At 34.2% G+C, this 72,089-nt stretch overlaps 5 protein-coding genes and 1 long non-coding RNA gene across 8 annotated transcripts; 2 read left to right on the top strand and 4 right to left on the bottom strand.

The window, feature by feature from the left end:
• Positions 1-7,142: 7,142 nt before the first annotated feature.
• On the bottom strand, positions 7,143-9,152 carry LOC101262839 (probable protein phosphatase 2C 72). Its single transcript, XM_004245322.5, has 5 exons — positions 8,863-9,152; positions 8,257-8,568; positions 8,040-8,157; positions 7,729-7,952; positions 7,143-7,641 (listed from the first exon to the last, which is right to left on the bottom strand). The coding sequence occupies exons 1-5, from the start codon at positions 9,049-9,051 to the stop codon at positions 7,474-7,476; spliced, it is 1,011 nt and encodes a 336-aa protein (XP_004245370.1). The 5' UTR covers positions 9,052-9,152; the 3' UTR covers positions 7,143-7,473.
• Positions 9,153-24,422: 15,270 nt separating this feature from the next.
• Positions 24,423-25,481, bottom strand: LOC101262235 (uncharacterized). Its single transcript, XM_004245321.1, has one exon. The coding sequence runs from the start codon at positions 25,479-25,481 to the stop codon at positions 24,423-24,425; it is 1,059 nt and encodes a 352-aa protein (XP_004245369.1).
• A 9,506-nt stretch (positions 25,482-34,987) lies between these two features.
• On the top strand, positions 34,988-39,209 carry LOC101263138 (serine hydroxymethyltransferase 3, chloroplastic). Its single transcript, XM_004245064.4, has 12 exons — positions 34,988-35,146; positions 35,233-35,479; positions 36,394-36,589; positions 36,687-36,861; positions 36,951-37,068; positions 37,146-37,258; positions 37,356-37,478; positions 37,812-37,916; positions 38,085-38,171; positions 38,249-38,356; positions 38,523-38,595; positions 38,673-39,209. Exons 2-12 carry the CDS (start codon positions 35,278-35,280, stop codon positions 38,945-38,947), a joined length of 1,575 nt encoding a protein of 524 aa, XP_004245112.1. The 5' UTR covers positions 34,988-35,146; positions 35,233-35,277; the 3' UTR covers positions 38,948-39,209.
• An 8,208-nt stretch (positions 39,210-47,417) lies between these two features.
• On the top strand, positions 47,418-54,997 carry LOC101263738 (ferrochelatase-2, chloroplastic-like). 3 transcript variants are annotated; one of them, XR_742817.4, is made up of 10 exons: positions 47,485-47,933; positions 48,489-48,825; positions 48,933-49,076; positions 49,187-49,288; positions 52,084-52,187; positions 52,312-52,438; positions 52,576-52,728; positions 53,395-53,495; positions 53,696-53,888; positions 54,357-54,997. XR_742817.4 is itself a non-coding variant. In XM_010326742.2 (9 exons), exons 2-9 carry the CDS (start codon positions 48,511-48,513, stop codon positions 54,670-54,672), a joined length of 1,362 nt encoding a protein of 453 aa, XP_010325044.1. In that variant the 5' UTR covers positions 47,418-47,558; positions 48,489-48,510; the 3' UTR covers positions 54,673-54,997. The 3 variants fall into 3 exon arrangements, 2 of the variants coding, with proteins under 2 accessions (XP_010325044.1, XP_004245114.1); XM_010326742.2 differs by lacking the exon at positions 53,696-53,888 and having other exon boundaries at positions 47,418-47,558; XM_004245066.3 differs by lacking the exon at positions 53,696-53,888.
• A 509-nt stretch (positions 54,998-55,506) lies between these two features.
• On the bottom strand, positions 55,507-58,579 carry LOC101262838 (uncharacterized). Its single transcript, XM_004245063.5, has 3 exons — positions 58,155-58,579; positions 56,915-57,124; positions 55,507-55,884 (listed from the first exon to the last, which is right to left on the bottom strand). Exons 2-3 carry the CDS (start codon positions 57,094-57,096, stop codon positions 55,698-55,700), a joined length of 369 nt encoding a protein of 122 aa, XP_004245111.1. The 5' UTR covers positions 57,097-57,124; positions 58,155-58,579; the 3' UTR covers positions 55,507-55,697.
• Positions 58,580-64,071: 5,492 nt separating this feature from the next.
• Positions 64,072-68,420, bottom strand: LOC101261942 (uncharacterized). Its single transcript, XR_011211175.1, has 5 exons — positions 68,012-68,420; positions 67,033-67,301; positions 66,812-66,904; positions 66,589-66,726; positions 64,072-66,503 (listed from the first exon to the last, which is right to left on the bottom strand). It is a non-coding gene; the product is annotated as an uncharacterized lncRNA (long non-coding RNA).
• Between the last annotated feature and the right edge of the window lie 3,669 nt (positions 68,421-72,089).

Raw genomic sequence — 72,089 nt, 5'->3', positions numbered from 1 at the left:
AACCTCTCAAGTAAATATAGTACACATATCACATGATGGGAATAAAGGTTTAATCGACATAGGCCATGAGAGTTAGATCATGAAATCTTGAGTCATAAATCCCCACACCGTAAGAAGGTAGTCTACTTGCCTAAGGTAAACCGGTTCTTAGCTTAAGTGGGTCTATTACCTAGACCTATGTGGGCACATAGTTATGGGATAAAGAGGATGCTACTAGATACCCCGCCTCAACTCATGGATGAGTATCCATCTCATTTAATATCCATTCGGTGCTTAGCCTACAATCTCATAGAGTATTTAATTTTGTAGTTCATCATTAAAAGACAAGAGATTTTTACTAGATACCCCACCTCATCTCATGGATGAGTATCCATCCCTTCCAACACACATAAATTAGATAGCTCAAAGAGATATTGAGATTGCTACTAGACACTCCGCCTCATCTCACAGATGAGCATCCATCTCAAATCTCAAATTCATTAATTAGGAAGGGATATAGAGATTGTTACTAGACACTCCATCTCAACTTACGGATGAGCATCCATCTCCGCTCCCACATTCATTCATTCCTTCTTAATTCATATGTGTTAATTAAGAAGAAGACTTACATCATAACGCCATTACATTCTAAACATAATCGTAACACATTCATAGATATCTCACACACATATACTACAAGAGATGCATTAAGTAAACACCTCCACCATTCAATTGGATCAACATCAAATTCACAATTCTAATTCAACAAGTAATTGTTCATAGCTTGCCCTTAAAGGCCATAAATCTCAAATACCAATACACCAACAATTCACCATAAGTAGGGCATGGGTAGTAATGACATACTTAAATAATCTAAAGCAATTTAGACAAGTTCTATTCACATGCATTCATTATCAACTAACCCACTTCATGAAGGCACAAATTAGAAATTTGGAGAATTTATGGGTTCATAGAGTATTTTCATATTAAATCATCAATTTAACAATAATATAACCATAATATGCCATTATAAACCTTTAAAAATCATTTGGTGGAAGAACCATGAGATTGAGGTAACCCTAGATTTTTCATAAAACTTCATCTGAATTGACTCTAGGGATGAAAGATGTCCCTAGATTAAGGATCATCATACCTTTACTAAGATTACCCAAGAAATTTGATGAATAAAAGCCTAGAATACAAATCCTAGAACCCACTTCTTCTTTCTCCTAGAGTTAGATAAATATAGACAGAGAAAGAACTGAGGTTTTGATTTGGGTAAAAATAGAGAGAGAGAAAGAACTTTGAGGTTTTGATTTGGGTGCTTTGAAATAAAGAGTTAAAGAAGAGTTTAAAGACTTAAAACTATTTTTGTAAATGATATAAACCATTTAAAATCAACTCTACTTAGTAGATAATAAAAGGTAAATTACTTAAAACCCCTAAATTTGGGCAACGGGGTGCCGTGGTCCCTAGGCAGTGTGCTCCCTTGTCTTGGAGGTCCATGTGGCTAAGTCATCTCCATGGCCAACTATACGGACCATGGTCATGACCACTGACCGTGGAGTGGTTCGTTGAGTTGAGGCAGAACCTTGGCTCTCACATGGACAAGTAACTTTCACGGACACTTTCAGGACTGTGGCCAAGACCAATGACCGTGAAGTGGTCTATGAAATCTTGGGACAGTGCTTAGCCAAGGTTGGTAGCTTTAGCGTTTAGCTTAGGCCTTGCCCTCCTTGGCTTGGCACAAGCCCCTGCACCCTTAACTACCATTAAAAGACCCTTTAATACGAAGTCTAAGACGTATCATGATATTGACTCTTCGGACAACATTACACAACAAGAACCCTCTGTACAAACTCAACACAAGGTCATTAGGCTTTAGTTTCACTAATTCATTTTACGGGTCATTACAGTTGACGCAAGTAAGCATGTTTCCTTATTTTCAAGTTCAAGCTATTATGTTGTGTTCACTATTCTCTTCATATGCTCGTACATTCCATGTACTTATACATCTTTGCCCGCGTGGTTTAGGGTTATCAAGAGGCGATTTCTTGATACCAATTGCAGTTTAAAGTTTTTTTGTGAGCCTCCTTTCTTTCGGAGGATCCCTTATTTATTTTCATCTATTTTAGTTTTGATAAGATGATTGAGGGTCTTGTCCCGACATCCCTCATAAAATTATAGGCTTCATAGATAGATAGACAGTTGTAGTTCATGTGTCTTTTTCATTTCCAGTGTTTAATGTTCTAGACTTGAGTTGCCTATTTTGGCCGGTAGATGTTTTTTTCTAAAATATTATGAGTTTACCTTTTTAGACAGTTGAGTAAGGTTTGCTTTTAAAGTCTTGTTATTTTTTAATAAGTCTTTCGCTGAGTATTGAGCTAGGTCAGGACAAAAATGGTTCTCGAGTGTCGATCACATTTTGGGTGTAGGCTCGGGGCTTGACAATAAGTTTTTATTAAAGAATTTCATTCTTTCCAACTCAAATTCCTCCATACAATTACGAATCCCTAATAAAAATCATAATTCTTGGCTATAGATATTTCAAGAAACTAATTCACGAATCTCAAGAAAGGTTTTCTTGATTGTTCTCCTTCAAGTTAGGGTCTCAAGAGTTCTACTCAAGTTCTTTTTTCAAGATTCTTCAAGAACCTTGTTCTTTCCGACATGTAAGGCTACCATAGTACTGGACTAGTTCTTCCTCACTCCCTACATCTACTTTCAAATAAGTAAAAGAGTAATCTAGAATTTTATTCCTAGATTGAGTATTCTTGAGATGAGTTGACTTTGAGTTCTTTAGTTCCTGTTTCTTTTTGAAATTTTATCTCGAATTATTGAATTGCTATATGTTTTCCATTAAGATTCTTGAGTAGATTCGTTCATGTCTATATTTCAACATAAGCCCTATGAATTGAGTATTATTTAGATGAGAAATATCATTGAATTCTGAGTTCTTGAGAGTCTAATCCTTGAGTTTAGAGTATTGAATTTCTATATTGTTATTGAGATCCTTGAGTTTATTTTTTCATGTCTATACTTCATCATCAACCCTATTTGAGATTTCGAGCATAGGTTGAGAGGGTACTTGTGCATTTTTCCTTTAATTTTTCAAATTTTATTTATCTTTAATTTGTTTAGACTTGATCGAATTGATTCAAATAAAAACTAAATAGAGCCTTAGCGAGGATTTGATGTTTTTAACCCTAAAGCTAATGGAAAAATATCATATGCGGTAAAATAAAGAGGGGAAGAGAGAGAGAGTTGGGTCTAACTTTGATTTCTGTCCGTCTGGATTGGTTTTTGGACCCATTTTTGTTTTGGGGCCTTTGGCCCATTTTCTTTGGTACATGTTCTAAACTAATCATTCAATAATATTAAGTATAACTTACCTAAATCCCATAGTGTAAGATTTAAATTACATTCTATCCCTACTCTTTTTAAATTTACGAGAATCCTTAAAAATAATGTTATTCGGATACATAGCAAATAAGTCGGATACATTAAATCTGATACATTAAAACAAATTCAGTTACACTTTTATAGAAAAGAGAACATAAAATTGATTGTTAGTTCCTCAAATCACGCTAATTTAATTGATTTCAATCTCTTCAAAATCTTATCGGATTTAATCAAATCAAAATTCAAATTTTCTTCTCCAATTCTCTTCCAAATTTGTCTGCCTTCAATTCAACATTCAAATTTTTTTTCTCAATTCTATTCTAAATTCAAATGGTTTCAAACAATTCAAATTTTCATCTTTCAATTCTTTCTCCAATCATAATAGATTCTAAAAGTTGAAAAATAGCCGATACATGATCATGAATACGTTCAAGAATCTGAAAAATCAGGTGAGTTATGAATGATACATAAGTGGGATTTTAAATTTCTTCTTCCAATTTTTCGTAGATCTTTCCAATTTTGATTCAAAATCACAAAATAATGAGAAGGCACATCATGAATATTTTGATTTTGCTAAGACAACGAAAAATCTGGAAAAAGAATCTGACATTAAAAAATCTGGAAAAATATGAGTCTCGATTTGCAATGTATAAAATAGTATAAAATAGATCAGAGTTTTAATTGCATAGTAAAATAGATCTGACAATCAGAGTTATGAAACTACATATATTGTGTTGTTAATTCGATTTTTATTTATATTTTTGAGATGACCATTCAATCGTGATACATTAGTATTTGTGTTTGTTGTATAAATTGATAAGTACTATACTCTTATTAATTAGATACATTAAATAAGTAATCTTGAAATTAAAGATCAACAAATTACTGTGTGATACATGTAATATTAATAAATTATGTTTCATTACCAAATATCTAACATGATACATTACTATTTGTATGTCTTGTTGTTTATGAAATACTATACTTTATAGATGATACATTATGCATATATTGTGTTGTAAAAACATCAAAATGTTCAAGAATGCGGTATGTATCAGATAAAAGTTATTTTGTACCTAATATAAGTATATAAATTTAGTTGTTTGATTCTTTGTGATTGATGCATAGAAATAACTATTTTACGGAATGTATCACTAATTTCTTTAATGATAACATGTTTTTGAATCATCAGATTATCTTTATTCAGTCTATAATTCTGGAAGAATGATATATTGTTTGCCTTGAAAGATAAATATGCAATTGTGGAAGATTTCAAGTTGATCAGATTCTTTTTTCTATAATTTTTTTTGTTGATAATAATGTATCTGATACAATAAGGTTGTGAAAGAATAGTGTGTAAGCTGAAATAAAGTGTATCTATAAAGGTATCATTTAGTATTTGATTATGTATTTGATACAATAAAATTATCAATGTTTACGTATTTATGTATCAAGATATTTAATTTGATGCATAGTATTTTTATCATAATAAACGAGATACATTGAAAATTAAGTATCAGATGCGTAGAACAAACAACGATGTAGCAGTGATGTATAAAATCAATAATAACAATAACAAGACTAATTTAAGAATCAAAATAAATACATTGTGTCTTTGGCAATGATAATCGTGTAATGATTCATCCAACTATTTCTTTCTCTTTTTTTGAACTTGTATTTCAATGTAAATTTAAATTTTGAACATGTATAAACATTGCAAATCAAATACGACTTTCTAGTTTTTGATTTATAACAAAAGATTTCTAACAATATGAATGAAATAAGAAAAATATTATTTAATAATAAAATAATCAAATATGAAAAGAAATCCTAATATAATTAAATAACAAATATTCTTCCACAATATAGTAATTTGTGATTGATAAGGTATATCAATCAATTGATTTTCTTTCTATTAGTTGATTTTTATTTTTGTTGTTATTATTTTTTTTATTTCTTTCTCCACGTTATTCTCAAATCTCAATCATTTGTTATTTTTTAAAAAAAGAATTCATCATCAAAAAGTAAAAGAGTTTTTCTAAATCTTGATTCAACATGTAATTTTTTTATGATTCAATCAATTTTAATTTTTTTGCTTCTTTTTATAAGTTTTTTGCTTTTAACTTATTTTTCATTTTCTTAATCTATTTTTTTATATATAAATAACGATTGATTTTTTATCAACTTTGATGTTATTTTTACTTTTTATTATTATAATCTGAAATTCTATTCTTATGAAATAAAAAATTAATTTCTAAAATTTTGATTACATTTTTGACGTGTATAGAGAGTAATTTGTGGATTGAAATAAGGAAGGAATAAATATTAATTTTGGAAGTTAGGATTTATGTATCAAATATTTGGAGTTTGGAAGTAAAATAAGGGATTTTGGAAAATTTAAAACTGATAGGAAATAATGGAGATTATGAAAAGAAAAGATGTGTATATATGTAATTTATCCAATTAATAAAGTGTTGTGATTATTGACCTAATTAAGCTTGTTGCTAATTAAACTTGGTCTTTTCTTCATCTGATCATTTTGCAGTAGGAAATCAAATTGATAATACTTATTTATGGCCTATAAAGTATAAACTTAAAATGTTGTTTCAACAAGCATTTGTTCATTTCTTATATACTACATTAAAAAATATATTTTTTAGCAAAGGATATATAAGTATGCTATGATCAGCTGGCCGTACAAAGTTGATAAGAAATAGCTGACTAATTATATCTTAATATTTAACTAAAATTTGAATAGTTAAGCATCAGACTTAATTATCATTTATAATTGAGTGGAGATGCATAATGAGAGATATGACTCATCATTTCGATAATAATAATTAAAATAACTTTTTTTTTTCATATTTAAAAATCCCTAGTTTGACAATTGTATGGTCGGTTGAATAATTAATACATCTTGTCCATGAGCCAGATATTATATCAAGAAAAATTAAGCAAAATGCATCTTTGAGAGATGTACGGAGATTGTACCACGTCTTCATAATATTATTGAGAGAAAAACTTGGTAAATTTTGTATCGTTTTAATAAAAGCTTCTTAATTATTCTTTTTTGATTTCTTTTTATTAAATCACACATGGCAGATGTTCGCACCAAATGTACACACAAGTTTATATGATTGAACACAGAGGTGAATTCACAACTTAAAGACGATGAATGCACTATCAATGATAATTTAAGATAGTTAATATATGTATCAAATCAATGTTTTAAATTGAAGACGTAGATCCATAAAGCGTTAGATCCACTCTTCTACATCTTTGCCCACCCTAACCCCAACCCTTCCCCACTCACATCGTCAAAATGACACAACGAGATATGACATAAGGTGTCTAAAATGAACAAAGCTTAGTTAAGGTGTGTAAGTGAAATTTGATGTCAACTTTAGGCGGCACCAATGGGTTAAGCCTTAATAATATGAGCATGATCTTCAAATCGAGCATCTAATCATCTATCCGTATTGACATCACAACTACTGAGCGAGAATGTGATAAGCCAACATGAATGTATATAGCTATTTTTCCGATCTGTAACCAAGTAAAACATTATAGGTATATGGATATCTCAGTCCTAAATCAAATCTTTGTTTTACTGAAGTAAAGATCTTACTCCTTATATTCTTCGTTCTATCACAATGATTCGTCTTTCGAAGTCACAAAGAGATTATAGATTTATTTAAATGGTAGCTAAAACAGTAAGCCCAAGAATATAAGAACAACTAATATTGATAAATAAATTCGTGTTTGCTCAATGAACGAGATAGGCTATGACTTATTTTTCTTTGACTTCATAATTTCTGATAAATTTTCACACAGTGAAAACTTTTAGCAATAATTAAAAGTTGCATACATTCAAGACAACTAGCTATCCACAGTTCTTGATAGAACACTAAAACAAGATGGATAACAATCTTCATAGTTTGTTGTATAAGTTTGATTGACCATATATACTAGTACTAATTATAATGGCATCCAAAGTGCATCTAACATCTGACATAGTTGCGGAGATTGCAAGAAAAAACAGTATTTGCTTATAGACATAGCTCAAGGATTATTTTTCAAAGAAACATGTTGTTATTGCAAGAACAAGCAGATGACAGTGCTGTCGTCTCTCTTGCTGTTTGGAAACTTCTGTTCCCATGCATCTAAAGAAGCTTGTACTACTGCCTCTGCCGCTGCTGCTGCATTATTTGCTGCACACACTATGGAAACGACTTGATCGTTGCTCAGCACATCCCATACCTAGTTTTATTTAAAATGAAAATAAACATGTCAAGTCTTGTAGAAACAGAACAAAATATACTAGTACAAAGTTGTAAATAGGCTTACCCCATCAGTTGCTAGGACAAGAAATTGGTCATTTGGTGAAATGTGGTGATAAGAGACATCAGGCTTGGAGATTATGCCATAGTTTTTCAGCATGAAATCTCCAAAAGCTCGCGACATGGCCAATCCAGGAACATCTTCATGTGGTAACCACACTCTCTGTATATGTAGTTCTTCCTTCAATGCAAGAACTCTACCATCACAGTTCCTTATTCTTTCTGCTTCAGCTGTATGCATCAAACACTTTACGATTAGGCACAATTTGGAACTCAAGTACAAGTGTGTCATGTCAATATTACGAAAAGAAGTCTTACAAGGCAGGCTAGGCTTCAAATCAGTAGTTAACTGAACAGCCTCAATTACTCCCTCCTCTGTCTTTCTTCCTAGTACAGCACGAGAATCACCAAGATTCGCGATAATCAAATCATCATCCTATAACCAATGAAATTCTAATTAGATTCTCCATTCTCCAAACTACAAAATGAAATTTTTGATTTTTTAATGATCAAAGAAGAACTTTTTTTTCGTTACCTGTCTTATAGCAACGACAGCAGTTGTTCCACTACATGAACAATCCAATTTCTCAAGACTTTTAATATCTTTATCCATCACCTTAAATGAATTCAAACACGCGTCTTTCCACTTATCAAAATTCTTGTTCTTCACTAATTCCTCATCAACATGTTTAACATTTTGTTTCGGAGAAGTAATCTTTGGCAAAGAAAGTATACACTTCAGCAGCAAAGATGGCAACTTATTCATAACAAATTTACTAACTACTTGTCCATTTTTCCCATGCCCATCGAAAACTCCACCAAAAACTCCATTTTCTACACCATATCCCTGCCATAAAAAGGAAAGTTTCCATCTTTAATACACCCCATGTGATGAAAAAGGTACAATATACAAATACGACTCTTACCTTGACATCAGCTGACAACTATGAACTTTAACTACTGATATGCAATGTATTATGTCATGTAGGACACGTGTTTCTACTTGTTCAATTTTATTTAAGTTTTTATTTGTACAGACTCAAAGTTGAAGGGCATAGTTATCGACTGAAACCTAGTTAAGGGTCATGGTTATGCATTATGTCAATGAAAAACTAAGTAAACATGTTGCAAAATGACAAACCTGATAGAGAATAGCAGAATCTTGATTGATTCCTTTATTTCCTTGTTGAGAAAAAACAGAACCAATTACACATTGGTTCTCGTTAATGTTGTTATCATCATAATGAACAACATTTTCATTACCAAAATCAACAGGTTGAATCTCAAAAGATGTCGATGATATACAACTAACGAGTCCACATATACCCATATTATTATCGGCTGCTCTTTGTTTTTTTTGTTTGTGGTTCCTACAGTATCATGTATATATATATATAAAGGAATATTAGAGCTTTCAAAAGAGTTGAAAATGGGATTAATAAATTGAATAAAGAGTAAAATAATGTAGTAATGGCTCAGAGAGGATTCCAAAAAGTCATTGAGATGCAATAGTAGACTTGTTAATTGTATTTTATTGTTGTACATTACCCTAAGGTTCATTTCAAGGGGCAATTGAGTTATTTTTTTGTAGAATCTCCACACGCAAATTTTAATTAATGTTATAAATTACACGTAGGTTTTGCTGGCCCCAACTTGATGTTTATGAAAATTATTGTTACATTGCTTGAAAAAATAGTTTACTTAGTTAGCTGGCTCTGGTTAATTATGAGTTATACTTTGTATAAATCTAGTATCTCAGTTGGTTGACTATCTAAATTCCATCTTATTGGTGAGGATTCGATTCTCCACATTGTAATCCCCTCTCATTTTCACTTCCCCTATTCCTAATTTGAAGAAAAAAGAAGCTATTCTTTAACTTCATTTTTTTCGAAATTGAATGAAGATTTTTTTAAAAAAATAAAAAAAGAGAAGTATTGAAAATATTCTTGAACTTGTTATAAATTATTAATTTCAACTATTCATAACCTTAAAAACACTATTCTACTTGATTAACTGAACTTACATACATTCATGATTTGCTACGTGACATAATAACTGGGTTTCTTTTTTAACTCTTGTAGAAACATGAGATACTTGATAAAAAGTACCCCTAAACTTGACGAAAAGTTAGAAGTGTATTTCACTCATACTGCAAGATCAGAAGTGTATTTAAGTTCAGTTAGTTAAGTAAAAAAATATTTTTAAGATTGTATGAAACTAATAATTAATTCGAACCAAATTTAAAAATGTTTCAATACATTTCTCTTTTAATAATAATAATAATAATAATAATAATAATAATAATAGGGGTACAGAGGGCAAGGGGAAATGATGAAGTGGATTACGAGGTGGAAAATAAAATTACTATCAACAAAGTAAAAATTAAACAGTAAATCAATTAAACTATTAAAATTTTTGCAACCAATATATTGAAGTACTAATAATGACTCAGCTACACTAGTTGAGGACGTTTGGCACACAACTCATCCACTCCCAACGAATACATTGAGAAAAAGAAGACAAAAACGGTCAAGTAAATAGTAAGTCAACCCTAGGCAAATATAATTATGAATAACGATACATATAATGGTGTTTATTAAGGTTTTTTAAGATGTTAATCCAATGAATTATTGCGTAACCTGCTGGATGTTGACTTCTTAATTAGAACCATTTGTTTTTAATGTTTTTTTTTTTAAAAAAAAAATCTCATTCCAACATGTAAGGATCTGGTCATGTAATTGTTTGTGTTTAGGAATAAAAAATATGCACCACTAACGTAATAATATGTATTCCGTTCTTTATAATTAGATATCTTGAATTTAAGTTTTAAAAATGAAATCACCTATTAATATGAAGCGCTTTTTACATACCAAATAAATTTTTCTACCTAAATTTAAATTAATGGAGTTTTAAAACTATATTATAAACCTACCCCAAATGATTGGAGGAGCCCAAGGGTTTGGAAATGATATTTTCGAAAAGGAAAAATAAATATATAAAATACATGAAGGATGCCTTTTCAAAACATTGAAAACTTATTTGAAACTGTTATTTGTAGTTTTGATGATTTGACAAACTTGGGAACCTTGTAAAGGTACCAGTTTCTTAATTGACTATTGTAGGGTTCTTGCTTGAGTATTGTAGATGAAACAAATTAAGGGACCTAGTAGAGGTACCAGGCTCTCATGATGAGGAGTCAGTTGATTGCCAGCTGGAGACGGTACAGAAAGTAGGTGCACACTTCCCGATGGCGTCAGAAAGTGTGACTTTTCCAGCCAATGACAAAGAGGTTTAGGAAAGTGACTTGCCCATATAAAAGACACTTTCCTAAACATTTTGTGCAACTTTTGCAAATTGATAAAAACTTTTCAAGAACTCTTGCAAAGGCTACTACAAAGCAAAGACAGAATTATTCCAAGAACAACAGCAATATCTGGAGTTTTTCGTCTAGTTGTTTAGGAATGCATTCTCTTGTTCTTAAACTGTAAACCATTCCTGAATCTATAAAGGAATTGGTGTGTTGTGTTAAAAGTCTAGGTTGTCCAGGTGGGATAGCTTAGTGGGTAGATTGTTTTCTATTTAGGCTTGTTAAGCAATAGTGGACTATTTCTTAACTGTAAGATTGATAACTCTTTCTTACGTTTGGTGTAATCGTGTTTTACTTTTGCTTTTGAATATTAGTGAAAACGATTGAAAATCCTGTAAGACAGGTCGTGGTTTTACTCCCTTAAGCAAGGAGGTTTCCACGTAAAATCATCATGTTGATTTTACTGCATTTAACTTTCTTTTTATTCATTAGTGTAGTAAGGGACCTGGTCTATTACTTGTTAAGTGAAGGCATATATTCTATCAAGTGGTATCAGAGCAGGCACTTCCTATTTGGTTAACACCAAGGAAGTGATATTTGCTTTAGAATGGCAGCTCCACTTAACCTCGAAGAAGGTCAGTCATCACACAGACCTCCTCGTTTCAATGGACATTTCAACAGTTGGTGGAAAGTAAGAATGCATGACTACCTCATGGCTGAAGACAACGAGTTATGGGATATTGTACTGGATGGACCTTTTGTTCCGATGATGAAAGAAAAGGATGGAGAGAAGACCATTACTGTTCCAAAGCCTAGGCAGAAATACGATGAAGCTGACCGGAAAAAGATTGAAAAAGGTTTCAAAGCTAAAACTCTTCTTGTCTGTGGGATAGGACCTGATGAGTACAACAGAGTGTCAGCCTGTGAGTCTGCTAAAGAAATTTGGGGTTGCTTAAAGACTGCACATAAAGGAACTGAACAAGTCAAAGAATCTAAGATTGACATGCGTACTTCTCGATATGAGAACTTTAAAATGAAGGAAGGAGAAACAATACATGACCTGTTCACCAAGTTTTCTTCCATTACAAATGAGCTGCGAAGTCTGGGTGAACCTATAAGCATGACCAAACAAGTCAGAAAAGTGCTTCGAATTCTTCCAAAGTCTTGGGAGAGCAAAGTTGATGCCATTACAGAAGCCAAGGACTTGAAGGTGCTGACTATGGATGCTTTGATTGGTAATTTGAAAACACATGAGATGAATCGAAACTATGATTTGTCAAAGAAGGAAGCCAAGAAGGACAAGTCATTGATGCTGAAGTATAAATCAGATGAAGATTCAAGTGATGATGATGATATGGCATATCTCATCAGTAAATTTCAAAAAACTGTGAGGAAAAACTATGTTTATAAAAGAGGAACAAACGGTACTCGAAATGCTACTCAAGGTTATACTTGCTACAAGTGTGGAAAATCTGGGCACTTCATCAGAGAGTGTCCTTTGCTCAAGAATGAAAACAAGGAACATAAAAAACACAGGAGTGACAAAGAAAATAGAAGGGACCTGGTACTTGGCAACAGAGATTGAAAAGTTGCTGCTGATATGGTTGTCAAAAAGGCTCTTGCTGCATGGGGAGATTCTTCAAGTGATTCAGAAGACCCTGATGAGCCAAAAGATATGTCCATGGTTGCTATGTATGAGGAGGAAACTGTCTTCAATGAAATGTTTGCTCTCATGGCTCACATAGAAAATGAAGAAGAGGACAATCAGGTAACTCTTCTAGATATGAAAAATGACGTGGATAAATATTCTCTTAAAAAATTGAGAACTTTGGCAAAAGTCATGATTGATTCTGTGATAGAGTTAACATCTGAAAGAGACACCATGAATGCTGAACTTGACAGTTTAACTGAAAACAAAGTTAAACTTGAAGAGAAAATGTCAAGAATGGTATCTTTAGAGTCAATTAACTCTGAACTTAAGAACCAGTTGAATCAGATTACTGAAGAAGCTGAAAAGCTGAATGGAATGTCAAATAGTCTGCAAGCTGAAATTCAAGAAAAATTGAAAAACTCTGAGAAAAACCTTGGTCTGTCACTTGAAAAGAGTAACAAATTAGAACATGATATTGTGAAACTTAAGGAAGAACGTGAAAAATCCCTTAAGTGGACCAAATCCTCAAAGTTATTGTCAAATACAACGAATCAGAGTAATTTCAATAAGAAAGGACTAGGAAGTCTGAACATAAGTCCTCCTTATAATCCTCACAGTAAGTATGTGTTTGTGTCTGACAATCTGTTGTGTCTTCATTGTGGAAAGAATGGACATTTGAAGGATGAGTGTGCTAGCTGGAGAAACTCCTGTGAAAGGTTCTCTAATTATGCTGAAAGGCAAAATGTACCAAAAGAGAGACCTGGTCCTCCAAAGCATGTTTCAACTCACAGATTTTCAAAGAAAAAATCTGTCCCTGCTCCTATGTCCTTTGTTAAAAAGTTTCAAAATCTATCATATTGGACCAGATACAATCTAATCACTCCTTTGTCTTCCTACTGGGAACTCAAGCTGAAATGGGTTCCCAAGCTTAACAAGTGATTTTTGGTGCAGGTGAGTGAAAGGAGCAGCAGTCAATGTTGGTATATGGATAGTGATTGCTCTAAGCATATGACTGGTGACGTAAAGAACTTCCTCTCACTCAAGACCCTTCAAGGAGGAGGTGTCTCATTTGGTGATGGCAAGAAGGAGTACATTTTGGGAGTTGTCAAAGTAGGAAGATCTCTTGAAGATTCAATTGACAATGTTTACCATGTGGATGGGTTGAAGTACAGCTTGTTGAGTGTGTCAGAAATCTGTGACAAAGGAAATGAGGTCAAATTCACTTCTGAGAAATGCACTGTGGTGAGTCTAACTACAAACAAGGTAATTCTCACTGCACACAGAAGTAAGAATATGTATGTGGCAAACTTAGAAACGTCTCATGGAGATGACCTAACATGTCTTAGTGCTCAGAATGAGAATACTGATCTTTGGCATCGTAGGCTGGGGCATGTAAGCTCATCTTTATTGAACAAACTAATTTCTAAGGACCTGGTCCGAGGTCTGCCCAAACTGAAGTTTGCTGAAAATAAAATTTGTGAAGCTTGTATTAAAGGAAAGCAGATCAGATCATCTTTTAAGCCCAAAAATCAAGTAACATCATCAAGAACACTAGAGCTGCTTCATATGGACTTGTGTGGACCCTTAAAGGTTCAAAGCAGAAATGGCAAGAAGTACATTTTGGTGATTGTTGATGATTACTCAAGATACACCTGGACGAGATTCTTGAGATCAAAGGTAGACACAGCTGAAGAGTTGGTGGTATTCTTCAAAATGATTCGAACCAAATTGAATCAAGTTATTTACAGCATTCGATCTGATCATGGCACAAAGTTTGAGAACTCAACACTGGATAGATTCTGCATGGAAAATGGTATGAGTCATAATTTTTCTACTCCAGGAACTCCTCAACAAAATGGAGTAGTGGAAAGAAAGAACAGGACCTTGGTGAACATTGCCAGAACTATGATTATTGAATCAAATCTTCCTCAAAGTTTTTGGGTTGAAGCTGTTAACACAGCATGTCATGTTACCAACACGTGTCTAATAAGAGCTATTTTGAACAAGACTCCTTATGAGCTGCTCAACAACAGAAAGCCAATGCTGAGCTATCTTAGAGCATTTGGGTGCAAATGTTTTGTGCTGAATAATGGAAAGGATGATCTGGGAAAATTTGATCCCAGAAGTGATGAAGGAGTGTTTGTTGGATATTCTTCATCCAGTAAGGCTTACAGAATATTTAAAAAAAGAACTCAATGCATTGAAGAAAGCATTCATGTTATATTTGATGAAGATGGAAGCTTGAAGAATGATGGATCAAATGATGATGATGATGTGATGAAAATGCTCAAATCAAAGAAGTCTGAAGGAGGTGAAGTTGATGCAGATCAACAAGTGAACAATGGTTGTGATGATCAGAATCATAGTCTACCTGATGAGGCTGCTGAGGGTGAAAAGGATGATATGGTACCTGGTACTACTCAAAATTCCAGCCAGAGTACTTCAGACTCCCCAGAAGATGATGTCACTCTTGATGAAGAAGAACATGCAGATCAGCCAAGTCAGTCTGCTCCAAGGTCAGGATGGAAGCATAGCTCATCACATCCTCTTGATAATCTCATTTCTCCTTTGAATTCTGGAATTCATACTAGATCAAAAACAAGAAATCTAGTTGCATTCTCAGCATTCATACCATCTATTGAGCCCAAGAATGTTAAAGAAGCATTGAGTGATGCAGACTGGATAAATTCTATGCAAGAAGAACTCCATCAGTTTGAAAGAAGTAAGGTATGGTACCTGGTTCCTTGACCTGAAGGCAGAACAGTAATTGGAACTAGGTGGGTTTTCAGAAACAAGCTTGATGAAAATGGAGTGATTACTAGAAATAAATCCAGGTTGGTGGCGCAAGGATACAATCAAGAAGAAGGAATAGACTATGATGAGACTTTTGCACCTGTTGCCAGAATGGAAGCTATTAGAATCTTAATAGCTTTTGCTGCATTCATGGGGTTCAAGCTGTACCAAACGGATGCGAAGAGTGCATATCTGAATAAAGATCCCTTTTTGTGCCTTCTGTAGGTATACTTTCAGTGAGGACCTGCTTAACAAGAGAAGCAACTAGAACAACTGAGGAATGAAGTTTAACTGTCCTATGGTACCTGGTGCCTGTCCAGGTTAGCATTTATACATTAAATTGAAACTGAAATAATATGACCGTTGATAATGCCACGTGTCAGCCATCGGTTATTCTGACTGATCAGTCCCATCGTTTCTTTCTCAAATGACGCATCCAATCACGGACCTGGCACCTTTTTACTTTCTTTAAATATCATTACTTCTTCTTGAAACTCTCATCTGTCTCTTAATTTCTTCTTACTGTTCACGAAGGGTTTTTGCAAAAACTTGAAAGGCAAATTTCGTCTTCTTTTTCTTCTCTTCGCTGATTCAAGCAAAATACTTCCTAGTGTGAAAACCATGTCTTCTGCTTCATCCTCTTCCAAACAAATGTTGAATGCTCTCAGTGAAATCGAGCCTCTTGCTTTCTATTCTCTAACCAATACACAAGCCAGACCTCCTCTTTCTCCCAGTCCTCACCAAGACACTCCTGATAACCCTTTTTTTGCCATAGATCTAAATACTTCTGCAGTGCCTACTGGACCTGGTCCTTTTCAAGACATGTTGCCTGACAATATGTTTGAAGGGTATCTACCAAAACATAGGGCTTCCAAGTCCAACATACTGGCAGCGAGTGAAGAACTCGTGGTTGAAAGCCTGGCCATGATGCGAGAAGAAGCAAGGGCAGAGCATACTGAAGTCTTGGAAAGGGAAGAGGTAAGACCTACTCAACCTATCTTTGATAAAACCCCTGATTTAGGTAGGTACTCTTCTTCCTCTTCCTCTGACTCTGCTAGTGAGGAGGAGCCATTAAAATGGAAGGTTGATAGAAGAGAACGGGTGGGATCTAGAAAAGGGAAGGAAAAGGTTGTGGAGGAGGCCCCTAGGAGACGACCTACTAAAAGGTCTGCTGCACAAAAGTTGATGGTTGATGCCTTGAAGGCAAGTGCACGTTCTACTGCTGCAGTTAGAAGTGCAAGAACCTTCAATGTATCAAATTTTAAATTACCTGAAGCTAATGTGGTGGAGTTGTCTGAAGAAGAGGTGGACAAGAAAAATAAGAAGAAGAAGTCATAAAAGAAAAGGGAAAGGGTTACAAGGAAGGTTGAAAAGTCACAGTCAAAAGGGAAGAGATCTGAGAAAAAGAGAAAGCGGTCACAGGGACCTGGTTCCCAAGCCAGGAAAGTTGAGGGTGTCAACATGCAGGAGGTGGTTGACAGTCTGAGAAACCAAGCTGTTTTGGCAGGAAGAATTTTTGATATGGGGATCATAACTCTTCCTGGCATGGACTGTCTTCACGACATGGTTGAGATCCAATCTTGGTTACATTTGTTCAACAGGAAATCCCTCATTCTCCATGAAGAAGAAGTGCGTGAATTTTACTATAATATTCAATTCAAGGATGATGGGAGCATCCTCACACGAGTAAATAATATTGCTATATGTTTAGATGAGGGTGTGTTGAGCAAAATTCTCAGGGTGCCTAGAGAGGGCACCGGGTCTGTATTGGGTAGAACTTGCTCTTCTGAGTTTGCTGCTGTGATTTCTAAGACACCCACAACCAAGGTTGCTGGGATTTATAAGAAAATCATGAAGAGTGAGTATCAGTTGGTTTTTGAGTTCATCAACAAAGTTCTCCTTCCTCGCACTGAAAAGAGGACAGTAGAAACTGCTGCTGATTTGTTTGTGATGGAGATGTTGTGCAACTTCGACGCCTTGAACCTACCTGGTCTAATGCATGAGCATATCCACAAAACTGTCATTGAGAGGAAAGGTGTTCACGGAATGGGTTATGGATACTTTCTTACGGAGGTATTCAAGAATTTTCAAATTCCTCTTAGTGTGGGAAAAATGGGGACAGTTAAGCAGACTATCTCCGAAATTACCTTGGTTGAGTGTGAATGCATTGAAGGAAGAGGCTATCCAAAGAGCAAAATGGCCCAACTGATTGATGATCAGGAGCAGCTTAAGAATGAGGTTGAGGAGCTTACTGTGCAGTTAAGTGGTAAAGAGGCAGAGATTGCTATACTCAAAGCAGAACTGCTTACTGCACAAAGTGAGGGACCTGGTTCTTCAGTGGTTCAAGCTCTGGAGAAAGAGAATACTAAGTTGAAGGCGAAGATAACTGCCCTGCAAGAAAAGGCCATCAAAGACAATGATGCTGTCAATGCACGACTCACTCTTGTTATCCAATCCCTGTCTCATCCTCCTCCCTCTTCCGAGTTTGTTGAACCCCCCTTGTGTCAAATTTTTTTTGTGGCTTTTCAATGTGTTGAAGAATGTTCAGTTTGGTTCTAATGTATTTATGTTATTATGGCGTACTGGTTAATTCATTCCTGTGCTGTTCTAATTATCTCCTCTTGTGCATGCTTTTTCTTTACTGATTAGTTGCTTTTTAGCCTTGATCTTTTTCAGTGTTTCTGCTCACATCTCTGGTTTACTGCGTTTCTTTTTTATGATGCCAAAAGGGGGAAGTAAAACTGTGTAGTGCGTAGCTAAATGATATTTTAGTGAGGGGGAACATACAGTGAGGGGGAATATAAAAAGGGTGAACAAAGTTGGAGAGGATCTTAGATTATGACTTCAGTGTTTGTCATCATCAAAAAGGGGGAAAATGTTATTTGTAGTATTGATGATTAGACAAACTTGGGAACCTTGTAAAGGTACCAGTTTCTTAATTGACTATTGCAGGGTTCTTGCTTGAGTATTGTAGATGAAACAAACCCAGGGACCTAGTAGAGGTACCAGGCTCTCATGATGAGGAGCCAGTTGATTGCCAGCTGGAGACGGTACAGAAAGTAGGTGCACACTTCCCGATGGCGTCAGAAAGTGTGACTTTTCCAGCCAATGGCAAAGAGGTTTAGGAAAGTGACTTGCCCATATAAAAGGCACTTTTCTAAACATTTTGTGCAACTTTTGCAACTTGATAAAAAATTTTCAAGAACTCTTGCAAAGGCTACTACAAAGCAAAGGCGGAATTATTCCAAGAACAACAGCAATATCTGGAGCTTTTTGTCTAGTTGTTTAGGAATGCATTCTCTTGTTCTTAAACTGTAAACCATTCCTGAATCTACAAAGGAATTGGTGTGTTGTGTTAAAAGTCTAGGTTGTCCAGGTGGGATAGCTTAGTGGGTAGATTGTTTTCTACTTAGGCTTGTTAAGCAATAGTGGACTATTTCTTAACTGTAAGATTGATAACTCTTTCTTACGTTTGGTGTAATCGTGTTTTACTTTTGCTTTTGAAGATTAGTGAAAACGATTGAAAATCCTGTGAGACAGGTCGTGGTTTTACTCCCTTAAGCAAGGAGGTTTTCACGTAAAATCATCGTGTTGATTTTACTGCATTTAACTTTCTTTTTATTCATTAGTGTAGTAAGGGGCCTGGTCCATTACTTGTTAAGTGAAGGTATATATTCTATCAGAAACTTTATTTAATTAACTATGTCTAATTTTCTTAATAGAAGCTCTTTCTTCAATTTGCATCTTGTGGTGGGAAGACAAGTGATATTTTCTTAATAGCCTATCAATTAGTGATGACATAAAGTCCTAATCATAGTGCAATGAAAAATATTTAGTGTTACACATTATTGGTCAAACCCGATACAGTTTTTGAAAATATACTCTAAGTTGGAAACTTTAGCTAAACATGAAAGGACATAATAGTGATCGAAAGAAATTTTTCACGCGGAAAAAAGAAAATTAATCGCAATTTGATCAACATATTGAAGTCATTTATCTTTTATATATGTTCTTATCACTACGCATGATTAAGTAATTTGTATTTTCACTTTAATTTCTATTCTCACTTTAATTTTTACCTATCAAAATTAATATAAATATCGAATACAAATAAATTAATATTTCAGATTTTATATCCTTAGTCATCCGGCTAACCCTTGTTTGTCCAAAATTGTATATAATGTGAATAAGAGGTTGAAATTGAGAAATTAACAAGGGAAAGAAAAGAGAAGAAGTAGAGGGAAAGAATGGGGAGACGAGGGAGGATGATTTAGGAAACTAATGGTAAAATAAAAAGTTTAATATTATATTTTAAGTGGGACGAGTCGTTAAATGGTTTAAATGAATATATTTTTGGTTTTTAAAATTTTGGTTAAAAATTAAAATTTCATGTCAGTAAATTTTAATAAAAAAATAATTAATATGTTGAATGACTTTTTGTGAAAAAAAATCGTAATTAAATGACTTTTGAATTAAAAACGAAAGTTGAGTATCACCAAAAGAATGGAAAGTGCATCAAATTAAGTAAATAACTTTAATTTGTAAGATAGGTCACTTGCATTATTTATCTTTTTTCAACCTCTCGATTTTTAGTTGACAAACTCGAGCTTTCAGATCAAATTGTGGTTAAAGGTATGTAATTTGAGTTGGTTTCATATATTTATACATGATTATACGAAGTATATACATTATATATACATATACAATATAGATAATGTATATACAATGTATTATATTTTTTTTTTAAAAATGAAATATATATATATATAAAAAAAGGAGAAAAATGAAGAGGGTCAAAAAAAATCAAAGGATGAGGTTAAAAATAACTTTAAAATTGATTTGGCTTCGTAAAATTTAACGTCACCATATACATTCTTTGTTCATTTTTAATCGTCTACTATTCTAAAAATAATTTTTCACTTTTAACATAGCAATAGTAATCTGAGAAAATTTGAAGACTTCCGTCTAATTAAGGCACTTTCGAGCTGTCAAGACTAGCAATCCGTTTCTTTATCTAAGTAAGTAAGATAGGTCTAAGCTCAAGTAAGCAAGATAGGTTTAAGCTCAACCAAAAGAAGATTTACTTGCTCAAGACTCGAAAAAATATATATTTTATTCTATTATTAATATTAATTACTTATTCAGCAAAACATTTCTCAAGACCTAATCAGATTATACATCAATTAATATTAGTATTATGATAAAATACTCGTATTAATCCTTAATTCTTACATTGTGGTTGATATATTCTTTTTCAAAGAAAAACCACACATTTCCTGAATATGATGGGTCATTGATCTCAACCAGACGCACTCTCGACTTGCTTCATGGATGACTTTAATTTCTGCATGATTTGAAGAAGTGGCTACCAACGTTTGTTTCATTGATTTCCAAGATATTGTCGTGTCTCCACATGTAAACAAATAGCCTATTTGTGATCAAGTTTTATGCGGATCAGATAAATACCCTGCATATGCGTAATCAATCAGTTCTGACTTGGAATTATTGGAATAGAATAAACCCATGTCCATGGTCCCCCGAAGATATAGAAGTATGTGTTTAACACCATTCCAATGTCTTTTTGTTGGGGAGGAACTGAATCTTTCTAGTAGACTTACTGCAAAACAGATATCTGGTCGAGTATTGTTAGCAAGGTACATTAGTGCCCCAATCGCACTAAGGTAAGGAGTTTCATCACCAAGAAGCTCTTCATTGATACCAACGTTTGTTTCATTGATTTCCAAGATATTGTCGTGTCTTCACATGTAAACAAATAGCCTATTTGTGATCAAGTTTTATGCGGATCAGATAAATACCCTGCATCTGCGTAATCAATCAGTTCTGACTTGGAATTATTGGAATAGAATAAACCCATGTCCATGGTCCCCCAAAGATATAGAAGTATGTGTTTAACACCATTCCAATGTCTTTTTGTTGGGGAGGAACTGAATCTTTCTAGTAGACTTACTGCAAAACAGATATCTGGTCGAGTATTGTTAGCAAGGTACATTAGTGCCCCAATCGCACTAAGGTAAGGAGTTTCATCACCAAGAAGCTCTTCATCATTCTCTTAAGGTCTAAATGAATGTGTATTGATGTAAAGCGATCTTACCACCATTGGAGTACTCAATGGATGTGTGTTATCCATGTAAAACACTTTAGTATCTTTTTTGTGTACGTTGATTGATGAACAAGTATTCCGTTCGACAAATTCTCAATCTGTAGGCCAAGAAAAAATTTGTCTTGCCGAGATCTTTCATTTCAAATTCTTTTTTCAGACACTCAACGGCTTCTAAAAGATCTTTATGAGTGTCAATGATGTTCAAATCATCAACATACACAGCTATTATTACAAATTCAGACCCCGACCGTTTAATGAAAATGCAGCGACAAATTGGGTCATTTTTGTACCCTTTCTTTAACAAATATTCACTCAAACGATTGTACCACATCCTTCCTGATTCTTTCAATCCATACGGAGATTTCTGAATCTTTATTGAACAAGTTTCTCTTGAATCTTTGTATGCTTCAGGTACTTTGAATACTTCAGGAATTTTCATGAAAATGTTGTGGTCCAATGAGCCATATAGATAGGCTGTGACAACGTCCATTAGATGCATTTTATGTTTTTCATGAACTGCAAGATTTATGAGATATCTGAAGGTGATTGCATCTACCACTGGAGAATATGTCTCCATATAATCAATGCCAGGTCTTTGAGAAAAACTTTGAGCAACGAGGCCTTATATCTCATGACTTTACCTTTCTCATTTCTTTTTTGTACAAAAACCCATTTGTACTCCACTGGCTTGATACCTCCAGGTGTTCGGATTATTGGTCCAAAAACTTCACTTTTTTCTAGTGAAGATAATTCAGCTTGAATTGTATCCTTCCATTTTGGCCAATCATTTCTCTGTCTACATTCGTGAACAGATTTTGGCTCAAAATCTTCATCTTGTTGCATTATTTCAATAGCAACATTATAGGCAAATATGTTTTCAATAACAATATTATTTCGGTTCCACAACTTTCTCGTCGATACATAATTCATTGAAATTTCATTATTTTCAAAAGTTCGAACCTCCTCATCATTATGTGTTATGACTTGGTCTCATCTTGAGAAATTTCTTTCAACCCATGATCATCTTGATCATTTATTCCTTTTCTCTTTCGAGGATTTTTATCCTTGGAACCAATTGGTCTACCACGCTTCAAATGTGGTCTAGACTCATTTGCCTTAACAATTTATCCCGTCGGGATATCAACTCGAACTGGAGCATTAACAGCTGGAATATGTGATTTAGTAATCTTGGAAGATTAGTAAATGCATCTGGTAGCTGATTTGCAATGTTCTGCAAATAAATTATTTTTTAAACTTCTTACTCACATTGGTTTGTTCGAGGATCCAGATGAGATAGAGTTGATGAATTTCATTCTATCTCTTTTCCCAACGACTTATGTTCTCCCCCTAATGTTGGGTATACTGATTCATCAAAATGACAATCAGCAAATCTTGCCTTAAATAAATCTCCAGTCATAGGCTCCAAATATTTTATGATTGAAGGAGATTCATACCCAACATATATCCCCAACCTTCTTTGGGCCCCCATCTTTGTGCGTTGTGGTGGAGCAATTGAGACATACACCACACATTTAAAAATTCTAAGATGGAAAATGTTTGGCTCTTGACCAAAAGTCAATTGTAAATGGAAGAATTCATGATAATTGGTCGGCCTTATGAGCACAAGTGCTGCTGCATACAAAATAGCATGCCCCCACATAGACACATATAAGTTTGTTCTCATTAGTAATGGTCTAGATATCAATTGCAGACGTTTAATCAATGATTCTGCTGGACCATTTTGAGTGTGAACATGCGCAAATGGATGATTAACTGTTATACTTGTAGACATACAATAGTCAGGCATTGTAAACTCACTAGCATTATCTACACGGATTGTCTTTATTGTATAGTTTGGAAATTGTGTTTTCAATCTTATTATTTGAGTCAGCATTCTCGCAAAAGCCATGTTGCGAGTTGATAATAAACACACATGTGACCATCTTGTAGAAGCATCTATCAAGACCATATAATATTTAAAGGGTCCACATGCAGGTTGAATTGGTCTACATATATCACCCTGTATACGTTCCAGAAACGCAGGGGATTTAATTCCAACCTTAACTGTTGATGGTTTAATGATCAACTTTCCTTTAGGACAAGCAGCACAAGAGAATTCCTTTGATTGAAGGATATTTGGGCTCTTTAAGGTGTGCCCATGTGAATTCTCAATGATTTTGGGCATCATATCAAATTCGGGATGGCCCAACCGGTCATGTCAAATGATTAAATCATTAAAATTAGTTAACCTTTTATTTACTACGGCATGTGATTCAACTATACTTATACTTGTATAGTACAACCCATAAGAAAGTGCAGGTAATTTTTCATGCACGGTTTTCTTCTTTACATTAATTGTAGTAATGTAAAGGTATTAGTCCTTTCCTTCATTAGTCGTGTCAACATGATAGCCATTTTGGCGAATAACTTTGAAACTTAATAAGTTTCTTTGAGACTTACTACAATATAATGCATTATCAGTGCTTAATATTGTCTCTCCAGGTAGTAAGAATTTTGTACTACCTGATATTGTGTTGACATATGTCATTTTCATAACCAAATTAGAAAAGTATTTCTTTTCTTTTAATATTGTATGCGTTGTAGCACTATCAAGAAGGCATACATCTCCATTACATATCTTGATTCCAACTGACAACTGAGAATTTCTATAGTTTTCATTAAAATAAAATACATTAAATAAAGGAAGAAACAAAATTAACAACGAAAATTTAAATACTTCAACATGAATAACATAATAATTAAAAACACATAAGTAAAGTATTATGTAAAATATTAACAGACTTCATTCCCCAGCTAAAATATCAAACATCAGTTTCGACTTCCAAAGAAGTCATCAACTTCCATATGAGTAATGTCACTAAGGCCATCAAAAACATCATCCTTTAAAGTCAAATTTGCTTCAATATCCTTATCATATTTCTGAGATGTTCCCAGCTTATCATCATCTTTAAGAGTCATATGTGACTCGACTCGAGCATTGGAAGAGGAAGCACCACTTTTATTTCCTTTCTTTTTAAAGGAATTTTGATAGAGCCTTAAAAAATGCTCACGTGTGCGACATTCATTCTTACAGTGGCCGTTCATGCCACAACGACGACAATTACTTTTTGAGGGGTTATTTTGAGAACTCGTGTTGTTCTCTCTCTTATTATGACCACCACCTTGACGATTAGTGTATCGTCGTTTATCTTTGCCACGTCCGCGTGCATTATTATAGCCCCGATGATCATCTCTTTTTACTTCAGATTGATCACGTGCTTCCACCACATTTGCCTCCGGTAATGGAGCAGCTCTAGTGGGACGAGCTTCATGATTTTTCATTAAAAGAGCACTATGTTGCTCAGCCACCAAAAGACATGAGATTAGTTCAAAATAAATCTGAAAACCCTTTTCACGATATTGCTGCTGCAATATCACATTTGAGGCATGGAAAGTAGTAAATGTCTTTTCCAACATGTCCTCATCTTTTATAGTCTCCCCACATAATTTTAACGGGGAGGTTATCCTGAATACAACAGAGTTGTATTCAATTACGATCTTAAAATCTTGAAACTGTAAATGCATCCACTCATAACGAGCTCTTGGCAACACTGTTGTCTTTAGGTGGTCATATCTCCCCTTTAAATCAGTCCACAATTCAAGTAGATTTTTTACCGTCAGATATTCAATCTTCAGGCCCTCATCAAGATGATGACGAAGGAAAATCATAGCCTTCGCCTTATCTTGACTTGTTGCTTCATTTCTCTGAGTAATAGTGGCATCACGTCCTTTAGCAGCCAAGTGAATCTCAGCATCGAGTACCAATGAAAGATAATTCTTTCCAGAAATATCTAATGCCACAAACTCAAGTTTGGATAAATTCGACATAATAAAATTATGAGAGAATATGTGAATCAAATAAAAATATTTATATAATACCTTTGCAAGTAGCAACTTCATGCTGATAACGTGTTGTAAAGAAAGCTCAGAATATAAGAAGAAAAGACAAGAAGTATAAGATAGAGGAAAGAATTTTCTTATTCAAGTGTATCATACAATGGTGAATGATATCTCTATTTATAGTGTGGAGATATCATAGTCAAAGGTTACCTTGGAATTATCCATAGTTATCATCAAGGTTCATATCACCTTGAAATCTTACCACATTCGAAACACTAATACATGAATCCAATTAATTGTTGGATAACTCTAATGGATCATACACATATACTATACAATGGATTTACAACATTAAGATCTATCATATTTATTGTATTTAATTATAATTTATGGATTACAAAAAAAACCTTTATTTTTTGCATTCTCCACTTAAATGAAATATCTTCTCAACTTCCTTCTATCTAATTTCTGTTTTCCTTCTTCTTTTTTACTAATATATTTTTTTCGTTTTTATTTGTTTTTTCTTCATTTTCTTCATCGATAATGTATTTAATAACTAAGAGAGAATATAGAAAAAGTAATGCAGAAATATGAATGACCGCTATGTTCATGAAGATCATAGATAAGTTTTACATAATTTCTTTTATATCATAGTAGTCAAACAAGAGGACAAGGTGAAATACATTTTTTTTACTGAAAGTGACAGATTAGTTCTGTACAACTTTTACAAAATAAGAAGAAAGTTAGTTGCGGTGAAAGTTTCATCAAGAGAGATGATCAGATCAGTTTGATAGAATTGAATTTGAATGATTTACGATATATAGAGATACACTTATTGTTGCTTATTTTTAACAATTTGAATTAATTCTTTTTCAAATATAAGGTATATATTCTCCAAAAAAACAATATTGTTTGATAAAGTTTGGAGTGTTGCGTACATATATAATTTTTTTTATACAGGATAATTGTTAACTTCTTCTAAAAAGTGTGTTGATTTTTTAGGGAAAAAATTGTTGATTCTTAAAAATCTCTCTATCTACATAATAACTGTTCATCTAGAATAGTGTTGTATTTTCTCTCTTTACTTTGGTAATTTTTTTCTTTTTCTTCCTATTTATTATTGAACTTATTTTTTCAACTTTTTCTGCCCAGCTAATTCTTTTTTTTTGTTCTTTTTTTGTGTATTTTAAAATTTATTTTCTTTCTTACCTTATTTTTCCTTTTAATTTTAATTAATTTTTTTAGTGATTTGATATGATAATTCTTTAGGTTGGTAAACAGACGAATACTAGAAAGCAAGTAGTGATGAAGTTATAACAAAGAGGAGGAAAAAGTCCAAATTAAAAAAAATATTGATGTAAAAAACTAATACTTTCAATATTAAAGAGTATGTATCTTATAGATAACTTGTAATAACAATTGTTACAAAATATGGATATATTTAATTGATTTTTTATATCTTATCTTTTATGATTTAGTGTCAAATTTTATTTGAATTCTATTCATAACCGCACGAATCGCAACCAAGTATACTAGTATTACATAAGTTAGAACTTGGGTGAACATAAGACATAGCAATAGGGTGAACAAAAGACAACATTTTCTTGTCTTCCTCGATGGCTTCTCGAACAAACAAAGGGGCATTATGCCATACTTAAAAAAGAATATTTATTGGTAGGGTTCTTCTGAAACGAGCTAGCAGATCAACCACTCCATTTTGTTCCCTAGGTTCATGCTCCTTGGTTCAATAGCATTTCCATTATTTTGAAGATGTATTACCTCGGTTGAGTCAGGGGCAATGGTGAGTGGTGAAGGCTTAGGCTATGTGTCAGCCTTAGGCCATGAACTAATGTTGCTAGATCTGTCCTTGTTATTGAGGTGGATGTAATTCTTGTGCTTTAACCTACTATCCAGTTGCCTTTTGATTCTCAGACTATACACCCTGTCCCTCTTTTAAAGGTGATATAATCAAAGGGACCATCATCATTCAATTTTAGGCCAGCTGGTAGGGGTGTCAAGGGCAGAGATTGGTAAGAGATGTTATTTTTGACTTCGGATTTCTGCTAGGACCAAGAAAGGCATACTATGTTGCTCTATCAATTATGGACGTGACATTGACCTTTACCTTGATTTCTTATAGATATTGTTGTTACGATTAATTCAAATGGAAACATCTCGAATTAGTCAAAAAAGCTAAAAACTTCTTTATATCTCTAATACTGTTGAGCCAATTTGGATTATTATTTATTTTTATTTTCTCGATCAAGTCATGAAGGCACAGAGTAATCCAGACCTTCCTAACTAGGGGACATCGAGAAGTATATGTTTGTTAGTTTCAGGTTGGCAACAGATTTTGCACAAGGGGTCTATATCTGTACCAATGCTATGAAAATTTAAAAGGTTGGATCTTTTGGTGGTATCCTTTTATTTAAGGGCTATTTAAGGGCTATGTAGACCAATTTGGTAGTGAAATTTCCTTTACTAATTAGTGTCCAATTTATTTTGTCGCACATGTTTGGGGCTTGGGGTATATGGATGGAGGTAATTTCAGAACTAAGATTCATTGATAATTTGAATTTAGATCTTCAAGTGTTTATGTCCCATTATGTATTACGTCCCTATCTTTGAGTAAGAGTTCAACTTTACAGAGGGGGCCTATGACTCTGCACCTTAAGGGGGTTGTATTTGAGAGCCATTTATCCTTCCAGAAGTTGGTTTCGTTAGCATTTCCTAGATCCTATTTGGTGTACTGTATGTTGTTTTTCCAGCCCTAGATGATGTTCTGCTAGGTCCTACTAACAGTTTTGAGGTGGTGCTAGTAGGTGAATAAGTCAGTATTTCTAGCATATTCGTTTAGAAAGAGTAAGGCCCAAAGAGAACGAGGAATCATAAAAAAGTGCTAGGCTAGTTAGGTGATAAGTGCTAGGCTAGTTAGACACCCAATCCACTTGAATCCCTATCCTTAGTAATTACGTCCCACTTTATCATGTGCAGTTTTCTCATAAATTCAGTGGTTCCCTAAACAAAGTCCTTTTGAATTTTATCAATGGTTTTTAATTTACTACAGGGAGGTTAATATATTACATATCATGAGTTGCCATATGGTTGAGGAAGGATTTTGCTAAGGTAGTTCTTTCTGCCATGTCGAGAAAGTTGTTTTTCCAATACTAAGCTTCAATTGAAGATAATCTATTATGAATTGGAGGTCCTTTCTAAGTGGTATCCCATCAAATATTGGAACGTCCAAATATGTCCCAAAGAAATTGTTGCAGTGGATATCCAGATCTATTGATATACTCTCTGTTACTTCGCTAAAACATTTCTTAGAAAAGATTTTTTCAACTTTTTGTCCTGACCAGTAGCAAAAAGAGCCTATGACTTCAGTAATGATTCTACAACTCTTAGAGGTTTTGGACATGAGCAATAATTGTTGGGTTTTATTTGCCCTGATTTCTTAGCATAAATAGGTTTTCCTTTTAGGAAAAGGTTTTGGATTGGCTAATCCTTTTTCTGGTAGGAAAAGGTTTAGGACTCTATAAATAGAGGCATGTTCCTTCTAACTTAATTAGCATTCACAATGTAGTCTTAAGGGCTTTGAGAGTTTTGGTTAGGGGGAGAATTTATGAGTCACAAGTTTGATACGTTATCACTTGTGTGAACCTCCCATGTATTCCGAGTGAATTGGTTGAGGTTGTTTCTCTCTGTATTTTGTACTCTCATATTTATAGTGGATTTCTCATCTCCTTTGTGAACGTAGGTCGATTGACCGAACCACGTTAAATCTGTGTGTCTTTTGGTATATTTCTCATTGTCTTCTTACTCGTGGTCTTTCGAGGTCTGCTTTGCTAGCTTCCGCATTTACATCTCTTATTTTTGGTCCTAAAAAGTGGTATCAGAGCCAGATTCAATGACGGAGTTAGGTTCAGTGGTTCGATAATCAATGATTGAATCAAGTTAGAAAGAGGTGTTCATCTTGACGGGTGTAGTTCTAGCCGCAACCTTTTTGACAGTAATGAAGATTTTGTCGGAGAAATTGTTTCACAGAGGTTCTCTGTGTTGAGACACAAATTTTGCAAAGGAGATTATGGAGAGGAGAAGCAAGTTGTTGAATATTAAGTAAAGAAGGTGGACAAATTTAATTTGTCAGAAATTCAGGCCAAGGGGGAGATTTGTTGGGTTTTATTTGCCCTGATTTCTTACCATAAATAGGTTTTCCTTTTAGGAAAAGGTTTTGGATTGACTAATCTTTTTTCTGGTAGGAAAAGGTTTAAGACTCTATAAATAGAGGCATGTTCTTTCTAACTTAATTAGCATTCACAATGTAGTCTTAAGGGCTTTGAGAGTTTTGGTTAGGGGGAAAATTTATGAGTCACAAGCTTGATACGTTATCACTTGTGTGAACCTCCCATGTATTCCGAGTGAATTGGTTGAGGTTGTTTCTCTCTGTATTTTGTACTCTCATATTTATAGTGGATTGCTCATCTCCTTTGTGGATGTAGGTCGATTGACCGAACCACGTTAAATTTGTGTGTCTTTTGGTATATTTCTCGTTGTCTTCTTACTCGTGGTCTTTCGAGATCTGCTTTGCAAGCTTCCGCATTTACATCTGCTTATTTTCGATCCTAACAATAATTTGTCATTAAAGAAAAGGTGCAAGACACTTGATCCTCAAATGCTAACTTTTACAGGGGCTCGGGTCTTTAAAATGACTGCTTGTTCAATATGTTGAGATATGACCTCCATTCATAGTATGAATATGTATGGGGACATAGAGTCTCCTTGACCAATTCCTCTAGTGAAGTTAAAGAACTCAACTCTAGTACCATTTATTAGGATAGACGATTGGCTAGAGCTAATGCTAAACATTATAAGATTACTAAGTTTTTCTAGGAAGTTGAAGCATTGGAGGGTATGCCTAGAGAATGACCACTCAATTTTATCTAAAGCTTTCTCAAGGTGTATTTTTTTCATGAAGCAACCTCTCTTCCCTTTCATTTTTTTTCAAAAATGGGAGACTATTTTTAGTATAATTATAACTTTATCTGTTGCTTGTCTATTTTAGAGGAAGCTAAACTGGCATGGGGCTATTAGTTTGTCCCTGAGACCCCTTAATCTTCTAAATATAGTTTTGGTGATAATTTTATTGGAGATATTATTACAGAGGCTGATGGGGCAAAAATTCTTAAGAGATGATGCAATCTTGCACTTTGGAATGAGGCATACATGAGTGAGACTTATGGAGTCGAGAATAGCTCCCTCCTTGAAGGCTTTTTGGCATAATGTGTACACCCATGGACCCACAATATGCCAGTATTTTTTGTAGAAGAAAGGGTGGAAAGAAAAGACTATGGATGTTATTTCCTCCATAGTAGGCAAATTACTAAGGAGAAGGTAATCCTCTTGTTTGATCGTAGTTGGACAAACCTTGGTAGTAAGGTTGTGTGATTGATGGTGCTGCTTAGTGAACAATTCATTATAATAGGGATGTGGTGAATTGGATAATGTCATTTTGATCATGAATCCAAGTCCCATCGTATGTTTTGAAGGTCTGAATATAGTTTTCCTACACCTACTCAGGTACTAACATGGAAGAACTTAGTATTTGCATTCCCCTCTTGTAGCCAGTTATTTCTTGATTTAAGTTTCCAAAAATCCTCATCTTTTTTTAGAATTGTGTTGTAGTCCTCAATTAAGCTTTGTTCCAATCTTAACTGCAAAACACTATTGAGGTAGTTTTTTTTTACTTATGAATACCTCCTATTTTATTAAGGATTACTCTCTTTTGGTGAAAAAAATATTCCCAAATGTGTCTCCATTCCAATTTGTGACATTTTTTTCAAAATTTGAAATAGCTTCTATAAGATTTAAGGCACAAGCCGAAGACTTATTGATAATATTTGGGAGCTTCAAGTGTGAGGTCCACATGGTTTCAAATCTAAAGATGCAGTTATTAGTGGTCACCTTTATATATTAAGGGAAAGTATGAGGAGGCAATGATCAGAGTGGGATCTAGGTAGGTATATAACTTGGGCATTTGGGTAGAGTAGCAACCATTTGTTATATGAAGGTAGAACCTTTCAAAAATAAGTGCTTTTTTGTTCTTGAAATAATTATTCATCCAGGTGTACCGGCTACCCTGAAGCCCATATCAATGAACTAGCAATAATTAACTATCTCCAAAAATCTTCACTACTGAATAAATTTAAGGGGCCACCTCCTTTATATATGTGCTATTGAGAAGTTCATTAAAATAACCCCTAATTAGCCATTTTCTATTATTGTTATTATCAATTGTACATAGGTTTTCCTATAAGATTTTACGCATATTCCAAAATTCTAGCATATATACTACTAAATAGCCATTGGTCACCAGAGCCACTTACCTTGATCATATCATGGATTTCCTGCTCAGTACTAGCTATTTCGTCGAGCTCCAAATTATCTTCCCATAGGAAGATAAAACCACCAACATTACATACTGTTATTTTGATCATTTGATTGAAGGGAAAGTAATCTAGCAAGCCTTGGTGGCTTTACATTTTCGTTGTCAGTAATGCCACTAAAGGGGGACTATGTCAATCAAGTAATGCCCTAAAGTTCCTTCGGGAGTCTGCACCATTCCCACATCTACAGTTCCAGACTACTAAATTCATAGATCTATTCATGTGGTGGTGGGGGGGGGGGGTTATCATTGCATCCAACCTTAAGTTCCTATCTGTAACATTTTGGTTTTTCCTTATTATGAGGTTCATTATTAAGACGTAGTTCCCTATTTTTGGGTTGAATGGGGTCTTGATATCTATCGAGATTTTTGATAGATCGAGGGGACTAATAAGGATGAACTTTCTTTTCGAATCTCTCTCGAAATATCATGACCCTTACTTCTTTTAACACTGAGACTTTCGATTATGTTTCTCTCATTACCTCTAGTGCATCTTTGATTTCCTCGGTGTTTTTCTATACCAGGGAAATTGGAACTAAGTTCAAACGGGGAGGTACCTGCGAGGTTGCAACAACATTGTTCGTCGTCTCAGTACCAGTGTTGGCCACTGATCCCGTTGGGGTTGTAGCAAGTTGGAATTGAGTCACCCCCATTGTGTGTCCTTGCATTATCCAATAGTGGTAAAGAGGATCCATGTTTTGTCGGCTTTTGAGGACAAGGGTAAGAAATAGAGTTTCCAAAAGTTGCGGGGTTTGCATGGGTGGTGGAATGGGGTTTCCCAGGTTAGTATATGGAAAAATGGCATGACAGGGGTTGGTAGTTCGTTGGCAGGTGGAACATACTCATTATCCATAGGTAACTGTTGTATGATTCTGTCAACATTCATATCCTATTCGTCACCAGCAGAGCCAAGAGGGGAGGACTTTGGATTATGATTGTACTTCTCTGTTGTCCATCAGAACACTGAAAGTTAGGTTCTGGTTTTGGAGACTCACCTCCATAGGATGGGATGGATGGAGAAGGTGAAAGGCTTGCACACACTGGGTGACCCTTGGTAGTTATGAGTTCACCCGAAAGAGTTGTATCAGAGTATTTTGGTTCATTTTCAGAACAGTAGGAGTATCTGGGTTGTTCAAATGGTTGTTCGTTATCATCGTAGAAAGGATGAGAGTAATGTTCTGGCCATTTTTATATAGAGAAGAAGTTTGTAAAGGTGTTGAGGTAATAACTTTATTATCTGAGACTTTAGGTACTTAGGAACTATTAATAAAAGAATTATTAGTGTTGGTCGGTATTCCTTAAAGGGTAAAAGTTCTTGTGGGGTCAATGTTAACCCTTAGAAATAAGGGTTAAAAAATCTTTGATAGTTGCTCTCTTAGATACGCCAACTAGAGGCGTGAGTTGTCTAAATACATGGCTAAGGGGTTACCACATCAAAAAGGTTACTTTTGGAGTTATTATTTGGGGAAGTTGAAGGGGAAACTACTAGGTCAGTAGTAGTAGGGTGTAGGGAGTAGATTTTAGGAGGCGTGTGAGGTGTTTGGTCCTCAACCGAATCTTCAATAAAGGTAGTGGCATGTCTTGGGTTTAGAGCAGTTGTTTTGTCATCATTACTAGCGTCAAATCTATCCTCACATCCGGTGGGTACAAGTTATTATAGCGATTTGAAGTACTGGTTAGGTCCCCAATAGTGCAGGAAACTTTTAAATGTGAGTTTTCAACGTACTTATAAATTTGAGATTTAATAAACTTACAGGTAGTTGAGTGAGATAATTTGACGTTAATACCTTCACTTACCAATGATTGTGGAGTGGTGGCATGGGGTTTTTGTGCTTGATTCATCCTGCCCTTTTTGAAGTTTACAAATCTTGCACAGAATGTCCGCACCCTCACACACTACCTTTTTCTTGAGATGGTCAATAAAGATATGTTGTTTAAACGGTATCCTAACAGGTACTTCAATACAGATTCATGGATATCGCCCTCTAAGTGTCGAGGATGTGTAGATGTCAGTTTTCACCAATCTAACAAGCTTTGTCCAAATTTTGCTAAGATTGTATGACAATAGTACTTTGTTGGCAGCTCGGGAAGACGTCTCCAAATGGCAGAGTAGGTTTCGTCCACCTCAAATGCGACGAAGTTGGGGTCCCATTTTTTTATGGATAGAAAAGAACCCATTAATGAACCATGGTCCATTCTTAAGGCAAGATGCATGTTTTCCTCTTTGAGGAATTTAACCATGTAGTAGTCATTTAGATCAATGAGTATTATCTTCTCGGATGAGCACTAGATTTTTGTCAATTTTAAAATGGTCATGACTTATCTTTCTTTCCATCAGTTTGATAATAACGAAGAAAGACCACAGTTTTTGGATCCTTATTCTTTCTTCCGAAGAGAGATATAGTTGATTTCTTGCGTGGTAGCCTTGGTCAATAATGGTGTCTATTGATTGCTTGTGGGTCCCTTCCCCGCATGAGTATCATCAGTATCAATATCCATAATCGGATCAGTGCTTGGCATGTAGACTGGTTTAATAAGGGCATTTATGAAGGACGGGGATTCCTGGGGGGGTATTTGAGGGTACTGGATCTACTATTATCTCGCTGCTATCAGATGGATCTGGTGGATTTGGAGGGATGTTTTCTAAGTGTGGCATTTGTTTCCTGCAGCGAGAATGTGCTCTTTATCTTTCTAAAAGTGTTTGGATTAGGGTTACGAGCTTATCCCAACTCATTTTCCGTTTGTTAAACTTTGCAATTGTAAAAATACACAAAAGATATCAAGCATTCATTTTTTCATGTTAGAGGTCTCACGTTCGAAACTTCTTACTTTCTAGGTCGAGCTGAATGCGTCACACTTGCTTAGTGAGATCACTTCTCCTATGTGTTTTGTGAGAGTTATTGTATAGGAGCATAGTTTTTACGTTGTGTGCACCTAAAGAGATAGTAATTGCAGGTTTGTTTATCCTTTGAAAATGTCTTTTAATTTAATAATTTTAAAATAATATATTTTAAAAAAGGAAATTTAAAAAGTATTAAAATAAATAAAATATATGATTGAATTGAAATGAATGAAACATATTCGAGATATTAGTGCATGAGCGGCGCGCGAATTTCCAAGCTAGGGTTCTTTTTCTTCACCTTGTGTTGTTCCTATATATTCCCAGAGTTCTACAAACGCAAAACTGAAAATCTAGTGAAATTTCAATAAGGTTAAACGATTTATAATTCTTGTAAAAAATCTTCAGTTGAATCCCCTGTTTCCTAGTTACAATCTTTTTCTTCTTCCTATTTGCAGAAAACTGAATTTTGAATTGAAGGGTTGCTGTTAATTAGTTGCATCATGGAAGCTTGTTGTGGAGCTGCGGTTATGAGTTCTCTTCAGCAGCCTGTTTGGGTTAAAGGGTCAGCTTTTCCTTCAAAAGGGGTTGCTGGTATTAATGTAAATTCGAGTCGGGTAAAGTTATGCTCTGTCAAGCCCTGTAGAGCAACTCCAACTGAATGGAGCTTGATAACAGAAAGGCCTACTTCTTCTGCTCCTGAAGGTAATTTGTAAATTTTGTTGTTATGTTCTATATAGTATATGTATATGAAAAATGTTCTTTATAACTATTTTTGGATGTATAAAAATCTGTTTTTTATTGGGGGAAGAGGTTTTTTTTTGGTTTGGTCAGATTCTCCTTTAGTACAAATGGTGGTTGATGGATCCTTGATTATGTTTTTTATGAGGAGTCCTAGGAGAGTTAGCATTGGTGAGTTTGGTTTGGTTTTATGTATCATGGGTTTATCGGGTTTTCGGTTTCAAATACAGTAAACTAATAAAGATATGTTTTATCTGTTTTCAGTTTATTAGTTTTTGATTTTCATGGTTTGATTTTCGATTTAACCATAAGAAAATGCAATGTTCATAAAACAAATATATGACTTCTCCATACAATAGTGTAACTTTAGAGAAGGCTCATAAAACAGATTCAGTAGTAATAACTTACCTGAAAAGAAGTTTTCTTATTCTCATGAAAGTAATAGGTTTTGACATTTTGTACAATGTGATGTTTTGAATTCAAAGTTAATGTGAAGTGTGAATTGAAGGCTGAAGGGCAAAGGCACTAATATTTAATTTAATATTTATATAGGGGTAAATTGTAAATTATTACAATCATTTACCAACGAGAGATATGAAGAGTCATCCACCTTGTTATACAGCTCCTAGGAACAAAATGCAGAGACTATAATTGATGTCAGAACTGATTCTGGTTATACATTTTACTTTGTTTTTCATTTCCCAGCGGAGATGTAAAAACTAATGGGTACGGAATTCAATTATGATGGACGAGGAATGTAAAAACTAACTGGGACTTAATCCATTGCTGGTGGTTACATATCCCTCGTGAACGTGTATGATGATATTTACTTTTTAGACTTTCTTCATTTACTCATTGGTGTCTGCTGCATTCTCTAGGTGCTGGGAGCAGCTTTGAAGACTATGGGTTGCATGAAGCTGATCCTGATGTTCGTACTATTATTGACAAAGAGAAGCAGCGTCAGTTTAGGAGCTTAGAACTTATTGCCTCTGAGAATTTCACATCTCGAGCAGTGATGGAAGCAGTTGGTTCTTGCCTTACCAACAAATATTCTGAAGGGCTTCCAGGCAAAAGGTGAAGATATTGATCATAGATTTTTCCTCCCTACAGAAAATTTATCTTCTCTTATATAGCTTGTTAATGTCAATTTTCTAGTACTTGATTGTATCAGATATTATGGTGGGAATGAATACATCGATGAGTTGGAAACTCTCTGTCAAGAAAGAGCATTGGCTGCCTTTAGCTTAGATGGAAAACAATGGGGTGTGAATGTTCAACCATTATCTGGCTCTCCGGCAAATTTTGCAGTTTACACAGCGGTTCTTAATCCACACGACCGGATTATGGTTAGTTATAACTAGTAAACAGTTTTCTTATTATTGGTCTTTTAGTAGTTGCATGGACTGACATTTATATTGTGTGATTTGTACCTTAGGGATTGGACTTACCTCATGGTGGCCACTTGTCCCATGGATTTATGACTCCAAAAAGACGGGTTTCAGGCACCTCGATTTACTTTGAATCCATGCCTTATCGACTTGATGAATCTACAGGTAACAACAGAGGGCCACTTTAACATGTTGCATTTGGACTGTTCAGCTGATTGGAAGTCTGTTTTAATTCTACACAGGTATTCTCGATTATGAAATGCTTGAGAAAACAGCGAATCTTTTTCGCCCAAAGCTTATTATTGCTGGTGCAAGTGCATATCCGCGTGATTTTGATTATCCTCGTTTGAGAAAGGTACAATTATATAATAACTGGATCTCTACGTGTTAACATCTTCTTTCTGTTTTCTGTGTTTGGTATCTAATATTATGTTTCTGGTATATCCTGGTAGATAGCAGATGCTGTTGGAGCTTTCCTAATGATGGATATGGCTCATATCAGTGGGCTTGTAGCTGCTTCTGTACTTGCTAATCCATTTGAATACTGTGACATTGTTACTACTACTACTCACAAGGTACTGTAATTTCTTGCCAAGCTAATACTTTTGTTCTCAGTATATCCCTCCCTTCCCCGCTCCTTAAAAGAAAGCTAAATAGTCATACCAGTTATATTTTCATTGCACTTCTCTATCTTGCCAATGCGCTTCTTCTGTTAGATCTCCTACATGCATCAAGTCTCATTTTCCTTAGCAATTTTTCAAAGTAAGATATAAGAGAGTATACAGTAGATAGAGGAACTTTGGGAAGGCTACTAACTCCTCATCTTTAAACTCAAATGTTTTAGTAGTTACCGATTAATATTATATTATATCTGATTAACTATGCCTAACTTTGACTTGTCTGTTCAGTCTCTTAGAGGTCCTAGAGGTGGAATGATCTTCTTCAAAAAAGATCCAGTTCTGGGAATGGATCTTGAATCTGCCATAAACAATGCTGTTTTTCCTGGTTTGCAGGTCAGTTCATTTTCCTTTTGACTGTCCATGTTGCTCCTTTTGTTTTATGAAATTTCTTCCTTGATTGCTAGTATCTTACCAGAGAAAGAACAGTGTTCTCTTTTGGACTCTGTAATATAATCTAGATTCCGTGAATTGATCTATCAATATTATTGTTTTTCTTTGAAGGGTGGTCCTCATAATCACACAATTGGAGGACTAGCTGTTTGCTTGAAGCATGCCAAATCACCTGAATTTAAGGTTTATCAGAACCAGGTAAGAATTATGGCTTCTTTACCCAAACACGGGCACCATCTCTTAGAATTTGACTTCATTTAATATTTATCTTGTAGGTGGTTGCCAACTGTAGAGCTCTTGCAAGCCGATTAATGGAATTAGGCTACAAGCTGGTCTCAGGAGGGAGCGACAATCATTTGGTTCTTGTGGATTTGCGGCCCATGGTGAGTTTTCTCAATTATGCCTTCTGTTTCCCTTTTATTGTGTAGCTGGGATGGACTTATATTTTGTTGGTAAACAAAAACAAATTATACTAACAACAACAACGATCTATATACTAGTTTGTTTAAAGTAACCAGCATAGGTCAACCGTGTTCATTTGTCAATTAGGGAATTGATGGTGCTAGAGTGGAGAAAATACTCGACATGGCATCAATCACTCTCAATAAGAATTCAGTGCCTGGTGAGTGAAGCTTTTACGCAGTTCATCATTTTCTTAATGTTCTTTTTTCATTTACACCGTCAAAATCAAAATTGTAGGTGATAAAAGCGCACTAGTACCGGGTGGCATCCGCATAGGCTCACCAGCCATGACCACTCGAGGTTTTACAGAGAAGGAATTTGTATCAGTTGCAGATTTTATTCACGAGGGTGTGCAAATTACCCTTGAAGCCAAGAAGTCCGTCTCTACTACCAAACTCCAAGATTTCATGAAGGTTGTTACATCCCCAGATTTTAGTTTGATGGATAAGGTGTTGGACTTGCAAAAAAGAGTCGAAGCTTTGACGTCCCAGTATCCTTTGCCTGGTTTATGAAATGAAGGCCAAATTGCCTGATGGATGATAATTACATACAAGCTAACCCTTTCGTCCTACTGAATTTTGCAATGTGTTGTTTAGAATACCTGAAGATCATCTATGTTTCTTCTCCTGGGAAATGTAGCAGACTCATAATCCATGGCTGTTGCAAAAACAATTGAATCAATTTCGAAACTATATCATGGAAATTGTAGTTGAGTTCAGTCAATTTGTTGGAATTTGAATATCTACAATCCTACATATGTGATTTCACAGTAAATGTCATGAGGCAGCGACAGAGTCGGAAATTTCCTCGAGTGTTCAATCTTTAAAGAGTCGATAATTTTTTTTAGCAGATTGGTTACACAACATTTTTTTTACCAATCCACTAGACTATCTCCCTTTATTGTGTGAAGAGTGTTCAATTTATAACATATCAAGATATTAGACTGTATTTTACGTTCGGAAAAGAGACTAAAATATCCTTGAAGTATTGAAAATGGTACACAACTATCTCATGGAGCACCATTTAAAATATTTTAATTAAATAATCCTTTTATTTATGTGACATTCAACTATTGGTTGCAATTAAATTATTTAATATAATTTTAAACCCATCCATTTTAAACCAAACCCGTCCCAATACTTATTAAACCGCCGACCCAATACAAAGAACCCATCTAATTAAAAACAACCCTAAAACCTTTGTTGCCAAATCACTTCCCCCAACCAAGTTCTTGATCAACGATAGTTGGATGTGAAATATTTTAGGACTTCAAATTAAACTTCTCAAATCTTTATATTGGTAAATAAGATTTAGTAAGTAATTGATCCAATATCATCTTTTACACCTTATTCTTGGAGAAACAACAAAGCAATCTTCCACTGATTTATTACATTAAAACGTTTAATTATTCATCTCTACCGTGTATGTCCAATGTGTGTGAGAGAGGGATGGAGATTAATAGAATGAATACGTTAATACTCTCTTTAACAAATGCACACAAATTTGTTGGAAGAATACTAATAAAGCATCCAACTTTCATTGATTCAAGAACTTAGTTGGGAAATGGATTGTTTATTTGGGAACAAGGTTTTAGGGTTATTTTAATTAGACGGGTTTTTTGTATTGGATCGGGCGGATTTAATAAGTATTGGGGCGGGTTTATTTAAAACTAGAAATTATATTAAATAATTAATTTGCAACCAATGATTGAAAGACACGTAATTAAAATGATTATTTAATTACTTTAAATGGTGCCTCATTGATAAAGTGGCTAAAATTGAATCCAAAGGTGGATGGGGAGGGTATTTGTGAACCAATTGGTGGATGGGAAGGATATTTTGAAGCTAATAGGTGGATGAGACATAGTTGTGTGCCATTTTCAATACTTCAAAGATATATAATTTTCTGACGAAGGATGTCCATCTGACCACCCTTACAAGACTGTAGCTTCGCTCCTATCATGAGTTGTCCTATTTCATTGTCCCATTTAAGTACCGAGAGAATTTTAGAAATGACAAACATAAAGACATAATGAGGCTAGATAGCTATAATTTTGATACTTGTGTTTTATAGTTATAGTTGCATTTGAATTTAATACTGAGGCTGCAGTTTGTATATTTCTATTTTTTTTCATTCTACACAAATATCAAATTGTCAGGAACTTTGCTTATGCATTTAATCACATAAAATCTTAGTCATTTTAAGCATGTGCTTCATTTGTGTAAGATGGAACTCCTACATACTTTAAATAATAAAAATAGTGTTAAATGATCTTACTAGATCTTTTTTGTTGTTTTTTATATATTACTGATTAATATTTATTCGTTATGACACCAATTTTTTTTTAAAAAAAAAAATCGAGTGAATTTAGAGTAAGTTTGAATTAATTTGACAAAACATTACACATGTTTGAGATTTTGAGACAACTTTTATATGTATATATTTCAAGTGCAAAATTTTAACCTCAATTGAGTAAGTTTAAACTATTTTCAAAAAGGGATAAATTTGTAAAAGTAAATAATTCTATTAAGACATGCATTAGTTAAATATCGATCCCAAAAATGAATATTTGTACACTTATGTTAATTTGACTAGGGTTATCAAATTAATCCCTGAAATAAATGATTGGCCAAATTCATTTAGACTTTTACGAATTGATTTCAAAATCTCTTTAAAAAAATTAACGAGAGTGACCATTGTGCCATCTAACTAACTCTTTTAACCTAACTATCAATTAAGTACCTAATTTAGCACAAGCAATTATTAAATTAGTGGTAGCAGTGACTACTTTTTTTATAAAAAATTATTAATGTGCGGTCACACAATTAGAGCTTGATATTGTATACCAAAAATGTTTGTTCAAAGTACTCTAGCTGCCAATTTTAACAATTAAGAGAGAATTGACTTTTTTTTAATTTTTTTTTTTGTCATTTAACATTAATTATTCTAGAGTTAAGAGACATCAGACACATATATAGATAGAAATTAAAGAATTAATAAGAGATATATTATTGGTCAAATAATTCTCCTTATTACTTTTTTTTCTTTAAGAATTCTGCTAAATTTTATCATGACAATTAAATATCATCTTGCATTGCTTTGAATTTTTTCCCATTTGTCTCCCTCAATATTTGTTGTATTTACATATATCTATTGATTTTGATTAGTTTTCTTCTCTTATTTTTTCCGAGTTAGTAAAAATTTGAGACATTGATTTAGTGAGGTTCATTTCATATTTTTTGTAATAATATTATTCTCTCCGTTTAAAAAAGAATAACCTGATTTGACTTGGCACGGAGTCTAAGATTATAGAGAAGACTTTTGTATCTCGTGGTTCTAAATTAAAATTATGTTAAATGTACAAAATTACCCTTTGATCTTGTGGCCTTAAACATGTCACTTAGAAAGCAGGGGTGTCTCGACAGTGTTAAAAAAAGACATACGCCTTAGACCCCCAAATTTAAGGGGTCTCATTTTTAATAATAATAGGTTAAAAGTTATTATTTCTTTTAATAAATATTGAATAATATTTGTAGAAAAAGTAAACTTTTCATGAAAATGAAGAAATTATTAGAAGAAATTTGACATATTTGGAGTACTATATCTCATTAAAAATAATTTAAAATAAGAATGATTATATTATCAATTGAAAATTAGAAGAAATCAATTATATAAAAGTTATTGATAAATTCAAATTTAAAGGCCCCGTTTGATTTTTGTTTTAGGCCATTAATATGCTTGAATCGCTCCTGGTAGAAAGCTGATTTTAAAACGTTACAAAAAAAAGAAAGATGTCATTCATTTTAAAACAGACAAAAAAAAGGTCATTCTTTTTTAAACGGAGAGAATATTATTTTTTTATTTGATCGGCCTATAACACCTATTAAATATACACGTGATCCAAATAATATAACACTAGCAAGCCCTATTAATTCTCAATCAAAGACAATATACTTTAAAAGCTTGGTGATTTACTTGTCATTTACAAAGAGTCAATTTTTTTCTATCTCATAGTGTTGAATAATTGTAATAAATTTTTAGAAAGAGTCAATTTTTTTTAATTAAAATGGAATGACAACTACATTTATAGCTCAATTGTTGGAAATATCACAAGTTTGGATACAAGTATCTATTGTATATTCTTCATGTTCGATAATAGTTATTTACTATATTAAAAATAATTGTTCAACAATATTTGTTCAGTTTAAAAAATTAAAAGATAATTTATTTTTTTTATCTATTTTATTATTGCTATTAAATATTATTTAACATCTAATACATATTAAAAGAATTAAATTTAATAAAAATAAAATAATAAAATTACTTTTATTATTTCTTTAAGAATATGCTAAATCAATAGTGGACAACTATTTATCGATAGAGCAAGTTATAACATGTGAAGTGTCTAACCGCTCACATGATTAGTTCAGATGCCTTGCCAATCATTTTCTACCAACTTATGATATTATACGTTGAGGAGGCGATCAAGGGCAACACTGTAATTTCACACTAATAAATGGATAGATTTCAATTCCAAATGCAGATTTTTGGACCATCGATCTTCCATCAAGGGCAACACTGTAATTTCACACTAATAAATATACAGATTTCAATTTCAAATGCAGATTTCTGGACCCATCGATCTTCCATCAAGGGTAACACTGTAATTTCACACTAACAAATGAACGGATTTCAATTCCAAATACCCATCGATCTTCCATCTTCTAGAACCATCCGTCTGCCGTCTTTCACACTCCAAACAACAGATTTCTAACTCATTTTCCAAGCACAAACACTCGGCAAAAAAGCACCCTTTATTCCATCCCTTTTGTTCCAACTTCAGTAAATCGATTCACAAGTCTTCATAATTCCAGGTATGCTCTCTTCCAAATTTACGACTGAACTACATGACTGATGTAATTGTTGATTTATTTAGAAGAAAATAATATATATTACTAATTACTGGCTGATCTACTAAAGAGTTCACAATTGTGTTTGTTTATTCATAAGCATACACCCCATATCAATTGCTAGAGGTTATGGATGAGTTATCAAACATGGTAGTCTGGATTCAATTACCCATCTAAATTTTGGAATGAAACAGTAAAATTGAAATGTTTTCTCCGTATCCAACACCCCCATAAGTGTAGCTTAAAAGCATATGAAAAGGTGAAGTTGTGTTACTCGATATTGTCCGCGAAATCTTCCAAAACTCTCTCTCAAGTGAAAAAAGTTGAGAATCTTCACCAATAAACCGCTGATGGAGAGCATTCCCACTTATTCTCCATCAAACTCTGGTACTGACAATCAGCGATAACAACCACGCTACTTGTACTGTAGCTGTTTCAGGTGTTGTTGTCACTGTATTTTAACTTCTACATCTACCCATCATTTGTTAATCAAAGTCTCTTAACTGCTCGTAAAATATATGGGTGTCGTTCAGTATTTAATAGTGTTGTGTGGATATTGTCAATTAGTGAACTGAATACAATTTTCGTTTGTATTATACTTCTCATCATATTGTTGAATAAAAAATTAGTGGATGATATTATACCTTTTGTTGGTTATAGTGAAATACTTTTATTGGTATTTGTAGAATTAGGTAACAATTGAATGCAATCTATTCTTCAATCGTGATGGATGGAGAATTGCAATTTACTATGAAGAAACCCATCCCCTTGGCTCTTTAAGGTTATGGTGATAGGAAGACATTCCGACTTTCTTGAATTTTAATTTATATTGATTTTATTTACTTTAGTAACATACATTATTTGGATAGGATTAACATTGTCTTAGAAAAATTAAAGAAATTGTACACTCCTACACAACCAAAGATAAGCAAGAAATAAAAGGTTCTCTAAAAAAACTCTCAAACACCTATACTAATAACTCCTTATAAGTGTACCAAAAGTCTCTAGAAATCGAAGACCCTGATATGAACATATTTTTCAGACCTTCAAGGCTTTCTTGTTCATTTCCCTTCAAAGTATGCACACAGCAGTCAATAAGCTACATTCCATTTAACAGGAACTTCAAATTACATGCCTTTTATCTTGGGTTTAGGTTTAAAGCTTTTTATTTAGCCGTAATTTATTTAGTTTGTTTGATAAAGTCATTTTCTTGAAGATTGTACTTTGTGAAAAATGTAGCTTTATTTATTTGAATAAGAACTTTGTGAACTTCTGAAAGAATCAGGATGTTGTATCCATTAGACCATCAAAATCGGCTAACGGTTTTAGTTTCTGTGAGCTTCACTTATATGCTGCTAAAATAGCACATATCTGAAGTTGAAGATGATACTCAACTATGAGCACCTTTTAGGAAAGAAAAAAAGAAAAGAACACAAACATGCTTGTACTCTTGACTTAGTTATTTTAGATTTATTTATATCTTTGATTTGTCATGTGCAAGCTAGGCTAAAAATCACTTACTTTCAAATCCCTATATACAATGTCAGTAATAATAATTAGCAGTATTTTCTGTATTTCGAAAATTACATATTAACAAAAGTCACTTTTTCAGAAGTGCCATAGTCTAAGAACTTTAAGATTTGGGGCACCAATTCTACAATTTACTAAGCATTAATACTATATAATAATTAACATTGTGAGAATGATGAGGTTGAATGATTGATTTATAACTGAACTGATATGTTACTCGAAGTTATAGATGTATAATAGTACAATTTATGGTGAAGCACTACAAATTTCATGAATATTTGTATGGTTTAGGTCCCCTGATTTTGTGTTGTGAGTTAAAGAATTTTCTTTCGCTTTGTCATCTTGATCATCTTTATAAAACTCTCACTTATCAAGAAAATAAATGGTCTGTTGGAAAGCTCAATACATCTAGTTATTTGAGATTTTGGGTTAGAATGTTATGGCATGCTTAAATATCAACAAAATTTATTTGTAAGATAACATATATCATGTTTGAAGATATTGATGCTCATGTCGGGGATGTGAATGATCTTGCCATTGGTCACCCAAAATAACAATTATGTGTAGTTATATTGAGATGTAAAGTAGATGATGCTAACATCTATACTCTTCTTGCGGGAATCTATAATCTGCGGTTGTGAATTCTTCTAGGAGTAATATTTTGAATTACGTTCGATAGCTATGAATCCTTCTAAGAATGTAAAATTGAATTAAATTCGACATAATAGAAATTAGAGGGGGACCAAAGCCGTTTGATTTTGAATGATATGAGGCTCTTATGCACTTAATATACCCTTATCAGACCCATAGATCTCAGGTTATTTTTAAGAAATGAAGATAGAGGGTCACTTGGGCCATGTTTTGTGTTATTTGTCACAACTGATAGTTTGTAACTTTGTTAGTAATTTTTTATAATTTCATAAGACATATAATATATACCTACATCTGACCCAAGTGTTCTACCATCGTCTTTCAGTGCAGGTGTCTTTGTAATCTAGAGCAAAGATGGTTGTGCCAAGTTCAAGAAGTGCACCATGGTAAACAAGAAGAATCCGTAGAATTATGACTGAACTGTTGTAGGAATAGACGCGACAATAATATTCTACGGACTACTTCAATTGGATAAATCTCGAGCTACATTTGTCAGATAGAAATAGTTTCATATCATGACGGATATGCATTCAGTTTTTAGCTTTATAGTTTTTGTAAACAAGTTTGTAATTACGATCCAAGTATGAGTAATGAAGATAATGTTTGCATGTACCACTAAAATAACTTGGGTACATAATCAATTGTGTTGGGCCCGTGCAAAGCACGGACTTGCTTATCTAGTATTACATAGATAATACAAGAGTACCAATATATATCATTGGGAAAATGCACAAGTACTCCCTCAATCTATGCCTGAAATTTCAGAGACATACTTATACTATACTAAGGTTCTATTACCCTCCTGAACTTATTTTATAAGTAATTTTCTATCCCTTTTAGGCCTACGTGACACTAGTTTGAAAGAAAAAGTCAACCAATATTGGGCCCACAAGATAGTGCCACGTAAGGCAAAAAGTGGTAGAATATTATTAATAAAATAAGTTCAGGGGGTAATAGCACCTTTGTATAGTATAAGTGTGTCTCTGAGATTTTGTGCATAGGTTGAGGGGTACTTATGCATTATCCTTATATTAATTGAGACTATAAAATTGACAAACAAAAGTAATGCATTTTAACTTCAATTTTTACACAAATATCCATAGCTAATGCCAAATTTTATGCCAAGAGTGTTATGTAAAGATACTCCTTCCGTCCTGTATTAGTTGATCGTATTAATCATTCATTTTATTAAATTAAAGAAATATTAATTAAAAAATTTCATATTGTATTTACAATTATTCTTTTAAAAAATATTATCCTTTTATTCAGTAAAAATGCACAAGTATCCCCTAGAGAAGAATTGAAATTCTAGAGACACATTAACTAAACTGAAGTTCTATTACTCCTGAACTTATTATTTTGTAATTTTGTGCACATTTTTACTTACGTGGCATTCAAATATCTCCCACATATCTCAATTGCGTGAAATCGCAGAGTGTGCCACGTGAAACAAAAGATGCAGAAAATTAGAGACAAGGTTTAAAATAATCCCTCATCTTTGGGTTAAGGCTTGAAGTCATCCTTCAATTTGTAAATGGAGCATTAACGGTCTCTCGTGCTTGCAATATTGGTGCACTTTTGGTCTTCATTCAAAAGTGTTTTTCTTCTCACAATCTCTCACGTGAAGTTATTATATCTATTAAAAATATATATAATGATGATTAAAAATTTCATACATAAATTATGAATAAAATCAATGTTAAAAAATAGATAGTTTTGAATAAGGACAAAAAATGTACAAATATTGCAAAGACGAAGGATTATTAAAGCTTCATGTGAAAACTCTAGATGACTTTGACTCTTAACCCAAAGATATACTATTTTAGATCTTTTTGATCATAATCTAAAAAGATACTTATGCATTTTTTCTTTTATTCATGATATCTTAATATGTTGATCAATTTATATTATATATATATATATATATATATATATATATAAAATATAAAAGGCAGAGAATAGTTTTAATAGCACCTTCAAAAGAGAAAAGAAGTCGCAATTGACGGTTTTGTTTGAAGAAAAATGGTGTTAGGTGAGTTGCTACATCAATAGCTATGAACACGTCTTCGTTATTCCTCTCCTCTTTTTTTTATTTATACATTTCTCTCCATCCAATTAGCTTCCATAAACCCTATATTTCTTTGACTCTTCTCAATATTTTACTTTTTTAGCCAACCCCTTTAATTTTCTCACAAAAATTTCCACAAACTATACTTTTTTCTGCATTTAATAGTATTATTTTTCTTTCAAACCCATAAAAAACTAGAATAAGATCTCTTTTTGGAAAGTTTTGATAGAAGAAAATCATCACATAGTAGATCATGGAAACAGGGACGATCTCTCGACTTCTTAAACCGACTAAGGTTCCAAGTTCTAGTTTTTCCAGTTTCACTTCTAACTCTTCCATGTAAGCTTTTATGGGTTTTCATTTTCTTGGAAATTCCTTTCTTTTTTTCATATGGGTTGCTCTTAAATTTTGTTATTGTCAATTATATGTTTTTATAAGAATTCAGTTCCTTTTTTCTTTGTTGTAACGTTTGATTTGATCAATTATATGAATAACTGTTTGAAAAAGTCAGAATCTTGATGAAAGGTTTAGGATGTTTTGGGTTTGGCTGGTGAATGAGGTCATTTGTTATGCAGAAGTTGTTGGTTCTTTTATAATCAAATACCAACTTATGATATGGGGAAAATGCTTTGCGTACATTATTTAGAAAGTTACTCTATAACTTTGTAATGACAATCTAATAATGGGAGTGTATCAAGTATGATGACTCGATAGATCTTGTGGAGAAAAGAAACTTTTTAGTGAGGAGATGCACATAGATTTTTCATTTCCATGCTGATTTCAATGCCAAAATGATGCACTAAACTTTTTAATGAGGAGATAGACATAGATTTTTCATTTCCATGCTAATTTCAATGCCGGAATGATGTACTGAATGAATCTTTATCCTGGCAGATGCTGCTCGCGGACAAGGTTAATGCCTCCTTTCCATTCCTCACATGGTGGGCGAGAAATGAATTCTGATGAGCGGGAGATTACAATTTTATCTTCTGAACTCACTCTCAAAAAAAGCAGTGTAGTTGAGGGATTGTCTTTACATCGCCCAGTGCACAAGAGAGATGTAGTTGGCAAGACGTTCTGCTCTGTTGGATTGTCTACATTTCCGGGGAGCATCGTTGAGTCTTCTTCCCAGACAACTGAAGAAAAGATCGGAGTGCTACTTTTGAATCTTGGAGGGCCAGACACACTTCATGATGTCCAGCCTTTTCTGTTCAACTTATTTGCTGATCCTGTATGCTAACAATCAGTCTTAACTCATTTTTTTTCCTAAGCTGGAGATTTTGGGCAATTTCGTTCTTTGTTTGTGTTTATGCTAATGGTATGAATTTCACATGGCAGGACATTATACGTCTACCCAGATTGTTCAGATTTCTCCAGCGCCCATTGGCACAACTTATATCTGTTCTCCGAGCTCCGAAAAGCAAGGAAGGATATGCTGCAATTGGAGGTGGTTCTCCTTTACGAAAAATAACAGATGAGCAGGTATAGGAAAACCCCTTTTTATTTATGTGCTCTGTGCTAAAAAATTCTTTCTACTTCATTATGCTGGTGTCATTTTCAACTTGTTAACCCTCTTAAGCTCATCATTGCAGGCTAGTGTACTAAAAATTGCACTAGAAACAAAGGAAGTACCAGCTAATGTCTATGTTGCGATGAGGTATTGGCACCCGTTCACCGAGGAAGCTGTTCACCAGGTAGGCTCAAAATGCATCCTCTTGGTTCTTCCAGTTGACATTTTTTTGTCTTGATCTTTTGTTTGATCTTGTCTGTGTCTTCTCTCATGTGCTCACGATAATCTCAACAAGTCATTAGAACACTAGTTTCATTTATACTTTTCAAATAAGTCTAATCTGTTTTGAGAGCTTGAACATGGGCACAATTCACAGAAGTACTAACTAACAAGCACAAATTGTAAATCTTTCTGCTAAACAAAAATAAAGAATCAGTAAAAAATCGAGTAATTCTGTAAGGTAGGATAAAAAATGGTAGAAATATATGATCCACCACACATCTTACAACTACTTTGACAGTGTTTCTTAGTTTCTCTTATTTTGTTTCCTTGTGACATAAAATATATCTTCTGTAGCACATATGCTACAAATCCCAGCTTGTATTCTACAGTATAATGAGCAAAAATAATGGTATACCATATGCTTTTTCATTCTATATCTATTGTATATATAACTTGTATTACATATTCGCTGCAATTGTTCTATGTTCTGAGTTGCATCGTCATATTTAGACTTTGAGCTTTACATAGAAAATGGTGTTTAGCTCATCTCTACTATTCTTGTAGTTTCACAGGTATATATAAATATATCTGGTCTTCTCCTTTTCCATTTCTTTCAAGTTTCTTATGATTACACACCTTGTCTTACCCTAAAGCAATATTATCTAGGATCCTGATTGTAGAGATCTTCTTTTTTATTGGTAGCTTTAGAAAATCTTTTTGTTGGGGAAGTAGCAGATGAATAATACTCCCTCCGTTTAAAAAAGGATGGCCTAATTTGACTTGGAACGGAGTTTAAGAAAAGAAAGAAGACTTTTTAATCTTGTGGTTCTAAATTAAAGTTATGTCAAATGTACCAAAATGTCCTTTAATCTTGTGGTCTTAAACATGTCATGTGGAAAGTTAAAGTTAAAGTGTTGCCAAAAAAGGAAATGGGTCATTCTTTTTGAAACAGACTAAAAAAGAAATGAGACATTCTTTTTGTAAACAGAGGGAGTAATGGGTAAAGTTACAAACAATCATAACAGATGATTTTTCTACTTAATGGATCAGGAGATATCTATTTTATTTGAATCTTCGTCTCCTCACCCAAAAAATAAGACATGAAAGGAGAAAAGAAATAAATAAGAAGAAAGGGGCCTCTCACTCCCTCCTCCCTTCATATAGTTTTAGGGAGGGTACTGAGCTAAAGGTTTTTGTGTTCTTAGTGTTATTTCCTCCTATCTCCTATTTCGTCCTCCTCCTCCAAAGAAAATCTTCCATCTTTTGTTAATCCCAACAGTAATTGACTGGATTGCACTCATGTATAACTTAATTAAGTGCCATGTCATATTGCTTCTTTCGACTTGATTTGCTTTCAGCCATGCATGTGTAAACTGTCTAAACCTAAAGTAAATATTGTACGTGAAACAGAAGAATAAGATCTGTTACAAAACCCTATGTTTAACAAGAATTATGCCTTAATCCCAAGCTAGTGGGGATTATATGAATCATTGCTACCCATTTCATTCCCATTTAGCTCCACTTCCAATCTTCAATACATTAGGTTCTCTAAGCCGTGAATTTTGCTAGATTTTCTATTGACGTATACAATCCCTGACGAAGACTAAGCCTTAATCTCAACTAGGGTGGTACTGCTAAGGGATCCTTTTCTTTCGTTGTGCTCTATTTTTCTCTAAGTTGCATGGATTCTGTAAGATTATTGGTATTTTGAGATAGCTTCCTATTATCATTACGTTTTTTCACACCTCGAAGGCTCGAACCCATTGCATCAGAAGGTCTACTTAGGACATGACCAAACCATTCAAGCCAACTCTCATTTTTATTAGTATGTGCATCTTTTATTGAAAAGTAAGGCACTACCCAACTATAAGAAACGTTTATAAGTACTGCTCATCATTTTACTGATAAAAATAAATTACTACTCAACTAAAAAAGTTCTATTAAGTACTATTGAACTAAAATTGGAGGAATAGAAGGCTTTTTACAAGCAAAATCTGGATCGAAGTTGTGAAATTGAGGAACTCTCTTAATGAAACCCTTTTTACCCTTGCAATATGTTAAGATATAGCTTTTTTTTTTTTTTGGTTTTCAAATCCGGATAACGTCCATCTCAGTCCATGACTAGAATGTTGTACAGTATAAGCTAACTTGTCTGTCAATTTCCATTTATGAGGAGCTAATGTTTTATTTTGGCATTTATTTAAATCAATTTAGCTAAGAATATTCAGTGATATATACACCTCCTCAAAAAAATTGTGATCTATACTATTGTTTACTGATGTTACAATTGGTAACCCTTTTTGTTGAAACCTGGCCACATTTTGAAGATAATCATCACCTTTTTCATTTGTAAGAAGCGAATTGATAGTTTTAGCAATTATGTGTTGTGTTCTGATTACATTGTTTGGAAATATTACCTGAAGAAAATTCATTATGCTTTCTTTTCATTAATTTGTCTGGATGAGATAGTTTTGGCTTCTGGTTAGTGAAACGTTGTCATGTGCTCTGTTTTTCTTAACAAGCTTGTAATACAACCTCACTACTTTTATGTACAAATATAGTCAAATAGTTATATGCCGATTCTTGGGTGGAACATGTTTTCTGCACCTACTTGATCCCAGCCAGCAGTTATCCTTTCAAGGACACCCAAATGAATAGTTGGGATTGAATGGACCTAAGAATCACTTTTCTCCTGTGAGCTGGAAATTTCATAGGTCTTAAGTTTGATCTGAATTTGAGTTCCCTGTTGTGGTGCAGATAAAAAGAGATGGGATTACAAAGCTTGTTGTACTGCCTTTATATCCTCAATACTCTATCTCTACAACTGGTTCTAGTGTCCGTGCCCTTCAGAATATTTTCAAGTAACTCTCTTTTTCTTTTCAATTTGGTTACTGCATTTATGGAGTCTCATGTTCTTAAATTGAAGTGTATGCACATACATTTTCCTGTCTCTGATCAATATCTGAACTTTTTGTGCACTCCCAGAGGAGACTCTTATCTGTCCAGACTGCCAGTTGCAGTCATTGAATCCTGGTACCAACGACAAGGTTACATCAAGTCCATGGCAAACTTGATTGAGCAGGAGTTACATAATTTCACTAAGCCTGAGGAGGTAGCATATCTTATTTTGGGTGTCCTCAGTTTCTGATCATCATGGTTATGCTTTTAGTTTGGTGATGAACCTTTCTTTATCATTACTGGGAATTTTTTACTATTTCCTACTCAATTCTAAGAGGGATGTATTTTCAGGTAATGATTTTCTTTAGTGCCCATGGAGTGCCAATCAGTTATGTTGAAAATGCTGGTGATCCATATAGAGATCAGATGGAGGAGTGCATTTTCTTGATAATGAAAGAGCTGAAAGCTAGAGAAATCAATAATGATCATACCTTGGCTTACCAGGTTTCTCCTAAAGCTCAAGTCCTCCAGATCACTTTTTGTGTTACCTGTATTCTCCAAATTCTGCAATACCATATACATTCAGCTCTTCCTAATGGTGCCCTCTAAGTGATTTATTAGATATTGGAAATAAATGTATTTTTCCACGCTGCAATGACTCAAAGTTCAGTTTAGCCAAATTCTCTGTGCTTTTACGGATCATTCCATATTTTTCTCCTTTTTTTTTCCTTCCTCCTATTTTTAAAACAGCCTTTTCTTGTGAGGAAGTTTGTAGGGGTTTGAGACAGAATTTGACTACCCTTTTCCCCAATTTACTTCTATTTTGTTGTTTCACAAAATATTACGTTTCCCCCAGAAATGCCAAAGGTTCATCCCTCGATATTTCAGATTGATGTTAATTTTACCTGTATTATTTCAAATTTTATGTGACTTCTTCTCTACCAACTTCAGACTTTTTTACATTTCAGATATTCCTAACTCTTATCCAAACTCGGTGTTAATAATCCTTCATCACATTTTACCCCTATAATATGTAAAATGAAGAAAAGCAATTTCATTGATGTGGGGAAGTTCCTGTATACAAGGAATATACCAAAAACTAAATATATTGGGATGAAGGTACTTTCCCCTCGTGGTGAATTAATTCAGTATTATCCTTTTGCATTCCAGAGCCGAGTTGGTCCTGTCCAATGGTTGAAGCCATACACTGATGAAGTTCTTGTTGAGCTTGGACAGAAAGGTGTAAAGTCTCTGTTGGCTGTTCCAGTAAGGTATGCATTCTAGCGGCTGAAACTTATCTTCTCAATAAGTTATGGTGTCATGGGATCAAAACTCAGGTACTATCAATTTATTGGGTGATTTTTTATTAGATTAACAACCTGGGTTAGACTTTCTATGGGCTGTTTGCTAGTTTAACATGATCACATTTTGTTGAAAACTATTTCAAGTCTACTATGGTTTTTCTAGCCAGACCTGATTTGCTGGAGATGGTAACAAGAAGACCACATGACTCATGGGTCCTATTGCTACAAATTGGCAACTTGAATTTATAGAAAGGATCGTCATGTATGGATGCTAATCTCTTGTGCATGAGAGGTTGGAGATTTAATAATGTGACTATAACCGCGAGAACCTCTTTGACTAGTCAGAAGAAAAAAAAGGGGGTGAGATGTTTATCTTACTTGTAGTGTCTTGTAATTGTTGAGTTAGATGCATTATCGTAATGGTTCTCCTGCATATTCATAAAACTGATGTGGGAATTTGAAGCGACAATAGCTAACTGTCTCTGAGATACATTTTAGTTTTGGGATTTTGGAAGGGACAATGCTTTTGTTGACTTGGTAGGAAGTGATTCTCTTTTGGTTGTGTGTGTTGTGAATGTCTGATGCTCTTTTGGTTGTGTGTGTTGTGAATGTCTGTGCAATTGGGCATCATGAAGTACAAATTGGAATTGTTTCACTGTGTATGAGAGTTTAAATTATCATAACCACTTCAAGAGTGTTTGGCCTTTGTTGTCAATTAAGATACTCTTCTCATATGAATGTTTACTTTTTTCTTGTCTGCCAGATAACACAATCTCTTGCTTTATTCTTGATATGTCACCTAATGTAATCATGCTATTGGAATTTCAGCTTTGTGAGTGAGCATATAGAGACTCTTGAAGAGATTGATATGGAATACAAGGAGTTAGCTCTTGAATCGGGAATTGAAAATTGGGGTCGTGTTCCTGCTCTGAATTGCACCTCCTCTTTTATAACTGATCTGGCAGATGCTGTTATTGAAGCATTGCCCTCGACAATGGCAATGTCAACGTCCACTGGCACAGAGGAAGAAGTTGACAATAATCCGATGCAATATTTTATGAAAATGCTTTTCGGATCAGTATTAGCATTTGTTTTTCTGTTTTTGCCAAAGATGGTATCGGCTTTTAATAAGAACATACTTTAGGGAGGACAGAGAGAGATCCTTTACAGAAATAGTACAGAGATCAAAAAGCAATATTATGGTGCTGCCTGGAGGTTTTTTGATTTTATAAACAATTTACAAGAGTTGTTTTTCCTACTAAAGATGCTTTTATTAGAGAGACTGGATTCGACATTATTGAAGGTGCTAGTATTCTGTTTCTGGGGCAGCACTTGTGCATAGAAAGATAGCAAATCAGAGATGAAACAATCTTTGTGGCTTCAGTTTTAGAGATTAAAAATATCTTCTATTTTTTTTGTATATCTACGAATTATCTTCTATTATACAATAAATTTATCATTTGTAGAAACAGTATGTACAAATTAATTAGTGCAGTAAAGCATCTTTGATAAGATACTCGTCGTGGGTGCAAGACATGAAAGCAATGTAGAGAGAAATGCAATGCAAGGTAAGCTTTGTCCATTTTTGGAGTCTCAAGTATAGAGTTATAAGGCTTTACTAACTAAATGAAGTTGAAAGAAATATAAGGCTGATGAATCTTGCATCAGATGTGCCTTTCAATAAACAAAGCAAAACATGAAACTTTTTCTTTTTAATTGAACAGCATTAACACATCATTAGTCATTGTGCAGTTTTGGTACGTATAGTATAACGCTGATGGTCTTGTTCGGCCAATTCAGATTCATGCCGGAAAAACGCATTTAAGAGAGGCAAAATTCTCCCTTCCAAAAGCTCAATCAGAGACTTTTAGTTGAAGGGAGAGTGATCCTTGCATCGCAACACACCCCTTGTAGGTATAAGAATGTTATAGTGATAATGTTGTCTGCAAGGATTTAATTATGTAACAAGAAACAGTAATCATGAAAACAACATGCTTTATTGAAGCAAACACAAGGCTCCTAACTCATCCTCTACTTGCCAAACATCAAAATTTGAAAATCCGTATCTCGTTGGTATGTGTTATCCCACACAAGTTAGAGATTGAAGATGGATGATCTTTTATCGACAGTGATACAATTCATTCCTTTGAAACCTAATATTTAAGAGATTTAGACATAATAACCAGTAATCGTGAACCCTCGACCTACAATCTCCCCAGCACAAAACCAAGCAAAACATTCTAGCCCAAAAAGAGCAGCAATGCCAGCATCCTCAATTTTCAGCTCCTGTCTGTGCTTCCACAAGTTCTTGACATCACCAAGTTCCTTCCAGAATGCTTGATAACGTCCAGGAATACTGTCCCAAAAAGAAGAGATATCATTAGTACAAGATGAACAAAAGGTATAAATGGAACAAGTTTTCTATCAAGAAAGAAAAAGGAGCATATCTCTGATCCGACATAATTCAGTAATGTGCCAATAATATATAACGAGAAGCATAACACTTTTTGCAACGAATAACAACGGCAAATGGCAGCAGAATTACTCTTGCTCTCAGCAAACCAAAATAATCCTCACAGCAGATACTAATTCAAATGGTCCAGTCATTTTTTGGGTGATCTGTAATATTCTATTTTCTTGGCAATGAAAATTCCAAAAGACAGTCCCTCTATCCCGTTTAACAGCATACTTTGCATATGGATTAACATGAAATATTTGGGGCACAGAGAAATTCTCAACACCACTTTCCAGTATAAAAATCATCAAACAAATCAGCATGCCACAGAAAGCAGGACAGTGAGAGCAACAAGATCAAAGAGCAATACTCTATTTGATAATCGCCTTGCGAAGTCATCAACAATTATGTTGCTTGGATCCTCAAGAGATGCTGTTATGTGTGTGCTGGATCCTCCAATAGTTATGCATTTTTGGAGGATCCAATAGGGGAGCCACGACGACTTTTGTGGAGGATCCAAGCAACATAGATCAACAACAAATGCAAGTTCGAGCAACTTTTGTGAAGGGAACTTAGAGAGTATAGGGTCCCGGAAGTTTTTTAAATAAAGAAGTGATTCCTCAAAGACGGATCATTAAGGTTCCTAATGAAATGATAGAACAAGAAAAATACTACAACCACAAGATGATGAGCAGTTTGAAGTCTAAACCCTACAGCCCTAAGGTAACCTAGCTACACCCAACTTATGGATAACATGCATTGACAACAGTAAGAAGATAGGCCCAACATTTCCTACGTCTGTCCATGTTGTCTGCTGATTACCAATTGAATATTCAAGAAATGGACAGGTAGATTGAAGCAATCATCATTTACTACCTACAAAGACTAAAGTATTTGTACATTAAAAAGATAGAAGTGATGAATAACAAACCTAGCTAAGCGAGTATAGAACACTTGTTTCGCCAATTGCTGGCATTTCTCCACAGTAGGTGGCTCTTGAATGTATTGTTTGTTCTGCTCCAACATCTGCTTGTAGTATGCACATCCATTCTTGGTCAAGAACTTTGAAGCTTCAACGGCTTTTGCTTTCACTATCGGCAGTTTTGATGCCATTGTTTCGTAACATACAAATAATAATGCACTGTGAAAAACATTGTCACAATTGTTGAACATAGAAGAAGAGATATGAAAGTGCAAAATCTGCCAGGGTTTGGCACAAAGTACAAATCAAAAGATCAAATTATATGAAGAAACAACTATACGGAGAAGAATTAAAATGCATTTCAACTGGAATATATGGCCTAAAAACCATGTCAATCAAGTTCAAACCCATCTTAAGTTCTAACTCAAATGTAAAACTTTTTCATAATTACTTTTCAGTTTTCATATACTAAATTTCTAATTATATACACCTAATGACAACACGTTATCAATAATGCTTACAGTTCAATGATGTCCTCCTCATGATAGCGATAATTTAGTGTCATGGTATCAGCCTACGTCAAATGGCTGTAGCAAGGTCAAGTATACTAGCTTCAAAGCATAAGTCTGCTTAAAGACTCCTATTTACTTCTCTTATTTTTTAGTAACTGAGAAATCCCCAAGGGCCAGTATCATAAAACTCGGAACTCAGTGGATAATGGGCTCCCCACATTAACTATTCATCGCTACTCCTTCAAGTAACCAACATCAAAATGGAACATAAATAGTTCATTCAGTTTTCCTCAACATAGGCAAGAATCTTCAGCTTGCGCCTAGCTATGTCTGGATTATACACGAAACTTTTTTTTAAAAAAAAACACGGGCAAGGCATTTAATTATCAAAGACCCAACTCCTAACACATTTTCATACAACAAGCGATTGATTCACAATTATGAAAACTATAATCACTCTACAAGGACACATTTCATCATTGCACATGGAACAACTCACAAGTTCTAATTTTTTTATTTACCCTTTACAGAATTTTACATAATCTGAATTTTTCATTAAAAATGCAGTTTCTTTACCACCCCACAAACACACAAACATTTCCAAGAAAAGATTTCAACATAAATTGCAATTGAAAACATGAAATAAAACCTCAAGAAGGTAATTAACCTAACCAAATGAAAAATTGAAGGGACTCGAACAAATATTTAAAAGAAGAGAAGTAGAGAGAGTGAATCACCTGTAAAATCGAAATTGTGATGCCTCCTTCAGCTGTAGACAGAGATAGACGGAGGGTTTTGTAGGTGAATTAGTAGTACAGTATATATATTAATATAAAAATACATATTTATTTCATCAATAAATATGCTAATCGTGTAACTTGTCCTATTCTTTAAGAAATAAATAAATAAATTGTAGTATGAACGCCTTAATGCTTATAATTTAACTTTAGGTCTATTAGTTTTGTTATCATTTTAGCCTTAATGTTTTAGTCATTGCTTTTTATTTACTTATTCCCAATATGGAATTGTTATTCGAGTAATTTTCCGTTGTCTCATTTTCATAATTGTCATTCTACTCCGTAAAAGATATTTCTTTAATTTATAGTTTCTGTAAATACATTTAAGAACATATATATCTTATTTATAAAATAAAATTAGTTTCTCATTTTTTAACACAAAACATACCTATTTATCAAATAGTTTCAGCACCTAATGCTTATCATTATCAAGTTATCAACGATGTCTCTAAATAGACCCCTGTCATTTTAAAACAACAATTAGTCAATTTCTTCATCTCAGTTTATATAATGATATTTAATTGTACACAAAAAATTTAATAAGCCATTAAAATTTAATGCAGATGTAAATTCTCAAGAACAACATAAGTGTTATAAAATTAAGCTCATAATATAATAGAAAGAGAAGAAGAAGAGAAGTAAGACGGAAGAGAGAGCTTTTCTTCTTATTCAATTGTATCATACAAGGAGAATGATACCTCTATTTATAAGTAGAGAAATCACTTCAAAAGTCACTTTAATTAATACCAAATTAATAAATATATCATTATCCCAGAGAAATTCATGTCACCTTAGGAACATACATATCCAAGATAAGGATAAATCTTGGGAATACATATCCATGATAAGGATATATAAATTCATGAATAATGGACCATCCACTTAGTTCAATGAATTTATAACACTCCCCCTTAGATGTCCATAGATAATGTGCCTCGTTAAAACCTTACTAGGAAAAATCATGTGGGAAGAAATTATAGTGAAGGAAAGAGTACACATATCTTTTGATACGCACTATTTGTTGCTGTATTAAAAACCTTGCCAAGAAAACCCAGTGGGACAAAACTTCGGTCAAGAAAAAAAGAGTGCAACACGTATTATACTCCCCTGATTAAAACATCACTTAATTTCTTGCGATGACGTCTCCAATCTTCGTTCATTGTGGTTGGTATATTCTTTTCAAAGAAAAACCACACATTTTCGAAATATGGTGTGTCATTATCTCAACCAGACACACTCTCGACTTGCTTCATGGAGGGCTTTTATTTATGCATAGCAACATTTGCTTTATTGATCGCCAGGATATTATTGTGCCTCCATATGCAAACAAATAGCGTGTTTGAGATCGTTCTTTATGTGGATCAGATAAATATTCTGCATCTGTGTAACTGATCAACTCTAACTTGAATTCTTCGGAATAGAATGAACTCATGTCTGTGGTCCTTCAAAGATATTCAAGTATATACATAACACCATTTCAATGTCCATGGGGAGGAACCAAATCTTGCGAGTAAATTTACTGCAAAACAGATATTTGGTCGAGTATTGTTAGCAAGATGCATTAGTACCCTAATTGCACTAAGATATGGAGTTTCATCACTAAAAAGCTCTTAATCCTTCTCTTGAGATCAAAATGAATCATTATTTATTTCAAGCGATCTCACAATCATTGGGGTACTCAATAAATGTGATTTATCCATATAAAATTGTATCAAAACTTTTTTGTGTATGTGCACTGATAGACAAATATTTCATTTGTCAAACTATCAATCTGTAGGTCAAGACAAAATTATGTCTTACCAAAAATTTTTCATTAAAATACAAAGACAATTAGGGTCATTCTTTTGTACCCTTTTCTTCCTTGACTATTTCAATCCATATAAGGATTCTTGAAGCTTTATTCAAAAAGTTTCTTTCAAACTCTTATATGCTCCAGGCACCTCGATTACTTCAAGGATTTTTACATAACCTTCAGTTTTGTCTAGCTAGACATGATAATTATTCATTATATGCATTCAAGTTTTCATATATTGCCAAAGAAAAACAAATCTCATTGCATCTATCAGAGGAGAAAACATCTCCAATAATGTCAGAATTTTTGCGACAAACCTTTATGCCCAAGTCACAAACCATACTTGATATCTTATGATTATATCATTGCATAATAACTTTGTACCCCTCTGACATTATATCTTGATTTATGGACTATCAGTCCAAAATGTCACTTTTCTAAGTGAAACAAAATATACTTGAATTATGCATTTTACTTGGCCAACCGTTTATCTGTTCACACTATATGCTAGATTTGAATTCAAGATCCTCATTACAGTTTATATCATTGAGTGCTACTTTATATCAAAGATACCGACGATTATTTGATATCGATTTCAATATGACATAACTTATCGAGATCCCTTCATTTTTCAGGTACCTGAACCGTTTCCGAGGTTTTATGAAGTGTTATGTTAATGTGCTCTTTTATAGTTTTTGTCTCATTATCATGACCATATTGATCATTTGCTCCTCTCCTTCTTCAAGGAATTTTATATTTGGAACCGATTTGTCTATTACGCTTTCGACGTATCATAGACTCTGTCCTTCAAGGACTTCAAAATGAAGCATTTGTAGTTGAATTATATCATAGGGTCAGTACATTCATCTAACAATTGATTTGCAACATTATGCAAATGAATTATCACTTGGATTTAAGTTCACATATCTATTTAATGAGGATCTAAATAATTCATCATTGAACCTAACACATAATTTTCAGTTGTCAATCACCTCTCCCCCTAATGTTAGCTCATATTCATCCAACCTTATTTGAGAATTCATCTTTGTGCGTGGTGGAGAAATTAAAATCATAACCGCACATTCAATATTTTAGATGAAAAATTATTTGGTTCCTGACCCTGAACCAATTTTAATGGGGAAACCTTGTTGTCTTGAAACATACATGTGTTCGTACATGTTAAATAAAATTATCTCATACCAAATTTTATTTGGGAATTTTGTTCTCATAACCATGATTTAGCTGTAATTGGAGTCATACAATTTTTGCTAAATCAACCAACATTATCAATATAATTTCATAATTTGAAACTGTGCTCTAAATTAAAAAATTCGAGCAAACAACCTTACAAACCCCAATTCCTAAGTTGACATCAAAGCATATGTGATCATCCCATAGATGCATCCATCATATAGTTGCAAATGATCCACATGGCATGTGAATGAGCCCATATTTACCTTTTTATATGTTCCAAAAATTTCACAGGATTACAATCCCAACCTTAGCTGGTACAATGAAAACAAGCAACACAAGAGAATTCTTGAAGAATCTTTTATTACTTCATCATATAATCTACATGAATTCTCAATTACATTTGCATCACATTTAAACCAGAATGATCAACCGGTCATGCCAACTAATCTTATTTCAGTACACTTATAATTTACTTTCGCATGTGATTTCATCGTATGCCCACATTTGTATGCAACAAACAAGAAGAAACATTGGGTAACCTTTTAAATAAATATTTATAACCACTTCGGTTGCAATAAATAAATATTTTCTTTTGAGACTTACTACAACTCCAATATTATTTCTCCGGTAATAACATAATATTCCATAAAACTATCCTTATGGTGCACACCTTCAAGGAGAAACTTATATTACTATGTCATGGTCAAAGTATTACGAGCAAGCCATTTTTCTTGATCTACTCTTGTTGTACCGTAGGTACACAATCAATGACAAATTTGTACTGCCATATAATAATATTATTTTGATCATGACCACAACCTTATAGACAAAAATTATTTTCTGCCAAATAAATTTTTTTTTTCAAACCTCCCGTAGAGATGAGTTGTGACATATACCAATTTTTTTCCAAACCTCCCATAGAGGTGAGTTGTTGCATATATCCAACCCATAATGATTTTATCACATCTTGACCCATTCTTATATAGAATGGTTGAGTTTTTACGATACTCATCACAAGTCACATTCTCTTCAAGGAATGGACTAATCCTTTATATGTAATTCATAAATTTGCATTATAAGCACATTGTCATGGCTTTAAAATTCATCATATTTCCATGAAACACCTCAACATCACCTTGAAAGATTAAGTGTACCATCACTTTATCTTCTTGTCTTTTGATGGAGGATTTATAAACTTGTCAAATTATTGAGGCGACAACATTCACAAGTCCAATGACCTTTCGTACCATTTTGATAACAAAAATTGCCTTCACATTTTGATGGACTATTTGGAGAACCGATAATGTTCTTCCTTTTATAATTACCACAATGATGACTATTATAATTTCATCCCTTCACGCCTCTTTTCATATCGTTAATCATTTGTCATCTGTTAGACTGGAGCAGGTCAACATGTGGATTTCAAAGTTATCATATGTTACTACCACATTCTATTCAAGAAATGAAACAAATTCGATGGGACGAATTTCATGACTTTTCATCAAAGCCTTAAATCATCATTTATTCATCATTACAGTGTATTGAGACTCAAACTCAATGTCTTATCTACACAAGGCACATTATTCCATAATTTTATGAGATCAGAATCCAATTCCTTATCATCATAGTGCATCAAAACTCAAATTGATGTCTTACCCACTTGGTGCAATAGAATTTGAATCTATCGTCTTACCCTCGATTATTAACATCATAGTCCTAGTGAGCTTCTTAAATTTGCTCTTAAAAATGTTAATTGAATCTCTATTTCTAAAAAAAAAATAAAAAAAATTCTCTATTTCTATATTATATAATTTTCTGCACCACTTCAACAATATAATTAGTGCAACTAAATTTAAAAATATAAATCATGAGAATTTAATTATTCAAGTATATGTAAAGAAAAAGTTAGTCAAACTATCTCATTAGCCAGAGGGGATAAATCTTCACCATACTACTTCTCCAGTATTTAGTGCAATCGGCAAATCATAATTAAATATAAAAAATACTTTCTCAAGTTTATATATGATCAATTGATTTAATCAACTCCAATTCTGAATAATAGAAGCATGATAATAAATAACTTGGGCGCATTTTTGGACAAACCAATCTTGTTTTTTTTTAATAAAAATTTTGAAGGGACGAGGTGTACAATCTCTATTATCTCTCCTCCATGGAAATCATATTGCAGGTGCAAATCTCAGTGCTTGTATTACTCTACACTCTTTTGTCTCCAATTACAGGCTATCTAACTTATAATTTGTAAGGATGCAATCCAATATCAGTTGGTTAGAGCATCATGCTGATAACGTATTATTAAATTAAGCTTATAATATAATAGAAAGAGAAGAAAACAAGAGAAGTAAGATGGAAGATGAACTTTTCTTCTTATTCAAGTGTATCATACAAGGAGAACGATACCCCTATTTATAAATAGAAAAATCACTTGAAAAGCCACTTTGATGAATGCCAAATTAATAGATACATCATTATCCCATAGAAATTCATGTCACCTTAGGAACATACATTCGATAAGGATAAATCTTGAAAATACATATCCATGACAAGGATATATAAGTTCATGAATAATGAACTATCCACTTAGTTCAATGGATTTATAACAAGAAGAAATTTAAAGATGCATTATTTTTAAATATTGAGGGATATTATTCTTTTTGAGACAAATTAAAATAAGAATGTGCCAAGTAAAATTAAACAAAGAAGTACAAATCTTGAAACTGGACACATGCATAACTTCATATATAAAAAATAAGTTTTTTTCCCAAATAATGATTTTCAGCACTTGTTATTTTTAAACAGCTAAGTCGATAGAAGAAGGGGGAGAAGGGAAGTGAGCATTCCTACAAAGAAACATCCTTTTAAGAGTTCTTATATTAGAAAGAAGAAAAAAGGTTTGACCAGTATGATCACATAGGTACTCAAAGAGACAAACAAACTGAAGTTTCAGACTCTCTTAATGCACCAGAAACCTAACATAATACCAAAGTAAAGCATAACAAAATAAGGAAACAATATATAAGGGAGCTAGCTATCATTTGATCCTTCCAAGTAGCATCCATTAACTTTGAGGTGGGGCTTTTGGAACCCCCTCATTACTAGGTTGAATAGACTGGGATTTTTGGATTTGCACCACCATTGCCATCAGTAGAGTACGTTGCCGGAGGCTGCACATTACTGCCAGCATAGCCACTACTGTAAGGTGGTGGCAACTGCCCATAGCTAGCAGCCCTATACCAAGGGTGAGCTGTTGGAGGGCCATAAGAGGATGGAGGTCGCTGAGTCCCAGATTCACCTTGACCATAACCTGATTGAGCAGTTGCTGCTTGTGGATACCCGGGCTGCACGGGTGGAGGTTGGGTATAGCCACCTTGTGCACTAGAAGATTGCTGAGGCTGACCATAAGCTAGATGACTAGTCGGAGGCTTTTGGGCTTGAGGGGACCTATAACCTGCTGCTGGCTGGGTGCCATAACCTGTTGGTGACTAGGTACCATAACCATCTTGGGAAGTAGGTGGCATCCCATACCCAAATTGAGTAGAGACTTGAGATGGGTAACTAGGAGTAGGGCTGGGCTGCTGGCCAGACTGATAGCCTTGTTGGCCCACTGATGACTGACCTGGTGCAGGTGCTTGACTGCCATCACTACCATGTGAAGTGTTGTGGCCATCAGAAGTAGGGTTCGGTACATTCCCATAGCTCGGAGTAGCACTATAACCTTGTTGCTGATCATAACCAGTACCCTGATGACCGATTGAGTAGCAGGTGCATGATATCCACCATAGCCATCTTGGGAGTAAATTTGTCCCTGGTTGTAACTTGTGGCTGAAGGCTGATTTTAACCATAGGCAGTAGTATCAGTTGAAGATGCTGAACCTCCAGGTGTTTGTTGCTGTTGTGAGGGTGCCTGCTGACTATAGTAATCATAACCACCTGCCTGAGACGTTTGCTGGTTTGGTGAAGTTGTTTGATCCCAACCAGATGCATATCCACCAGAGGCCTGTTGTGGAGGGTAACTAGGTAGGCTGATTGAGACGTGTTATATTGGGGAGATGGACGTGGATATGTTCCAGGTTGGAGGTAACCATAACCATGTTGTTGCAACTGCGCACCAGGAGGAGCCCAGCTTGTAGGAGGTTGAGTTTGATAACTTTTTTGAGGATATCCTCCAGCTTTCTGGAGGTTGAGTTTGATAACCTTAATATTAGAGGAATTTTAGATTGGTTTTATTTACCTTATTGAATAGGCTTGTTGCAACCTGCCTCACACAAAATCAAATATCCAGAAGTCTAGTATAATATTGAACAGATCAGTATACAAAATAAAGGGTTTATCCAGATTTTTGTATGATCATCATCAATATAATAACTTAAACATAACATATACTTCAGACAAACCTAACCCAGCACCACCTAACCACCTCAATGAACATGTGAAGAAACTAATCAGAAAACTGACATAAGAAGATACAATATCATACTACAGATATGTTTTATAGCTTGACCATTTACCCAAAATCAATATGGAGTTGTACTGAAGAGTGGGATACTGCACTCTCCATAACCACTTGAAAATAGAACTGAAGTATATGACTGAAAGAAAGAAGAGAGGAGCTAATTACAACTAGGAAAAAAGCAGGATTCAAATGAATAAGAATACTCCCCGCAAAAGTAAAGAAGAGCGGGCGTTCATCTACTTCATACATGGATAATTTGAAATGAATTAGAAAGTCCATGGACTGAAACTGTAAATAAAAAACATGGCTATTAAATGATATCTTCAAGCTATTGAATTCAGATAAGAATATCCATCATCACAACCTCAGATACAAGTGATGAACACCAGTCGAAGTTAGACTTAAAAAAGTTCAGCTCATCATCCATGAGCTTTAGCAACATAATAAGTTATAAAATATTGTGGTTTGAGCAATCCTAATTTAGAATTCAGTTGGAAACTCACTAATGCAAAAAAGTTGGAGAAGGAAAATTAGAACAGTTAGATAAATTGCAATTCTAGACAAATTTAAATCAAGGTGCACAGTAAGAAACAACAAATCCACATCACAAAATACGACATAATCATACATACAACAACATTAAGACAGTTGAAAGTGAAGGATGGAATAGACAAATGTTAGCAGTCAGGGTGAAAGATTATGCAACTACAGATACCTCACTAGTAACTTCATACACCACCTGCTTAGCAGCCTCAATCTGTTCAGTTGACCCACTAATTTGTACTGTCCTTTCTGTTGATGTATCACCTGGAGGCAAGTGTAGAGGAATCACCTGTGACAAGTTGGGAAAGGTAAGACAAATGACTTTGAATCTCAAGTAAACTGATATGTGATGCTAAAACCACGCAAATCATTACCTTGACAAAAGGGAATCGCTACCATGGCGAAAGTTGCAACACTAACTGCAGAAGATTTTATTATTACATGAATACGCGCTCTAGTCTTTTCTTGCATATTTTTATGGTTTCACCTCCTTTGCAAATAATAAGACCAACCTAAAGGATTTCAATAGGTATGAGAGATAATATAAACTGGAAACAGTGTATTGCATGATTAATCAACTACAGTAGTAAAAGTCACCTTGTTATTGGCGACTTTTATTACAAAATGTTCTACCCCAGCAACCTGTCCAGTCATCCTCCGGGAAACTATGCCTGAGCCTTCTGCATCAGCCTATTAGATTTATATTGTGCAAGGGTAACACATTTGAAATCAGAAGAACAAGTTCAGTTTGGTTTGATTCAACACATGAAAGCACTTTAAGGTATAGTTAAGTTCAGGTATAGACAAATAAATAGTACCTCACAAAGAACGTCACTAATTAATTATTCAGCCTTAGAAATTTGCTCTGGTGTACCCACGAGTTCAACCCCTCTAGTACGAGAATTTGGATCAGAATCCATGTCTCGAGTAACCTGAATCTTGGCTCCAGACTGTAGTTGAAGATACTTGATTGTCTCCCCGCCTCTGCCTATGATCACTCCAACTCTGGCATTTGGTACCTCAATCTTCTTGCTTGGCACCGGATAACCATATGAATTTGTCACAGTTGAATTAACAATGGGTTTTTCTGCAATTAAATAAAATACAGAACATGTAAACAATAAGTGGACTCATAAGTAAAGTTGGCTACAGAGGGAATATAAGAACATCAAGAGGTATAAAGCACAGGAAAAGTGACCGCACTAAATCTAAGAAGAAGCACCAATTTGCTGCTGATATTATCACTATAAGTTCAGAATACAACTACTGACCTGAAATCATTAAAATACAAGTCATAATATTCTCAGGGTAAAAATTAAAAAGTCGCAGCAGCCATTCATTTCAATACCATGTAAATAACTATCAACATAGACCCAAAGTAAATGATAGTGCAGTAAAAGTTGGGAGATTCTCAAAATAACAAAAACTTACTATCTTACGATAAAAGAATGGATAAATGCACAAAAACTACACAACCATTTTCAAGAGTATAACAAAAGAACTATTAATAACAGATTAGAAAGAAAACTGTAAACATTTAAATTTCCAGGCATGATTTTTTCATCGATTCCATCTATTAATAAAATATCTACGAAGAAAATAGGCATAGATACAACAAATACCATCTCAAAAGGAGAAAAAAGTGAGCATAAGACCGACCACAATAGCTATATTCCTTCTATTTAATTAACTGAACTCCTTATTCACAAAGGAGAACAACTAATCTGGAGAATCATTTGGAAGAAAATAAAAAAAATTATCTAATAGAAAACAAGAGTTAAGAAAAATAAAACTTACATTCGTCAGAATCAAAACCAGAGCCGTTATCTATTCAAGCTTTTTTGGGCTCCGCGGTGTTCAATAGCCTAGCGGCAATTTCCTGATCCTTCTGCTTAGCAAGCTGGAAATCATCCATAGGCATTGGGAACGGTTTTGTAAGAAGCATCAGGTGATTAGGAAGAAATCATGGCAGAGAATCCAGTGGGTCTACGGGAAATGGTTTGTTCTTCCTTGTACTTCCTCTTATTGGTTCCAACCTCTGATGCGTAATGAACGTCCTCTTCCGCCATTGTTGTTGTGTGGGGAATCTGATGAGAAGTAGAGTATAGAGTTTTGAGATTAGAGAAAATTGGGGGAGAAAAGAGCTCATTTTTTATACTTCTTTTAAATCGCATATTATCTCTTTTAATTTTTTAATCTATATATCAAATTTCCTATAAAAAATATTGATTTTATTTATACTTGAAAAAAGTAAGAAATATTAATTGAGATTATGCACGTCACTGATGCTAAGAGAGTGCATACCAACTGAAGGGTGTCGCTAGAATATGGTTTAACTAATGGGAAAAGGAAATAGCTGAGGGTGCACAGAATGTGAGTTGGGCTATGTTTGGGAGGCTTTCTTGTGGCGTTTCTTTCCCCGTGAACTGAGAGAAGCAAAGGTACGAGAGTTCCTTACCCTTAAAATGGAATCTTTGAGTGTACATGAATATAACCTTTAAGTCCATCCAACTTTCCCATTATGCTCTAGAGATGGTTGCAGATATGAGGAGTGAGATGAGTCAATTTATTGTTGGGTTGTCTCGTCTCTCAAGTAGAAAGGTAAGGCAACCATGCTAATAAGTGACATGGACATAGAGAGATTAGTGATTCATGTGCATGAAGTTGAGGAGAATAAATTGAGGGAAAGAGAAGAGTTCAGGAATAACAAAGCTAAAACATCAGGTAATGAGTCCAGATTGGACAAGAGTAATGCCAACCAGTTATCATTCAAACAAAATCAAAAGGGACTTGCGCCATCATCTGCTAGTGCACCTGGTACTATTAACAATTTTAGATGCAGGCCTGTATAGTCTCAAGGTAGTGTGACACAAGAAGGTAGCTAGACTCCTATGTGCTAAGTGTGGTAGAAATCACCTCGAAGCGTGTCGTGATGGCTCCAATGGTTGCTTCAAGTGTGTAAAGAGGGTTACTTTATGAAAGAGTGTCCAAGAACAGGCAGAACATTAGAAAAAGGGGCATTATAGTCCAATCTTCTTCAGTTTCTCCACCAAACAAAGATGCACCTAGAGGAGCTACTTTGGGGACCGACGGAAGAGCAAACTGCATATATGGTATAACTATCCACCAAGAGCAAGAGAATTCTCTAGATGTTGTCACTGGTATGATTAAAGTTTTTACTTATGATGTTTATGCTTTGCTAGATCCAGAAGTGAGTTTATCTTTTGTGACTCCATATGTTGCAATGAATTTTGATGTTTTTTGTGAGCAAATTTTTGAGACCTTCAGTGTTTCCACACCTGTTGGTGAGTCTATTCTAGGTGAGAGAACCTATGGTTATTATATCATTTCCATCAATCAGACAAGCATCATATCTGACTTAGTTGAGTTAGACATGATAGATTTTGATGTCATTCTAGGTATGGACTGGCTAGTCGATTGTAGACCCCAAGTGGTTAAGTTATAGTTTTCTAATAAGACAATTATGGAGTTGAAGAGTAGTTTAGAAGTGCCTAGTGGTCATTTTATTTCGTACCTTAAGGCGATAAAGATCGTTTCCAAGGGATTGACTACTGCCCATTATTGACTTTACTAGAGGGTACACAAGGTTTTATAGTATATTATGATGCGTCTAGAGCTGGATTGGGTTGTGTGTTAATGCAGAATGTCAAAGTTTTAGCTTATGCCTCAAGACATCTTAAGGTTCATGAGAAGAATTACCCAACCCATGATCTAGAGTTAGGAGTCGTAGTATTTTCTTTGAAAATATGACGTCATTATCTTTATGGTGTTCATGTAGATGTGTTCAATGATCACAAGAGTATTTAGTATGTTCTTTAGTCAGAAAGAGCTTACTCTTCAACATAGAAGGTGGTTATAATTACTCATAGATTATGACATGAGTATTCTCTATCACCCATGTAAGGCTAATGTTGTCGCTGATGCCTTGAGCATAAGAAAGAATTAGCAAAAGATGTGCATCGACTTGCACCATTAGGGGTTAATTTAATGGATTTAAGTGAGGGAGGAGTGGTGGTGATGAATGGGTATGAATCATCATTAGTGTTTGAAGTTAAAGAGAAATAAGACAAAGTAACCTATTTTGCTTGAATTGAAGGCAAATGCTCGTAAGCAAAAAGCAATGACTTTTAAACAAGGGGATGATGGTGTATTGAGGTATCAAGGTAGCTTGTGTGTGCCAAGAGCGGAGGAACTTCAAAAAAGGATTATGGAGGAAACTCATAGCTCTAGATATTCTATCCATCCGGGTTCCACAAAGATGTATTGTGATTTTAGAGAAGTCTATTGGTGGAGTAGTATGAAGAAGGGCATTGCAAAATTTGTTGTTAAGTGTTTGAATTGCCAAAAAGTTTAAGAAGAGTACCAGAGGCCCGGTGGTATGGCTCAGAATATAGATTTTCCAATATAGAAGTGGGAGATAATCAATACAGATTTTTTTAAGTTTTTTACCACGGTCTCGCAGCAGCATGATTCAATTTAGGTGATTGTAGATCGAATGACTAAATCAACCCACCTTTTGTCTGTAAAGACTACTTATTCAATAAAAGATTATGATAAGCTTTACATTCAAGAGGTAGTTTAACTTCATGGATTTCCATTGTCGATTATATCATATAGAGGTGCACAATTCACTAAACAATTTTGGAAGGCATTCCAAAAATGTTTGAGTTTAAATATGAACTTGAGTACTATTTTTCATCGTCAGACGGATAGCCAAGCAGAGCGAACTATGCAGACGTTAGAAGATATGTTGAGAGCTTGTGTTATTGATCTAAAAGTTAATTGGGATGAGCATACCTCTCATCGATATTACGTACACCAATTGTTGCAAATTTAGCATCCAAATGGTTGTGTATGAGGCTCTTCATGGGAGAAGATGCAAATCTCCTATTCGATGGTTTGAAGTTGGTGAAGCTGGATTGATAGGATCAGACTTAGTTCATCAAACAATGGAGAAAGTAAAGGTTATTCAAGAGATATTGAGAACAACGCAGATTCGTCAAAAATCCTACACTGATGTTAGGAGAAACAGACTTAGAGTTTGAAGTAGATGATTGGGTATGCTTCAAGGTTTCACCCATGAAAGGTGTTATGAGATTTGGTGAGATGGGAAATCTTAGTCCACAATATATTGGTCCCTATAGAATATCCAAGAGGATCGGTAACTTAAATTATGAGTTAGAGCTACCACAAGAGTTAGTAGTGGTTCATCCGGTATTGAACATTCCATTTTGAAAAAGTGCATATCCGATCCATCACTTATCATACCTACTGAAGACATTGGTACCAAGGAAACCTTAGATATTACTGTTCAGATTCTACGTCGTCAACTTTTCGAGTTGAGGACCAAGGAAGTAACATCATTCAAAGTCTGTAGAGGAATTAGTTTGTTGAGGAAGCTACTTGAGAAGCTGGGGAGGACATGAATAAGAGATACCCACATCTCTTTAAGTCCAGAGAAGTTCCAAATTAAGGTACTAATACTTTTCTTGGCCTTTGTTTTTGGTTGGCTTGTTGTTTTTACATTTTTGCTTGTTAGATATTATACCCTTATCCTACTATGAGTAATCTCATTTGAGGATGAATGTTCCCAAGAGGGAGATATTGTAACATCCCGTTATTTGAAAGAACTATAATTAGAAAGAAGACATTTTTGGAAATAATCAAATTTGGAATGTTTGATAAAATTAAGTATGAGTTTTGAGTCAACATTAAATGACCATAAATGTAACACCCCGTATTCTACGTGTACTAGTTCTATGTATGTGACGCTTAAAATTTTCCTTGTATAGTTATGGACTTAGTTTCCTATGCGATTGGTGAAAATAAAATATGTTTAAAGTTGTAATACCTC

This window comes from Solanum lycopersicum, chromosome 8 (genome assembly GCF_036512215.1).
Source record: "Solanum lycopersicum chromosome 8, SLM_r2.1".
Classification (NCBI taxonomy): domain Eukaryota; kingdom Viridiplantae; phylum Streptophyta; class Magnoliopsida; order Solanales; family Solanaceae; genus Solanum; species Solanum lycopersicum.
This window is presented reverse-complemented; position numbering and strand designations above follow the sequence as displayed.

What these genes read in the sequence shown, in the direction of transcription:
- LOC101263138 (XM_004245064.4), top strand. Translation starts at nt 35,278, where the DNA reads ATGGAAGCTTGTTGTGGAGCTGCGGTTATGAGTTCTCTTCAGCAGCCT. An exon ending in TACTTCTTCTGCTCCTGAAG is followed by an intron (nt 35,480 to 36,393) that starts GTAATTTGTAAA and finishes TGCATTCTCTAG; the next exon opens with GTGCTGGGAGCAGCTTTGAA. An exon ending in ATCCACACGACCGGATTATG is followed by an intron (nt 36,862 to 36,950) that starts GTTAGTTATAAC and finishes TTTGTACCTTAG; the next exon opens with GGATTGGACTTACCTCATGG.
- LOC101262838 (XM_004245063.5), bottom strand. Translation starts at nt 57,096, where the DNA reads ATGGCATCAAAACTGCCGATAGTGAAAGCAAAAGCCGTTGAAGCTTCA. An exon ending in TTCTATACTCGCTTAGCTAG is followed by an intron (nt 55,885 to 56,914) that starts GTTTGTTATTCA and finishes TTTTTGGGACAG; the next exon opens with TATTCCTGGACGTTATCAAG.
- LOC101263738 (XM_004245066.3), top strand. Translation starts at nt 47,848, where the DNA reads ATGGAAACAGGGACGATCTCTCGACTTCTTAAACCGACTAAGGTTCCA. An exon ending in CCGAGGAAGCTGTTCACCAG is followed by an intron (nt 49,289 to 52,083) that starts GTAGGCTCAAAA and finishes GTTGTGGTGCAG; the next exon opens with ATAAAAAGAGATGGGATTAC. An exon ending in ATCATACCTTGGCTTACCAG is followed by an intron (nt 52,729 to 53,394) that starts GTTTCTCCTAAA and finishes TTTGCATTCCAG; the next exon opens with AGCCGAGTTGGTCCTGTCCA.
- LOC101262839 (XM_004245322.5), bottom strand. Translation starts at nt 9,051, where the DNA reads ATGGGTATATGTGGACTCGTTAGTTGTATATCATCGACATCTTTTGAG. An exon ending in CTGTCGTTGCTATAAGACAG is followed by an intron (nt 8,158 to 8,256) that starts GTAACGAAAAAA and finishes CATTGGTTATAG; the next exon opens with GATGATGATTTGATTATCGC. An exon ending in TTTGAAGCCTAGCCTGCCTT is followed by an intron (nt 7,953 to 8,039) that starts GTAAGACTTCTT and finishes TGATGCATACAG; the next exon opens with CTGAAGCAGAAAGAATAAGG.
- LOC101262235 (XM_004245321.1), bottom strand. Translation starts at nt 25,481, where the DNA reads ATGTCGAATTTATCCAAACTTGAGTTTGTGGCATTAGATATTTCTGGA.